Genomic DNA, 71,387 nt, shown 5'->3' with positions numbered 1-71,387 from the left:
CCTAAGAGCTCCTAAGACGCAGAGGTTCTGCTGGGATTCTCATGAGTGTATGAATTGACTGCTGGAACCTGGGCTAGCTCTTAGAACTCCAGCACCACGCCAGGAGTGGGGAACTGCCTTGGTATGGGGATTTACCAGAGTCAGCACCTTTAGAGTCACTTGCTCTAAGGTTCCAGACACAAGCCACAACAGGGACCAGGCAGAGGAGAAAGGAGGAGGCTCTCAGTCTTGAAGGTCCACAAGAAACAGTTTACTCCTGGTGAAGGGAACAGGACAAAAACAGCCATTAGCTCTATTGTACAAGGGGTTTTGTGCAGATACAAGTCAGGGGGTGGATACAAACAGCTAACCAATAAGGAATCCTCAGGGGAGGAATGAGGGGATTACATCAAGTGTCTGGGGCCAGTTGGGATAGGAGAGTGGAGAGGATGGGTCACATGGGCCAATGGGGCTTCCACGATGTCCTGGTTCAGGGCAAGTTTGGGAGAGAAATCCTCAGAGGGCTCCTCTAGGAAAGCAGATTCAGTCGCCCCTCCCCCCAAACTATCCGGAAGAAAATACCTCCTTGGAGAAAAGTGGAAAAAAACTGTTTATTGAACAATAAAACCTAAACAATATTAAACAATAAAACCCCTTGCTGCTCCAAAAGAGATGACAAACCCAGAAAGTCCCCTCCCCAGATTCCAGTTCAGCTCACTCAGTCCCTCATCGGTCTCTCCAACGCTGGAAATGCCACGGCCCAGGGCCGGCCCGGTGGCCTCCAATGCAAGCTGCTGGTGCTCTTATGGTTCAGTCCAGTGCAGGTGTGAACAGGTCCAAAGAAAGGGAAAAAAAAGGAAAAAACCCACAGTCCAGGGAACTTTTTTGCCTCAGCTAGCTAAACTAACTAAAAGCAAAAAAAAGAGAGCCCTGTCCTGCTGTCTGTCCATCCACAGACAGCACAGTCCAGGAGCAGGAATGTGTAGGAGTGAGTGCAGTGTCAGAAAACAAACTGCGCGCTTCTTCTCTCCCCCCTTCAATCTTTGGAACAAGTCTTAACGGTGCAAAACTTATTATTCAGCATAAACGGAACAAGACGATTGGGGATAAAAGCATCATATAGTCAACCTAGGACAGAGGAGTAGGGGAATTCCAAAGGGGTGTTGCAGACAGGGATTGACCCAAGGTTTGAGTGGCAGAGAAGGTCAGGAACAAGGTGCTGGGTAATAGCATGAGGAACAGCTTTGAAGGAGGTTAAAACCAAGGGGTAAACCAGCTCAGGTTAAAACCAAGGGGTAAACCAGCTCAGGGAGAACACAGGGGTACAACAGAATAAACCACTTAAAAGAAATCAATAAAATAAATTTGAACTGCAACAAGTGTAGTGGTTACGTTTATTCCTGGGAAACACAAAGTAAGGCCAGTATAGCAGATAGCTGGGAGCTGATCACTCCCTGCAAAGGGCTCGTGTCTGGTGTGGGAACACCACGTTCCAGGATGTGCGAGAAGGGTAGATGTGCTCAAGGTGCAGCAGGTTTGGGTTCACCCAGATTGCAGTCAGGGGTGGTGAGCACTGGAAGATGCAGCTGCAGTCCCCATCCATGTCCCTTTCCGTGGTGGTTTTAGGGTGTCTGCAGCCCGGATCCAGAGCGCCCTGGGGGCTCCTGTGGCTGCCTTTGCACTCAGGGTGAGGATGCCCTGGAACTGCTGAGGTCAGCAGTGGGAACCAGGGCTGGGGCTTGTGGCCTGGCAGGTGTGGCTCTGGGGGCTGTGACATGCCAGGGCATGGGTCACAGTGGGAGCTGTGAGCAGGGGCACGGCCAGCTTGGCAGCTGAGTGACATGGTTCAGCTGGCTGTGACATCACAGAGGACAGGTCACGCTGGCATCTGTGTCCAGGGGCAGCACTGGGCAGTTGGATTCTGGCAGCCAGTGAGTGCACATGCAGGGGGAGAGCTGGGCTGGATGGGGGCTGGGAAAGGTGCCTTGGGGGTTTAAAGCCAGAGTGAGAGCTGGGACCCTCAGGGCAGGGCACTGTCCCCAGGGCTGGGGGAAGAGGGGCTTGGGGCTCTCAGCGTGGCAGGTGTCCAGAGAGGCTCTGGGGACATTCCAAGTGCCACCAGCCCCCTGCTCCCTCCCAGCCAAACGAGCTGAGCTCCCTTTCTTCCACCAGGCCATGTTTCCAACACTGGCCTTCGTCCTGGCCCTGTAAGCCACCCATGCTGGGTTGAATTTGAATCTACCAATTGAAAAGGATGACATCAAACGGATGCTGGAGCGCGAGGAATATCTGCATCAGGAAATGACTCGGCTCCTTCAGGAGATGGATGACGAGTCCATCATGGAAAGCCTCCTCCTTTCCGCACGGCAGCTGCCGTGGCTGCCTTTGCTCACCGAGGCTGTTCTGCTCTCTCTGGCTTTCTGTCTGGTCCGGAGATGGAAGCATGGCTCTTCCAGACGGAGGAGGCAGGAGGGATCCAGCAGTGAGGAGAAGGTCAGTAAGCATGAGAAGGTCAAGGGTGCAGACTGGGGTGCCAGCATGTTGGCTGTGCCCAGCCCATCACCACTGGGCACATCCAGGATAAGGCTGGAGTGGGCTGTGAGCAACCTGATCTAGGTGAGAATGTCCCTGCTCATTGCTGTGGGTCACACTGGACAGCCTTTAAAGGTCACTCCCAAGCCCAACTGTTCTGTGATTCTGCAGCAGGGTCTGCCCAGCACCAAGGTGCTGCAGGAGCTGGTGGACGAGCTCCTTGGTGTCTGCCGAGTGCTGTCCCGGAGGAGCTTCATGCCGGAGCTGCACCCAGCTGTTGGGACGGACACCAGTCCTGCAGCCTGCTGCGTCCAGGAGAACATCAGCACCTACCGCACGCTGGTCATCCTGCGGCCACCCCCCGGCCACTCCTTCAGCCTGGAGAGCAGGAAGTGGCCGCCAGCCAGGCGCATCCGTGTGGTGCTGGAGTGCCTGTGCTCCGGGGAGCGGCTGCTGGGGCACACGTGCTTTCTGCACGCCCCTGGTGGCCAGCGGCCCACGGATCAGGACTGGTACCTGATGGACACCCTCTGCACAGGCTCCTTCTTGGACATGGAGAAAGTCGCCTGCTGGGTGCAAACACTGGTGCTGTCGGCCTGGCTGCTCCTGCCGCAGTCGCGCCACTACCAGCTCACGGCACTGCCCTGCGGCAAGTCCTGCAGCTTCCGGCTGAGCGGCGCCTCCGGCCTCCACTGCAGCATCGAGATGGCTCTGGCCGTGCAGCATGGCAGCTCAGGTGCCTGCCCCAGGCCTTGAGTAGGCAGCAGCCAGCTCTGCCAGCAGCACCGTGTGGGCCAGAGAGCAGACACCTCTTAGACTCACTGCTGTGATGGCACTGATGCTGAGGTGACAGCATTGCAGCCAAAAAGGAGTTGAGGGAGGTGAAGTCAACCATTCCCCATGGAACATTTTTTGTGTTTTGTTAGGATTCCTTAGTTCCTTTATTATGAACTCCAAAAAATTTAGCCAGATTATAATACTTGCAAAACCTCCCAAGGCAGAGCTGGGAAGGTTAACACTATTTCAAATATGTCAAAGTTTTTTTGAGAAAAGTTACACATCCATAGGAGTTTTCTTACACCACTTTTTTATTGTTAAAAAATAAAATAAAGTTCTTTGACTAATATTTGGTCTCCCAACAAGTCACTTGTGATGAGAATGCAGACAAGTCACAAATGTAAGTAAATTGTCAATACTAGTCATTACAGTGGCAATTAAAAATTTCATTGATTCCCCACAGCTCCATCTCAACTCTAGGAAGGTTGAAGCGGCAAGCAGGGATTAAAGCTGTAGAGAAGGCTTGTCCTTCTCTGATGTCCGGCGAGCATCCAGTGGGGGGACTATCCTAGGTTCCGCTACCCTGGACAGCGCCTTAGGAGACTGCCCTGTGCTATGATAGCAGCAGCTCCTTGTGGCTTGTGTCAACAATCAGCAGAAAGGAGAGCGCGGACTCCAGCTGAGAGTGCAGTCAGGTTTATTAGGTCCTAAGGGAACCCACAGCTGAAGACCAGGATTACAGGGTTACATCAATTTATAAAGGGCAAGGGAAACCGGGGAGGAGTTGACTTCTGGGCGAATGGGAGCCCAGTGGAGAGTGGGATACAGGAGAAAGACAGTCAGGAATAAACCAAAAGGGATACATTGGCCCCTGTGCCAATCACTCGATGTTCTAGCAAGAAGTTTCTAGAGGGAAGGGAAGGAATGCCTAGTGACGGATAGGTCACCAGAGAGGGATCAGAAGTAGGATACACAGGTTGTCATGGGGATTTGGGAGGAGTAGGGATGACAGACAGTGTGGAGGAGGGTGGAGAGAACCAAGGCTAAACCATTATAAACTTAGGGGGAAACAGAACAGTCCAACACAACAGGTTTCTGTTAAAAGAAAAGAGAAAATTTAGCCCTTTACAGACCTATTATTTAAAGGAAGGAAAAGCCTCTTGTATCTATGCCAAAGGTGACAGAGCCTAAGTGAAAAATGATTATCACAACTTGATTTAAAACTGCTGGCAGCTGCCCCGCTCCCAGACTGGTTCTTCTGATCCTCATCAGGGAGGTGGGGGCGTTGCTAGGAAAAGAAAACAATACGAACGTCCTGGGTAAAACCAAGCTGTGTAACTGCATCAACTTGGGATCTTTTGGGCTGGGTTCTAACTGGTATTGCGTGAAATGCTCACTGCACTGCTCTTGTTGCTTCCCCCAGCTTAATAACTACTATGACACTACTTGCAAGCACAACTTAGTAGCAGCAGAGAACCTCCTCTTTGTCTTCCTCCTGGGTTAGAACAAAATAAATGTGAAGAGAAATAATCCTTGAAATTTTTTTCTCTACATCTCCAAGTTGATCCACAACAATTCTAATTAGCAGACTATAAATTTTCCAGAAGCTCTTCCATGATTATGGCTGAGGGAGCTTTTCCTGCAGCTTCTAGCGCCTTTTCACAGATGCCGCCCCCATAGCCCCCTTGCTACCAAAACCAGTTCATGCAAACTCAGTACAGGTATTATTCAAAGAAAGAAAAGAAGAAAAGCTCCTGAAGTGTTGCCCAGCACCCCACTGGAATGCACACATCACTGCCAGAGCTCAGCAATATGCACTAAACCCAACAATTTCTTCAAAGGCTCCAGCAAATTTTGGGATAAGTCTTCAGCAGAGAGACTGAAATCTAAGGAAGTATTTTATTCTGAAATTTTCATCACTGTTCTGGAACTAATTTAAACAGCTTTACATGTGTTTTATTCCTCATAAAGGATCCTGTTATTGATACAGGATAATCCTTCAAATGTAAAATTTTCATATCAGCAGGTTATTTTCTACAGCATATGTGGTAAATATATTTGATGGGAAATGGGTCCATCAAGTTAAAACAGCTTCATTTCCATTCCAAAACTCTAATTCAAAAAGTGCTGCAGTTTTGTAAATGCTTCCGTTAGGATCAAGATATTGGGATTTTAAGTAGCCTTCTTTATGGATTATTTTGACACAATGTTTTTTCCAATTTGAAAATTTGAAAAAATTGCTCCAAAAATTGCCTTTTCCTTTTCTTCAGAAAAAAGCCCGAACCTTACTGCACCATCACTGTAATTTTAAATGACCGTTGCTAAATATTTAGAGGGGTTCACACCAGTGTCATTGCATTATTCTTTGCCTTCAAAGTGCCTGCAAATTTGCACATCACCACATCATGAGAACATTTGTTCTTTTTATTTCTGTTCTTTACATTTGCTGCAAGATACCACCTTTTACAAGAGGTGAGCAGTCTGACTTCTCATATCAGTTTTGTCTTTTCATTTTCAATTCCTCTAATTCTACTGGCTTTAAATGATAAATGAGACTGTTCAGCTCTACGCTGTATGAGGTTGAATCCTTTTTGTACACAAATGCTCAAGAAAGAAACAAGAGAAATTAGGAAGAGTCCTGGGTCTCTGGAAGGGATTTGCTCTGACCATAGGCCAGATTTTCATGTGTGATTTACCTGAATTTACAATAAAATGTGCAGGAGGCTGTGCATAATTAGACCATTTCTGTTTTCATCTGTTGGAGAGCAGGGGAATGAGTTCTGGTGTCAGGTATTCCTGGTGCAATCCTCACTAATGAAATAATAATTCTTTCGGCCTTTGTGCCTAACATTCATTTAAAAAGCAACACCAATTTAAAGTATTCCTCTGGTGGGTGTATACAAAGAGGCAAACACAGTAGCAGGAAAGGTGGTAATTTTCCATTTTTCTACAGCATCTTCTATAATAAAGAAGATATTGGAGAGCAGAAGACTGCAGTGGAGTTCACCCAGCAAAACTTGCTGCTTGCAACAGCAGCCTACAGTAGTGCTCAGAGAAATCCTAGTTGCCCTTGTGAAATCTTGACAGCATTTTCCTAAGGTGTAGTTAAAGACAAGGAATAAAGAACCAGGACATTGTTGAACATTTAAATTGAGGTAATTATGGATCTTAGTAATATACCTTAAAAACCATGTAGAGAAGACTTGCTGTCTAAAGACAGCTGTGAAGGTGTTTTTAGCACATGGATGTGACTTCATGGTCACTTTAACTACACAGAGTAAACTGGAAGTCACCCTGTGAAGAGCTCTTTTATTTCTGAAAGTGGTAGAAAGGATTGATGGGAACTTTATGGGTTTTTGTGGGGTTCAGCGCAAGGAGAACATAAAGTCTTTCACCAATTTAAACTTCTGGTGTTTCAACTGAAAATGCATAAAGCATTATTTGGGTTATTGTTTTATTGCATAAAACAATAAACCAAATAATTTGTAATTCAACCAATATTCATGTCACAATAGAATTTTCATTTAGAATGCATTGAATCTTATTCCAAACAGAGTTAGCAATACCAAACCCCAAAATGTCAGGTGTGGCATGAATTTCCTCAGTTATTGTGTGTTATTTTGTTATTTTCCCTCCAAATTTTCTGGAGGTAAGTATGGGGAGGGGAAAACAATGCGTTTGAGACAACATTTTTTTTTTCAGACTGCCTGTGACTTAAATTAGTTTTGTTAATATTATGTCACATCTTTTCATGGTACCATCTACAATGTAAAATTCTTTTGTTCTCTTGAGGAAAAGCACACTCACTGGTTAGCTGCTTGTTTCTAGAGTGATATCACATACTCACTAAAGGCTAATATTTATCTTCTGCTAATGGGCCAGAAGTCTGCAAAAATCTGAATTTGATGACACTCAGAGCTTTTAAATCTTATGCTTTAGAGCTTAAACATTTGTGTAAGTCTTGCAATTTTTGAGGACAAACACTAATATTAAAAAAAAATACTGCATCAAATCTTCAAAATTGTCTGTAAAACTTATTCACATGAAATTTTCCCCAAGACTATAGGGTGGCTTTATGTGTAAACTGTTAAATTGAATAATATTTTTTAAAAAATGCCTAGAAAAATTTTTAGGGCCAACCACCTGGTTCCATACCGAATATCCGCAAATAAATACCATTTCTACATTTCAAAAGACTCCTAGATGTATTGTTTGGTTTAATTTTGGAGTTTCACAAGAAAGATGCAGGTTGATAGAGGATTAGACAGATAATTCTAGACAAAAAAAAGGGGAGACATTATATTTAACCCCATATTTGAGAAATCCCTATTGCCAAGACCTCTGAGTTTTGAATTCACTGAATACCATATCCATGCATCAAAAAAAAGACAGCAAAATGTCTTGCCCCTGGTAGAAGAAAAATTGTAAAATAATTAGACATTGACAAATATTTTCATACAATCAGTGAGAAAAGTATGTATTTTCAAAAATCCCAAAATAACAGGTAGTTTCTTGGGATTTTTTTCACAAAGTTGTGGCAAATGACAAGGGGCTACAAAAATCCACAGTCTTACATAGGAAGAGAAATGGTAGAACACTGCTCTTCAAAGTTCTGTGATCTGATCCCAACTCAATCAGATTTTTCATGGGATGCATTTTTACAGACAGCCCTGATTTCCATTTTACTGTGAGTCAGCTCTGCAGGGGATCAGAAGTCCAGTGTAGATTCATCTGGATTCATGTGAGAAAAATTTTCCGAGCAATATGACAAATTTTAGTAGAAATTAGGGTTCATCATCCCTCATTTATACACTTGAAATGTTCATTGTCCTCCGTAATGTAATGATGGTTTAGTTTTGTTTGGGTTTGCTCCCTCTTTATCTGTACAGAGGGAAGTATTTTCAGTTGTCCTGTGGTTGAATATGTTACATCACACAAATCACTTTTTGGACCCCTCTGCCACTAATTCCATCAGAATTTGCAAACTTCTTGTTGAAACTTCCTGTACTTTTTGTTTGTCCAGTTTTGTCTGTCAGAGCAAAAGCAAACACTATAAATTTATGAGGACTGCCATTTTCAGCTCAAACCAAGATTTAAATCAATTCTGACCTAGAGCAGAGAACTGGTAACTGTCCAGAATAAAAGCCGTACTGAAAACCATTTTCTTATTAACCACGTATCTGAATTTGTTGATAGCTCAGGCATATGCAAACCCACAAAGAATGAAAATCTGTGCTAGGTGTTTCAGTCTTAAGTCCATACTGAAAGCACATAATGGACTAAACCACCAATACCAGAGTGAAATAGCAACCCAGTCACAGAAAACACTCCATACTCAAATGTCATGCATGTGGTCATGCACAATCTTTTTCTTTCTTTTTGTTTTTTAAATTATTAATGAATTTGGGTTAGTTTAGATACAGTCTGTATGAGATTTTAAATCACAAATTTTATCTGGTTCACCTGATCCATTATTTAGCAAAATACTCTTTCAAAATGTTTGAGAGAGGCACTTCCAAATGGCAGGAGGGACAAACTCCAAGCTAATTGCAGCTAGCTGGATCTTTTTAAATTCCAGTCCTGAACAACTGGAAGGGTAGTACCCATGAGATGTTATGTGTAAGCCATCCTAGCTCAATTTCTGCAGTTCCTAAATCTGGCAATTTCAGATTCCATAGCTATATCAGCTGCTGTCCCAGAGCTCCCTCCAGGTCAGAAGAGCACTTTCAGAAAACAACTCATTTGGCTGGACACTTCCAGCTTCGTAACTCTTGGCTTGAGTATATATTTGTAATGTTAAAAATGCACATTTTGTTCTTTTTCTGCTGATCTCCGTTTTTAAGTGCAAAGTAATTTGTGAGCTTCATTGACGAGTTTGTTGTGTCAGATTAACAGCATTTCCTGGAAAGAGCTTAGCCCCTGATTTCTTCCAAGCCTACATTTCCTTTAGAGATACTCAAACAAATCCTAGAAAAACATCATGTCCCTTTACCCATTGTTCCTCAGAGGAATTAAAATTTTAGGAAAACACTTCTCAGCTTAAACTGGTACTCTGACTCAGACGTACAGGAAAAAAAAAAAAGAGACTGAAAATGGAGTGTACTATGTTTCCTTGCCCACCATGCCTTGCTTGAAAAATATGATTTCACTATTTCTGGGACATTCTAGGAAGTGGTCACACTTCCACAGAGTCCATTCCCATTCATTCATAGAGGCCCTGTGTGGATTTTGCTGTTCATCTCGTGTGTCACTCTTCAAGCTGTGGTTTGTGACTATGAGAGAGCAACTGATTTTCCAGCATCTTTAGACCCAAAATTGTGCAGCCCAGTCTCTTTTCCAGCAGAGGCATTAATAATGGCATTGGAAAAATTAGACTATTAGCTGAGATATCTAGAAATTGCCAAAAATAATTTCCATGTGATAAGTTTTTTTTTTTTTTTTTGTAGGGCTTTGTTGGCTGGAATTTGGCACAGAAACACAGGAACCCATGGGCAGTTTTGGGGATTTTGACCACCGAGCCTCCCAGTTTGCAGACAGGTTTTCAACTAGAGGTCAGCAAGCGGCCATTGGAGTATTTACTTCTGAAAATCTGCCTTTCTAGGTGTGGAAGTGACCTTATTTTTCAGAATGCAGCCCATCTTAATGAAAGGAAAATATAGCACCTGGTGGAAGCTCTTCTGTTTAGATACCTAGAACTAGTAAGTTACTTCTGGTAAGTCAGATAAGAAAATCTTGAATAAAATAAATTATCATAATGTCCAGTCCTTGTGAAAAAAAATCTATTTCTTTATCTTGGGAAGCAAGGGGTTGAAATATTTATTTTGAAATATGCCTATTGAAAAATATTTTTAGTCAGACATTGCAGTCGGGTAATTTTTTTATCAAGGAAATTTTCCCTAGGAGAAGGGAATGAAGAAGGAAATTTTTCAAAGGCTCCTGTGTCAATACAACTTGCTCCAAACATCACGAAAGGATTCATCTCTTCTGGCAGAGAGAGGATTCCTCTTGGGGGCATTTGGAAACCTCCTTTAAAAGATATCAAAAAAAAGTTATTAGTGAAACTGTACCATCCTAAATTTCAGTGTAATACCTGTCTAAGGAGTTTTCATGGTTCTTCTGGCCATGTCTTTTTTTCCATCGTCTTCCATAAAAAGGAAGCATCCCTCAAATTGTGATTGAATTATTTGTGGTTTAGAGGTGAAACAAAAATCATATGTTGCAAAACAGAATGAAAAATCTAAAACTAACCATTGCATCCTAGCTGAGAAATCTCTATCCTGAAGAAAATAGTGAGAAAAAAATGCGGAGAACTCGTTACTTTTGAAGTTGAAAGCTTGGAAAATACTGGATAAACATAGTGAAAGATTCATTTAAATTCTGCCTTTAAAGTAAACTGGCAAGATAAACACATAACAAATTTTAAACTATCCATATCTCCATTTGCTTTTTTTTTTTTTTTTCCTTTATCTGCATCTTGCTTAGTAATACACAGATATGAGGGTTCCAAAGCCTCATAGATAAAAAGCCTCATACACAGATATGAGGGTTCCAAAGCCTCATCTTTAGTTTAGATGTCCTCCTGGACATTTAAACTAAAAGTTTAAATGTCCAGGAGGATTAAAAGCCTGAAATTAGATTAGCTATCAGAAGATGTTCCAACAATAAAACGTGGATTTAAGAAATGAAGTGTTTTTTTTAAAAAAAAGTACTGACCTTGAAATTTCAGGACAATGGAAAAGTCCAATTTTAAACAAATGTCAGAGTGCTTTCCCTCATTCTTAAATAACTCACAGTGAAAAAATCTGCCATCTAAGTGATCTTTTTTTCTTTTTTTCTTAAAGAAGTTGTTCTATTTGTAGGTTTTTCCTCTCAGTAGCCTAGGACATGGTATTGCAACTTATAAATTATTTATGAGTATTATTTTTTTCTTATTCAAAGAATTTTTAATTTATCAAATTCTGCTTGGTGATGACTAATGGAATTTAGCTTCAAAAGCCTGTCACTTCAAATGTTTCAAATTGACCCATTCAATTTGAAATATGTTCAATATTTCTTTTAAAAAATTAAAATCAAAATCCTGCAGGGTTTTGTGAGATTCTGAGATGTGCTTTATTTTGTTCTTTTTTGTTGGTTTTTCTTCTATCTCTGCACATCCAGGAAATAACAGTAGAGCTGAAAAATTATTGGAATTAATATCTGTATGCAAGGAATGAATCCTACTTGTCAACAAATATAAGAGGTACTTTTATGCATTTTTCTTTTTAAAAAAACTACACTGCATATGCGGCTTAAACAAAGTTGTGCGGTAGGTTTTGGGGTAGGTTTTTGTCTATTTATTTATGTTTTTGTTTTATTTTAAAAGCTTGCACTCTCAAGAACTGTCTGACCTGATATTTTATTAACAATGTAAGATTTCTGGTGAAGACCAGAGGCGGCTGTGGAACGTTTAATACAGGAAGAGAGGGTGCTCATATACAATAATGGTAGAAACAATAATAGTAGAAACTGGTATATCACTTAATCTGGTCAGTGTTAGCAGAATAAGGGCCTTCAAATAAGTGCAAAAATGTTGGTTCTCAGTGGTCTCTCTCTGGGAAATCTTTATAAAAGCACAGTCATCATATGTAGTGGGGAGATAATCTGAATTTTGGAAACTGAAACAAGAGTTGAAACTGTAGGAGGGGCATTGGTTAAGTGGATGCATTTCTCATGGGAATGATGCAGAAGTATATGTATTATATACCACATGTAGATGAGAGCAGAGACATTGCCTCCTGTATATTTGAAAAAGTAGATAAAACTGGTGTCCTTCCAGGCACAATTCATATTTAATTGCATTCAGTGTGGAATAGCTCAACTCAATCCTGAAAAGAAAAAAATGTTACAATACATAAAATGATTTACAGTATAAAGCAAACCATTTTCTGCTCAATAAATTTACTTTATTGCACAGATAACTTGTACTATATTCACTTTTAAACGGTGAGCATCTTTTAACTGCCAAATAAAACGCACCTGCCTTTACTTACTATTTGCATTTCTTCATACGTAGCATGGGATCATTAAATGTGCTTGAAGAACAGCCAGCATCTATATCATATGTGGAGAAGGGCCAAGAACAACCTGCTGTGTTGCTGTTTAGTCTGAAAATAACAGCCTGCCAAACAGGCTGGGGGTTTTCTTTTTTTTTTTTTTTTTTTGAGAAGAAAACAGCTTTTTGAGAAGCTGTTTTTCTTTGGAGGCTGAATTACAACTGAATCAGGGCTCAGTCAAACTTTTTGTTTGTTAAACCAGGCAGTGACTGGCATCTCAGCACAGAGTTGCTGAGGAAACCTCTTGGTCCATCACGTGTGAAAGAGCAGAGGTGTAATGGGAACTTTGTAGCACACACAGAAGATCAGCAGCAGACAGGGTCTGATACACCAGAGGCAAGGAAACCTCCCTAGAGGAGGAGATGTGACTGAATCCTGAGATATTTCTGCATTTGAGCCTTTCCATAGCAGTGGGTTCAACTGGGCCAGGCTCCCAAGGATCTGTTCCTTAATTCTGACCTGTATGGTTTTTTGTATTTACAAATATTTTAACAATAGGTTATCCTAATATCCAGTCACAGCTGGTAAAAGTGAGTGAGACTTTGTGACATGCCAGGACCTATTTCAGTACCACTAGTGAAGAGGAATGAGAAAAATCCTCAAAAGAAAACTGATCCTAATAGTTCTGACCACTCACTGGTATTTTCAGTAAGTCTTTTTCCGGAAGGATTTTTTTCCTCATTTATGAGCTCTACATTAAGCAGAAAAGGAAAAAAATCTAGTTTTCTGATGGAAAGAAAAAAAAAGAAGGTGTAAAAAAGTTGTTTCCATTTTCAGAAACATTTTAAAGCCCTTCAGAGCCAAGTACTCTGCAAATCCAATTAAGGGTCTGGGGAGTCAGTGCACATCATGGGGAAATGTTTTTTCTTGTTGCTCCTCCCTCAGCCTTCGTCCAGTCACCAGCCAGAGGCTATGGAGGTGACAACATCTCTACTGACAGGCACAGGTGATGCTACTTCCTCTCCACCTCATCCTTCCTGGGTGTTTGGGAGTTCCTGCTTCCATGTAGGGGTGTAGGTACGAGCAGCATAATGCAACCAATTCAGGAGATACTGGATGTCATCTGCCAGAGAATGAAGCTTCAAGGTCAAATTACACGAAAAACAGCACAACTGCAGAGATGAACTGAAACTGTGTGTCAGAGGAAGGAGTGTGCTGTGAGAGATTGTTTGCTCAATTGATATTTCTTCAAATTTGAGGGGAAAAAAACGGCGAGAGAGAAGTCACTTAGGACAAAGACAATATATAAGAATTGCAGAAGTAATGACTAGTAGCTCATAAAAAGCTGTTTCTATCTGCCACATGCTCAGTGTGGCCTGGGTTTAACCAAGATGAACCTACTGCCACGCTGCTGCTTCAAGGACCCTCGACTCCCCACACGGTGGGGAGGGGGAAACGCCGGATAGCAGGAGAGCACTGGCAGCGGCTAGCAGCGGGGGGCACTACCCAGGCGAGCCAGGGGCATCCAGGCAGCGCCTACGGCAGGCTGAGGAGCGTTTGAGGAGAGCGGCGAAGGATGAAGGAAGCTGGAAGAAAAGAGGTCCTCTACCCCGTGGATGCAGTCCAGAGAGAGTTTATTCACCTCCAGGGGAAATTCCAGGGGGCAAAGGCAAGGGGGGACAGTGACAGCAACTTATAAAGGGGGTGGAACATAGGTAGAGATACATTAAATGAACCAATGAGGGAAAACTGAGGAGGGGTATTGAACATAAGTGACACCGAAGGCAACAAATAATATACAGACTAAGGAGGGGCCCAGAGCACCTGCCCAATCACTCCCTGGGGAAGGGAGAAGTCTCTGGAAGAATGGGCAGGGCCCCGGGAGACGGACAGGGCCTGGGAGGGGAGGACAATGTATCAAATGAGGTAGTTACTAGGGGAACGGGGGTGGAGACAAGGGGTTGGCAGCTTGCCCAGACAGGGAGGGTACTATCCAGGGAAAGGGGGAACCAGGACTGAACCATCGAACTAAATATGGGGTTGAAACTGGGGAGAACATTACAAAATGGGGAGAACAGTACAAAATAGGAGAGAAACTGGCCGCACACCGCAACATCTCCCCCTTTTGGTTTAAAAAATAAAATGGGAACTCAGTTTCTAAAAGTCTGTTTCTGAGTCCAGTGAAGCTTGTTGGTCAGCACCGCTGATGGTTTCTGAGACAGGAAACCACTGGGGAGAGGGAGGAATGGGGAGCGGTTGCATCTCTTCATAGTGTGATGTCACAGCATCTGAGTTCGGAGCAGCAGGGATGGAGACGTCGTTCACTTGCGGTGCGGCGGCAGACAGAAGGCGGAGGAGTAACTTATAAACAATTGAAAATCCCAGAATACCACATATGAGAATAAAAATAATAAGGACAGTTTTTAGAATGGAGGTCACCCACCCGGAGATCCCCCAACTTGAAAAGAGTCTTTCAAGCCAACCCTCAGTTTGTTGTCTTATGTTTGTCACATCCTGGGTCATTCTTCGTATGGCGGTCCTGGCATCTTCGGCTTTAGATGAGAGGTTCATGCAGCAGAGACTCTCGAACTCTTCGCAGTGGTGGTGGTGGAGCAGCAACAGAAAGTCGATTGCTGCTCTGTTCTGCAGAGCTGCTTGCCTTGTTGTTTCCTCATCTGCGAGGAGGTCTGCAAGAGCAGTCAAGGTTAAATTTGCTTACTTAGCCACCCAGCACTCAAGATTTTCTAATTCTCCGAGTGCTTTTGCTGCGGCCACCCACAGTAAAAATACCGAAACCGCAATATTTTTTGGTTTAGACCAATGTACAATTTCTGAGTCGCAGTCTGAGCCAATTTGGTGGGTGTGTCTTTTGGAGCGAGTGAAATTTTGTGTGACTCTCTTCTCTTTCCAGTTTAGAATTTGGGTATTGTTGGGGGAAAGCGGCGTCAACTGTCCAAAAGTGCAGGGCCCTCCGGACAGGTGAGAGGGAATGCCAGTCCAGGCTCGGTCTCCGCAAATAAAAAACACCCCTTTGGGTAACTTCCTGGGGTTGCCGGCGAAAGTTGACAGGGATCTTAAGGTGATGACATGCCGGCACCAGTTGAGGGCGACAAATTGTTCATTCGCTTGCCGCACTTCAACAGAGGGGTTGAACCCAGGGTAGGGGGAGAACTGAAAGCACAATAAGGATCGGGCGGAGCTGAGCAACTCGAATTCTTGAGGTTCCTCGGTGGTTTGGATGAGAGATGCCAGCAGGTCTCTCAAAACCACTCGAGGTTCAGGGCGGTTGAAGAAAGCAAATTCGGGGAGCAGGGGTTCCAGGATAGGGAAGAGGGGGGGGGAAAATTTTCAGCTGTGAAAGGGATTCCCACAAGGCAAGTGGACAGAGGGTCTGCTGCAGAGGCAGTGGACAAGCAGATGTGATCTTGCCCCATCACTTGGGCCAGGGTCCGCCACACGTTGGCTTTGGGTTGGGGGATGATCCAGGCGTCAGCCAGGGGGGTGAGACAGAATAATAAACTCAGGATTGCGAATCGGGTGGTAACTGAAATAGACAAAGAAAATAGGTTAAAACAGAGGGTTCTGGGGTGGATGGTTCAGCCTGGGGGACACCGGACATGACGTTGACTTTGCGCTTCCGCCTCAGGGCGAATTGAGTGACCTGAGGGGTGGCGTTCGGTTTGTGTGCCTTCCCTGGGAGGAAGGGCTTTACCCACTTTGAGGGGACCCATTTGAGCCCGGTGGGGGTGGACACGCAAGCGCACCCACGACCCCATGTCACCAGGTCAAATGGCCCTTCCACCTTCCATGTCTCTGGGTCTTTAATAAGGACAGGTGGTCGGTCCTTAAATTGGGTTGCGGCCTGGGTATTAAAATGCCTCGCGATGGGCGGGTTGAGGCACTCGAAGCTGCAGTTTAAAAAATTGATGGTAAACAATGCCCTGGCCAGTCGGATCTGAGGGGACTCCACCTTCACTGCCCCATTATGATGTTCAAGAGTTCGTTTGAGGCTCTGGTGGGCCCGCTCAACCACGGCTTGCCCTGTCGGGGAGTAAGGGATGCCGGTTTTATGACTTACTCCCCACTCCTGCAGGAAGCTTCAGAACTCCCTGGAGGTGTACCCTGGCCCGTTGTCTGTTTTGATCTCTTTAAGGATTCCCAACACAGAGAAGGCATGCAACAGATTGTTTTTTGACATCTGCTGTCTTCTCTCCTGTGTGGGCAGAAGCATACACGGCCCCAGAAAAGGTATCCACAGAGACATGCACAAACTTGAACTTGCCAAAGGAAGGGATGTGGGTAACATCCATCTGCCAGATCTCACAGCTTTGGAGTCCTCGTGGGTTGGCGCCAGCATTGATGGCCGGAAGCTGGAATGACTGGCACTGTGGGCATGTGGCCACAATCGCTTTTGCCTGGTCCCTGGTCAGCTGGAATTGACGGACCAGGCCGGGCGCATTCTGATGGAACCGCTGGTGGCTAAGTTTTGCCTGCTGGAAAGCATCGGGAAGCGGGGCCATTTCAACAGGAGCAGCTAGGGCATCGGCACGCCGATTCCCCTCTGCAATGAACCCCGGAAGGTCGGTGTGAGACCTCACATGCAACACGTAAAATGGATGCTCTCGCTGGGAGACCAATTCTACGAGAGGCGAGAGCAATTTGAACAGGGTCATGTTGGAGACCTCCTGGAGAACTGCGTGTTCTGCTCTGGACACCACACCGGCTACGTAAGCCGAATCGGTAACCAAATTGAAAGGCTCGGAAAAACGCTCAAAAACCCGGACAACTGCGGCCAACTCAGCAATTTGAGGTGAACCCTCAACGGTGGTAACATCGGTCTCCCACTGCTGAGTTTGGGGATCTTTCCAAGTCACTACGGACTTGTGAGATGCCCCGGACGCATCGGTAAAGACAGTCAAGGCTTTTAAGGGCTTCCAGCTCTGAATTCTTTTTAGAGATAATTTGAACTAGTTGTCCTGATTGAATAATTTGTGGTTTTGTTTATGGACTGAAATTTGTCCGGTGTAAGAATCCAGAGCGAATTGGAGAGCCTCATTTTCCATGAGGAGGTGTTCCAGCATGGCCTTGGTCAGCTGGCCAGATTTTAGTTGGATTGGCATGTGTATACAGGTGAAGTCAACACCGGCCAGTTCCCTGATCCGGAAGCGAGCCTTCCGGATCAACTCAGCCATCAGCTCTTGTGGCCGTGTCATTCTTTTGGACCGATGGTGGCTGAGGAACACCCACTCTATGATTAAGAGGGGGTCCCTCGAACCAGGGTCCTCAGATGTTTCAGCAGATTTGTCCCACTGGAAAATCAACCCGTGGAGGTGTGGCAGACTTCCCAAGATGATAAATTGGAATGGCAAGTCCGGGTGGTAACGATGTGCCTGCCTCTGCGAGATGGTTTTCTGCACCTTTTCTAAGGCTGCTGCAGCCTCTGGGGTAAGGGTCCTAAGAGAACTGAGCTCTTCTCCCCCTTTCAAAAGATTGAAAAGGGGGGCTAGGTCTTCCGTGGGAATCCCCAGCCAAGGTCTTACCCAATTCAAAGTCCCACACAGTTGTTGAGCTTCCACTAAAGAGGACACCTTGGTGTTAATTGCCAATTTTTGCGGAACAATGGTCCGCTTGGTGATTTCAAGGCCAGGGCGGCATCTTTTGGATCTTATCTTCCTGAAGCTCGAACCCTGCAGAAGTCAACACATCGGTTGTCAGGGCAAGAGCATGGGTAAGTGCATCATCGTTAGGAGCACAAATTAAAATATCATCCATATAATGCAGTATGATTGAGTTTTTTGCTGCCTCACAGACAGGGGACAGCAGGGAAGAGACGTACCGCTGGCAAATCACTGGTGAATTTTTCATGCCCTGAGGCAAGACTCGCCAGTGGTACCTCTTTGCTGGGGCTTCACGGTTGATGGTAGGAACCGTGAAGGCAAAGCGCGGGGCATCATCTGGGTGCAGGGGAATTTGAAAGAAACAATCTTTAATGTCTAGGACAGCCAAATTCCAATTTTGGGGGAGCATGGTTGGGGACGGCATCCCTGGTTGGAGAGCGCCCATATCTTCAATGATGTTATTAATTTGGCGGAGGTCGTGGAGGAGCCGCCATTTGTCTTTGTTAGGTTTCTTGATGACAAAGACGGGGGAGTTCCATGGAGACATGGACTCCACGATGTTGCCCTTTTTTAGCTGCTCCTCTACGAGTTCCGAGAGCGCCTTTAATTTTTGTTTGTTGAGCGGCCACTGCTCTACCCAAATAGGTTTGTTTGATTTCCAGGTCCATTTGTGGGTAGGGCGCTCTTCAGTGGCCGCTACTGAAAAACCTGGGGAGCGCTAGGTAAGTCAATTTTGGCTCCCCACTGGGCTAAAACATCTCTCCCCCACAGGGGTTCCATATAATCTAAAACAAATGGGCTAACTGAAGCCATATGCCCATTTGGCCCCATAATTTGCACCACGCTCTTTGATTGTTTTGCCAATTGGAAACCCCCTACGCCCTGGATTCGTCCAGCAGCGCTTTGCAATTCCCATTGTGATGGCCACTCCCTTGCAGGAATGATCGTCACATCTGCCCCCGTGTCAAGCATCCCGTTGATCTTGGTGGATTGGCCGTTCCTTGAGATTTGGCATGTGAGCCGAGGCTTGTCTTGGCCCAAAGTTTGGGACCAGAACACTTCGAATAAAGGTGGTAAAATGTCAAGGTCGGGCTCACCATGCTTCATCTCAGATGGAGAAGCAGGAATGGCCTGGGCGATGGCTTGGCCCTTTGGTAGAGTGATTGGGGGATGCGCACAGATGACAGAGATGGCAAATGTGTCTGTGAGTGCAGGCAGCACCCCCGGAATGATGGTAATTTCCGAATTTCCGGGGGAGTGAATTTTGTGTCTCCTACAACGACACACTTACATCCGCGCTGGTACCAGGTGTTCGGTGCCTCGAACCCGACCATGGCAGATGTAGGCCGTGAATCAAAGGTGTTCAGGGTGTTCACGAGGCACAACCTAAAAGGGAAGGCACACAAAGAATCGGTCAGAGTTGGCAAAGTCACAGCAGGTAGAAATGTCGTGTCCGGTAGGGAAATTTTGTTTGGCGGGTTGGTAGGGGTAAGGGTGTGGGAATGTGGTCCCCTGCCTGGGTTTTTGGGCCTTGTGTTAAGGCTTCCCGCCTCATTTGTATCTTCGCGCAGGGGGGGACTGCGCTTAGACACTAGTTTTTTGGCTGGCTTTCTTTGGATGCTGCCTGCTCCTTGCGGAACTGGAGGAATTGTTTCGGCAAGGGGCAGTCAGGCATCCAGTGCTCTGGGTCGCCACACAAGTGGCATTGTCCCTGGCTTGGTCTCCTGGTCTTAGGAGAGGTTGGCGGTTGTTGGGCGGCCATCACGTCGCCGTCGTAGGTGGTGGCTTCGGCGAACGAGACGCAGCGGGTTGGAGGTGGCGTCTTCGGGTCATCCCTGGCCAGAGATGGTGTCTTCTTCTGGCATGCCTCTATCATTGACTGGATAGTTGGAGGAGGATCCACGGGGAGGCTCAGGGTGACTGCCTTGCAAATTGCATTCGCGTTGGCGCTAGCCAGCTCGGTTAGCATTCCCAGTCGAGCGCTCTCTGCCTGGACTTGGTCGATAGCCCTGCGGAGACACTCGACAAAGATGATAAATGGCTCCCCCCAGCCCCTGATAAATCTTTGTAAACGTTGGCTCCTGAACGGTAGGGCGGAGTGCTAAGAATGCCCGTTCGGCCATTCTAGCACTCTCCCGAAGCGCTTGACGGGGGATGTCTTGAGCCTGAAAGGCCCCGTCGGCCCAATTCCCAGCACCGATCAGTAGGTCGGTACAAACTGTTACACCACTGAGAGTTGTGGCTGTGTTGGGATTCTCCCACTACTGTGGGAGAATGTCCCTGATCCCCTTTTTCCACGCCTCCTCCCACACTAAAAATTCGGTGGGGTTGAGGAGACATGAAAAAAGCGTCCACAAGTCAGCGGGTACAACATTTGTTTCTAATAAAGAGGCCCGAAGGAGTCCCCAGAAGTATTCACTCTCCCGAGAAAACTCCCTTTGGGCCTTGCACAACTCCTTAATGGTGGAATGGGGGAATGGGGTCCACTGCGCTCGGGGGGGCCCTACGCTGTCATGATGGTAAGTGACAGGAGCAGCTGTAATAACTGGAGGCAGGCCATCACTTCCGGCATTGGAGGTGTGGGAACCGGAAGGCGGGGCGTGGGAAACCGGAAGCCGGGGGGAGGAGCTAACCGTGGGAACCAAGGCGGAGCTGGGGGGTGGAGCCGATGGAATTGGCTCCGCCTTGGGGGTGAGCCCAGAGGGCGGGTTTTGAAGAGAGGGAGGGGAAAGGGGCTTGTAAGAGGGTGGGGGATTAGGAGGGGCTTCGGGATAAGTTGGGGTGGGATTAGGGAAATAGGGAAGGGTGGAGAAAGGGTTGGCGGGAGAGAAGAAGGGATTATGGGGAGAAGGACGGTTGGTGGCGGGAAAAGCCATGTGGCTGCCGCCATCTTGGGCTCCACGGGAGCCATTTTGAGGAACGGTCTGGGGGCTGCCACCCTCAGAGACTGCAAACCTAACTTTGGGGCGAACAACTGGGGACTTGGGGGAGAAGGAATCGGGGGATTGGAAAGAGCCCTCCGAAGTCTGGCCAGGACTTCGGAGGCGGGGGGTCAGGGAGCCCTGAGGAGAGCCCGGCGGGTGGTAAGAAGCTGGTGCGGTGCTCTCGCGGGCTGCTCTCTTCAGGATCCCTTTATTTCTGGGGAGAGAAGGGGTGGAACGAGGGTCTGGAACACGGGGACTGGGAGAACAAGAACTGGGGGGTGGTTGTTCCCTCAATTTCTTACTTTCATCCAATTTTTGTTTTTCTTTTAATGCAGTCATAATTTGAAAACTCCAATATACTAGTCTTTTGTTCCGCCATCCCTCATTTGGTCCTAATTGAGATAATTTGTCACCGACCGAATTCCAAAAGTTAACATCAGTAACCGAATCTGGGGACAGCTCAGGAAATTGAGTGAACAACCACAGAACTAACTGCTTTAACTCTTTCTTAATAACTTTAACATCCCTCCCCTCAAGGGTACCCACAACTTGGTAAAACACTCTTTTCTGGGGAACGGAGAGCTTAGCACCCATCTCCGCCCCCAAAAAGCGAAAACCACGAAGCAAACTAAAGAAAAACGCTAACTAAAAATCCCCAACCACCAGCCCCAACCTCACCGGGCCCAGGGCAGAACCTAAGACCCGACCAGGCTGAACTGGAAGATTGGGCAGGGGTAGCTCACGAAGATAGTGAGCTGGAGCTACTCACCCAAACCGGTGGGACGCGGGGAAAAGCTCCGTGGGCCGCAGCTTCCTCCAGGAACAGTTCCCGGTTGTTGTTCCTATCCCTGCCCGGAGCGCTACCCCTAGAACGGGGTCTGCTCGACGGGACAGGGTAGCTTGACAGCCACGGAGCAAACGGCAGTCGTCAAGGCGAAGACCTCCTCAGCGCTGCTAACTCCTGCCATGGGGCAAGGGGGTCTTCTCTCGCCCCACATTGGGCACCAAGCTGCCGTGCTGCTGCTTCAAGGACCCTCGACTCCCCACACGGTGGGGAGGGGGAAGCGCCGGCTAGCAGGAGAGCACTGGCAGCGGCTAGCAGCGGGGGGCACTACCCAGGCGAGCCAGGGGCGTCCAGGCAGCGCCTACGGCAGGCTGAGGAGCATTTGAGGAGAGCGGCGAAGGATGAAGGAAGCTGGAAGAAGAGGTCCTCTACCCCGTGGATGCAGTCCAGAGGGAGTTTATTCACCTCCAGGGGAAATTCCAGGGGGCAAAGGCAAGGGGGGACAGTGACAGCAACTTATAAAGGGGGTGGAACATAGGTAGAGATACATTAAATGAACCAATGAGGGAAAACTGAGGAGGGGTATTGAACATAAGTGACACTGAGGCAACAATAATATACAGACTAAGGAGGGGCCCAGAGCACCTGCCCAATCACTCCCTGGGGAAGGGAGAAGTCTCTGGAAGAATGGGCAGGGCCCCGGGAGACGGACAGGGCCTGGGAGGGGAGGAAAATATATCAAATGAGGTAGTTACTAGGGGAACGGGGGTGGAGACAAGGGGTTGGCAGCTTGCCCAGACAGGGAGGGTACTATCCAGGGAAAGGGGGAACCAGGACTGAACCATCGAACTAAATATGGGGTTGAAACTGGGGAGAACATTACAAAATGGGGAGAACAGTACAAAATAGGAGAGAAACTGGCCGCGCACCGCAACACCTACCACCTCCTCTGAAAGGCCTGAGTTTGTGTCAGCAATTCTCTGAGTTATAAAAGAGGATTTGCTTTGGTTGGCATGGGAGTTATGTTTTTCTCTATTTTTATCTCGTTGATGCTACCTATGTATTACTGTTAAGCCACACTCAAGAGTAAATCAGGCTGCTGAGATGAGCACAATTTTGTTTCTCAATGTGTTTGAACAGTAGGATTAAGCAACAGGGCATGAAGGGAGTTTGATAACCTTGACATTTTTTGCTGTTTTTTGTTCTATATAATTTTGCTCAGTCTAGACAAGTCTGGTGTTATGAGACTGACCATCTGTCTTATTTTTGCCTGCAGTGAGGAGCTGTCTGGTGGTTGTTCTCTCCTGAGCACAACAGGCTCAATTACAGGTTGAATGGGTATTTATGGTGTATTTTGCAAAAAAGGTGGCATGGTTTTGCAGTAAAGGAACATCTAAGAAAGTCTCTGTGAGGCTGTCAGACACTTAATTGCTCTTTGAGTCGAGGCACTAGTTGGTGAATTAGTGAATTTCTACAAAATGAGTATGGGTCCTCTGCTAAGAGATTTATGTAACTGTATTACGTAAATCCTTGGTCAGACCCATTAGCTAATGTAAACCCACAGAGTTCAATTTCCATATATCTGCTGTGATTTATATTAGCTCAGAGCCCAGTCTTATATTTTCTCATCCTGACTGTGTTATTATTTATTAAGAGTGAATTTGTTGTTTACAATGCCCTAGAGATGCAAACCAGCTATGTTTCTGGCTTGATTTCCCTGAACGTGAACTAAAAGAATAGGAAGCAATAAATTTGGAATATTTTTTTCTGGCAGTATTATGACAGAGACAATTTTGTGTTAGCTGGTCTGTTCAGGAAGTGTAAACCACATTGCAACTAACATTTTACACAGGAAGCATGTGAGAAAACATATGGAATGATTTGTCTTTACTTAAACATTCAGGCAGATTGTGACTCTGAATTGCTGCACCCATGCCGCACATTCTTACAAAGAGACACCAGCAAGAAGAGATGCTTGGGTAGAACTGTCCCCTCAGAGGTACTTGGCCGTGATTATTATGGACCCGTGTGATGCACAAATCACTTTCTCTGAGGGTCTAAGAGGTAGCCCTAGGAGGAATGGAAGTGCTACTACTGCGTTTCAGCCAGGCTGAACTGGCATGGGTAGTAGGAAAACCAGAAGAAATGTGATCCCCAGCCCATCTTGCCATGCCCACCGTGGAAGGGATTTCCTTGAAAACAAAGCCCAGAAGGAGCTGGACTGTTTACCTGCACAACAGGGCAGCAGAGCAAAGAACATGGGACATCTTCCTTGGGTGGTGGTCAGCCTCAAACAGAATCAGCTCTGTGGGTTATGGGGTACAAACAGGATTTATTTCTGTGGTGGGATGTTGAAACAGGTCAGACCATGAGAATGTCACCTGTCAGTCTTCAGTCTCTTAGCTGCAGACAAGTACACAGATGTATCAGGCAAAATCAGGCAATTGGTTTCAGTATGTCTGCCAAATATGTGAAACTCATACTCCCGTCAAAGCAACAGGCAGTTAAAAACAGGAGTTAGAAGTAGGTTCTAGACCTGGGCAAATACTTCACCTACACCAGACTTCATCTGTGTGTTTGCCTTGATCTATTTTCGCATTTGAGCTCTTCCCTAATCCTTATTTTTTCTGTTGGCCTAATTTTTCCCCCCTCTTTTCTTCACAGTAGTGTTCAAAACTAATACAAGTATATCCCTAAATCCAGATTTTTCCCTTGATACACCAAGGACTTCCAAAAGGGTTGTAAAATACACTGCTGTGATACGAGGTCTTGCTGCACCAATGAATCCCAAAGAGAATGGCAGCAGGAAAAGCTGGCTGGTGTTGATATACAAGTCTCTGACAGATTTCTTTCCCAGCACTGAGTATGACAAACCCACTCCAGACATGAGAAGTGACTGCTGGGCTCCCAGCAGAACTCTTTGATTTCCCGGCCAAGACCTCGGGAGCTCTGTGTTTCCATCTTTATTTGGCCCGAACGGCAGGGGTGTCTCGGATGAGCCCACGGAGCGTCAGCCAAGGTGGCAGCTGTCACGGAGAAACACGCGCCGACACATCTCGTCTCAGATGATCCTCTTAGCAGCAGGTTCTGTCTTCGTGAGGCTCCCCTGACACTGCCACTTGTACATCCACCAGCAGGGAAGGGAAATTGCATCTCAGAGCAAGCTGTGTCCCTCTCAGGGCATTCACTCACCAGTCCCTTTGGAGGGAGGTGTGTTTCCTTTTTGCTGGTACCCACAGTGCTTGCAGAGCTCTTGTTACCAATGAAATTCCCTGACTGAGCTCATGCTTGATGAATTTTCTGCCTCCCAATAGTCATGTGGGACCTGGTTCTTATTTTTCTTCAGCATTTCTTCCCTTCCATCTTCACAGAGAGAAGGGATTAGAAGTGACAGCTATCACTCTGTGGCTGTTGGTACTAATGGATTTATAGGCTCTGACAGTACAGGGCCCATGATGTGAAAACCTCGTTATTGCTAGAGAAGATTTCCTGTCTTTCACTATTTCTCAAGAATTAATATTCTTTTACAGAATGTTTTCAGCCTCTTTCTAAATTATTGTTCTTTTTTTGCCAGGGAATGGCAGCCAGCGTTCCTTCAGCAGATCACAGGGAAACAGACAGGGGACTTCTTTTGGTTGGTTTGTGAAAGTCCCAACAGATTTATATTGCAGAATATAAAAAAGAGGTGTGAAGTTATACCTGCTATCCCTTCTACCATCTGATTAATAACTAAAAGTACAGTATTTTTTTCCCCCATTTTGGATGAGCAAGGTGAAGCACACTTGGCTCTTGATGTGACATGAGTATGAGGAGAGGCTTTTGCTGGCTTTTGAATCTTTGAGGATTTTGACACCAGGGTTTGGTGCCCCACCAGCTGCAATAGACCTGTGAGATACCAAGAGGTGACTTGCCCTTTGTGACAATGAACAAGGACAGTGAAGACAACATGGGAAGTCAGAGAGACTCCCTCCCTCCCTCCCCTTCTCCCTTCTCCCTTCCTCTTCCTCTTCCTCTGCCTCTTCCCCTTCCCCTTCCCCTTCCTCGTCTTCTTCAAGAAAGTTTGGCTGTTTCATCAAAATGATTAAGAAAAACAACCTTGTATTCTTTTCTCAACAGTGACAACATTCTCCTGTTACTGCACTCCTGGCACAAAGCCCATTTTTAAAATTAGGGTCCTGATCCTTTGGCTGTGTCTCTGTGTTGCCACATCCAAAGCAGATAAAAAGGTCGGTATCAGCAGGAACATCTGATCACCAGACTTTGTGGCTAAAATGTCATCAGTTAGGATGTGTTCTGTTCAAAAGGCAGAGTGGCAGAGAGCAAGATGATCTGGGACATAGAAGGTACTGAAGCATCCATCTCTTCCTGCAATGCTGGCCTGCAGACAGGTTAGGTGCTGATGAAGAATAAACCCTAATTGGAGATGACAAGATGATTTGGGGCAACATGGAACTTAACTAAAGACTTCCGTCATGCTGGAAGGAAAGAAAGATGATATTCCTTGTCTGCTCTCTGGAAAAGCAGAGAGGAAACTGGATTCTAATTTTTGTTACTCAATGGTGAACACAGAATAGATAAAAGCAAACCCATGAACCTTTAATTTCCTAATCTTGCACTTTGTCAGATTTCACTCTTTTGAACTCTTTTTATGTATTAAAGTGGTTTGTGTCCCTCTGTATTTCAATTCTATCTCCTTAATTTATTTAATTTATTTTATCTTGTCTAAAAGGAATCTTATGGGCCTTGATTTTAGTCTTGTTTGGAAAGGAAAAGTAAAAAAAAAAAAAGAAAAAACCCACCAAACCCCATTTTTTAAATAGTGCCATGACCAGGAATAACCCTGACTCTTTCTCTGTTAACTTTTCTGAAAAATTTTGCTCAGGTTCTTCACCCTAAAGTTCTAACATTATGATGTCCCAACTTTCCCTTTAATGAAATTGCACAAACTGGGCAAGGTTGATAGAAACCACAGGAGATCATCTAATCCAACCTCCCTGCAGAAGTGGAATCTTTCCCCCCTTTAAAAAGAAAATTCTTGGCATTCACAGAGTCTGATTTTGTACAGAGAAGCCACTGAGCATTCATCACAGCAACAGAAAAATATTTCTTGGGTGATTTTTAATTTTATTTTTTATTTTATTGATGAGTAGTGGTAAAAAGCACTGAACTGACTTGCAGCTTCACACAAATCTCACAGACTGCATATATCCAAGAGGGATGCTTTTGTCAGAGGGGGTTAAGAGGCAAAATCCAAGTGATTAAAATCCAAAATGATGCTTAGAATGGGACAGAGAAAAGAAATAATTTATTTCAAGAATACTCCAGGCCCATCAATATCATTATTTTTGTCTTAAATTACAAAGGAATAATGAAGAAAAGCAGGTGGGGATGGGGGTAGGAAGAAGAAACAAAACAGGGTGAAAAAAGCTATGTCTGCTTGGTAGGATTTTGAAAGACTAGAGGAAGAATTCTGTTCAAACTGTCCAAAGAGGGAGATTTATAAAATTAAGAATTCCTCAAGGAAAACAGACTGAAAAAGGCATATACGTGAGGATTTGTGGTTCTGGCTGGTGTGACCTGGTTGAGTGGCTTTGCACCAAAGGGGGCCATGGGCTTCTCAGTCTGTGGGGCTGCAGCATCCAGGAGCTCAGGCACGTTCTGTCCTCTTTTACTGGTACCTCCCCCAGCTGGAGAGCAGCAGTGTCAGACCCGGTGCCAGGGGTGGCTCTGGAAAGGGCAGGGACGCTGGGGATGGACAGACACCCCTCAGCTGCCTGCAGCTTCAGCTGCTGCGGAGCCATCCCTGGGACATCTCGGCCTAATGCTGGAGAAGCTGTGACACCACGGCAGGGCCGGACTCTGTGGGGACATTTTCTGCAGGACAGGGATGTTTTGGGGGGATACCAGTCTGTGGGACCCCAGTTTGGCTGCAGCCCCTGCAACCCAGTAAGTGTTGGGTGCTTGGGCGTGGCAAAACTTTGTTGTTGGTTTTGGGGGTTTTTTTTGATGTTATAGTTACAATACCCCAAATTCTTCCTGTCTGACAGCCCATTTTGTCTATTTCCTGAATATCTCTGGTGCAGATTGAGCTGTAACAAGAAACCATTACCCAATTAGCACAGTGCTTGTACATTGCAGAAGAAGGCCAATAGATTAATTTAAAAAGAAGTCCAATAGATTCATTTCACACAGCTGCAATCTAAATTTCCATTAGTAACAGTTTAAAAAGACTGAGCCCGAATCCATTCAAAGTAACCAATACTTGGACAACCTGTAATCCTCCCCGTCTTGTGCTACAGGTAATAAATTTTTCCTCTGCAGTCAATGTAGCCAATTGTCTCTCAAGTGCCTTTTAAATACATTAACAAGCAATAAGCTGCTGTCAACACATTACAGAAATTTATTCCCTTCATAAAACACATAAGTACCTCTCAGGAATAATTTGGTAATTTCTTTGTATATGTTCAAACTTCACATATTTAGCTGAGCAGAAGGTATTTCCTTCTGCATCCCCTAGGAAAAAATTATTCACAGAAACAGCTAAGTGCTGATTTTTTTAAATTTTCCACCAATATTTAATATTGCAGAGCAGGAACAAGAAGAGAGATATTTTTTCCAAACAGATTCAGAAACATATATTTACTTTAAATCTATATTTCGCATTAGAAAATACCTACAATACCATCAAATTTTTCAACTGAAAAACCAGTCTTTTAAAATTCTTCGATTGTGCAGCAAGAGTTTGTCAGAAATATTTCTGAATTCCTGTCTGTCCATTAGCTTTACTCAAAAGATGTTGACTGGTTGAAAGAGAGTCCTCGCAGCAACATGCTGGGAGAAGGAAAAGCTCTTGCCTGAGACAGTGACATGTTCTGAATCTAAACTCAGTAATACTTGCTGAAAATACAACTCAGGAAACACTGGCAACACTTGATCATTATGTGAGTTGAAAAACTCCACTCTGCTTTGTCAAAAAAACCTTCTTTGATTCACCTGGCAACTTTCCACTTTGGACTCACCTTTTTGTCATCAAAACATACACTTCTCATTTGCAGGAGGCAGAATTTCCTTGCTCACTAAAGGATCTTCCAGGAGCAGCTCCTTACTCGCTTACTTTGCTGTTCAGTCTCTCTTACTGAGGATCTTGTTGCTCTTCCCTAAATGGCACCTGGACCTCTCAGGAAATTCAGTTTTTATCATCCTTCCTGCTTCTCAGTTTTCCTGGACTGCTGATTTTCCATGCAGCCGGTTATCCAAGCATCTGCTGTGGAACATCAGAGGTCAATGCTGTGGAAGCCTGCTGCAAGAATCACATATTCAAAGTCACTGGCTCACATTGGGTATTGGTTCATGAGGGCCAGTGGCAGCTGGGCAGAGAGGCTTTCTCTACTTCCCATCCAAAATAATTTCCAGGGGTTGGCCCATCCAGGCCAGTGCTGCTGCTCGGACTCTGTGGGACACCTTGTTTCATCAGTCCTGATGGGTGTTCACCACCCTGCTCTATTGTCTTATCAAGGGCCTGCAAAATGTGTTTTACACCACAAGCTGTTACTTCACTAAAATAACGAAGAAAAAAATAAACCCGCGAATTGAGGAGCAGGAGCACACTATTTTCTACCCAGCTGCAGTGGTTTATTGTTTAGAATATGAGATCAGTCAATTTCCTCTTTCCCCGTCTAAATCAGTGCAGAATATTTATGCAATATATTAAATTAATTTTATTGGCTCAGCATTTGAATCCTGTGGAACCAACACTTTAGAGAATATTCTCAGTAAAGTCATGAAAAGCAGCAGTTATAACTCCATTCATCCCACAGCTTCTGACCTAGTTCTGCCATATTGGAAAAAATGCCCAGCCAGAGGGCAGGTTTCCTCAGTCTTTTGTTTGCCTTTTCAGACATTCTACAACTGTATTCTGAATCAGCTGAGAAGCTTAAAAATCACAATTTCCTCCCAGTAAAAACACCTCAATCTCTTGGCAACTCAACCAACTTGCTGTTTCTGACTGGGTAAGTAATTATTATTTTTGCTATTTCCCTCTGTTCAGAGTTCCACACTGCTTAAGCCATGGCCATAAAAGGAGGCAGTTATTTACTGATATTGCAGTTATTTACTGTGAATATTGTGGTGAGAGTTCCCTTTGCAGCAATGTGAAAACACTGCTGATTGCTGGAGCCTTATGCCCATGTTTCCTCCCTCCCCTGGTCTCCTTCTGACATTCACAGACAAAATCTGCAGAAAACTTCAAGAGGAGGGCTGCACATCAAACACAGGGTGTGTGAGGTGTTTGTTTCTATTGAGCCTTTTCCCTAAAGGATTGATGCTCTGCAGCTGGACTCATTCACCATGGAAGCCAAGGCTGGGACAGGCTAGGGAGGCAGCTAGAGCAGAGACCCAGGATTTACCAGTTTAGAGTTCTTCCAGCAGAATAAACACTCTGAGTTCATAGATACCTCCACACAATCAGAACATACTTGGAAATCCCTTTGAAACTAGTGCTGTTGCCATCTCCATCCTCCTGTGCACCCTTCTGCATATAAACTGTCCTTTCCACTGGACAATGAAGCCCAACATACATTTTCAGCAGGATAAGCTAGCAGAGAGCTGGAAGCAAGAGTGAGACAGGAAGGTTTGCTATAAAAAGGCTGAACCTGCTCTCAGAATTTTGTCCAAACTTTCTAAGTCTGGAGGCTGCCCTGCACTGAATGAGCAAAGGGAAAAAAGACTTTGTCACAACAGTGGTTTCAAACAGCTGTGCCTGATAAACAAAAAAACCACCAGCCTTTGTATGAAAGAAGACAGGCAGACCAACAAGCTGTCATGGATGTCACTATCTAAATAACGAGAAAAACAAAAAAATTACTGAGTTGGCAATTTTTTTTTTTTTTTGCCATTGTATTGGACAACTTATGTCTCTGAACTTTCTCTTGATTGTATCTGACTTTCTGTTCCCTGCTGGAGCAGTCCGTGATGTCCCTGACACAATTTCTCTTTAGGCCAGAGCTGTGTGGCTTTGGGAAGCCCAGGGAACGTGGTAAAGTAGGACTGACCATGCCAGCTTAGGTCCCAGGATCAATAAGCCTAGTAACATATCCTGTAAGGTTTTTTAAGAAATATTAATTATTCAAGCCTAAAAGTCATTTTTGTACTGATGGTTAACACTTTCTTTGCAAGCAGTTAAGCTTTATGAAGCATCAGACAAGATGTGTCACCTGTCACACCCATCTTGGAGCACTGATACAAATTCCAAAGTATTTATTTTTGCTTATTTATTTTTGCTGAGACCTTTGCCAGTGCAGCTAGATTTCACCAGCTTGGTTGAGAACAAAGTCATAAAATGAGATGGAGAGGCTTACCAAGTAAATTAATTACATAAATTATTTACAAGTTAAATTAATGCCAGACAGCATAGATGTTGTATTGTAAGTCTGGCATAAAACTGAGAAGGCCAAACGCTAACTACAGAATTTAATGTAAATAACCCTCTTTGATGTCCTCTAATTAAGCATACAGCAGAATGATTTTGGCATCAAAAGCATGTGAAGCTATCAAGTCTAAGAAGAAATCCCAATATTTATAGTGTGTCTGTCATCAAAATATGTACGGAAAGTAAATTACTCTTCTTCTGATGAGATTGAGCAGAAAAATGTCTTTCCATGAGGCAAAAGCTATGAGCAATGACACAGTTTTAATTAAGGAATGAAAGTAAATTTGGGTAATTACACAGCGCACTAGAGGTCATTCCTTCTGCTCTCTGAAACCAGACTAAGCTGCATTTGCAAATGGGCCCCTGTGTTGTCCAGGAGTTGTGTCTTCCCTAGTGCTGGTCAATAAAGAAAAACAATTGAATATGCCTTTTTTTCTACAATTTTCTTTAGCAGAAACCTCTTCATTGTCACCAAATGAAAGTGAAGATCAACAATGTGCCTGAAGCTGGGTAACACAACCAGTCCCTGAACAGAAAATGGAAATAGTCCTGTTTCAACTAAAAGGGATGGAAATGGGAGATTTGGCTCCTCTTTGATACTAGATGACACAGAATAAACAGTGAACATTGAATTATAAATGCCTTTAAAATATTTTTGCAACTAAGCAAGGACATCTAATTAGTTTTCAAAAGTATCTCATTACTGAGTGTAAATAACACAGTGAAAGTAATTAACTTGTGCAATGCAAATTGCCAGTTGCCAAATATTTACAGTTACAGCTTTACCAATAAACTTCAGACACAGCTATACACCAAAAGAAAAATGAAGGTTAAAATATCTTTGAAAGCTCACATATTTTTATGAGCATAAAATGAAACCAGTCATGACTCACCAAAAAGTTATTAATTGCAAATTGCAGACCCATGTCCTCAAGTAGCTGAATTCCTAATTTCACAGCCCAAGAGAAAAACTCCTTCTTCTTTAGAGAGAAGTAGCAGATTTTCCTCTAATGGGTCTGAAACACTTAGCTATTCATTAAAAAAATGGAGTTGTAAGAAATTTTTGTCAGAAATTGCAGGGTTACTTCCCTCTTGCAAAATAAATCCTGCTCATAGTTTTGAAAAAACTACAAAATCTTGGGGAAGAAACACCACTGTAATATTTCTAGAAAAGCTTAGGGGTTTTTGCTTTCTGATCAAGGCATGTAGTAGTTCAAGTTTTGTTGTCAAATCAGCTACATTGTTCATCAGGAAAGTACTCAAAAATCCTGAGCACTCTTAATTTGTGGAAAAAAAACATATTCTGGGGGCTTTCATTCCATTATAAGATTGATTCAGCATTGTGCCTACAAAAGCAGAAGAGGAGAAAAACACAGTTGAAACTACCTTAGAGGACTAGCTAGAAATAGAGAAGCTGTGGAAAGAAAGGAGAATAAAAGCTGACAAAACCCCCAGCTTTTGGCCTCATTCCTGCACTATAAGATGCAGCTGAAAAATGTGTAGATAATAAAAACATAAGAATTAGGAAGAATACCAGCACACCACACTACTCATTCTCACAGTTTTGGCTAACTGCTTGAAGTGTAAAATTTCACAAGCACAGGGCACATCCCATTCAAGGAATTTTCAGTTCATTATGAAAGGCGAAGATTTCTGACTGTGTCAATTAATTTCTTTACAGAAAGCCCCACTTTTGCCTATTACACTGCTCAGGGAACTACCCAAGGCAGGGATGTTTCAGTGAAGTGAAATTCAAGTGGCAAGATTACTTCACTGTTGTGCACATAAAGAAGATGTGATTTACCACTGTGTTTTTGCAGATTTAGATGCAGCATAAATACCAATACCAATGCAGTGGCACACGCTTGCTATGATTGATTACTAAGGGAAAATGGAAAAGAATATTTCATAATTCTACAAGAGTCCTAAGGCATGTGAAACAGGAGCTGGAGTACATTTCTGACCCCCAAGATAGGCTTTTCACAAAAGAAAAAGATGACATTTCAGAGCAGATCATTCTATTTTTCTCCTTAATGGCATTTCCTAAACAGTTTATATAAAAACAGAACAAGCACCCAAAACTTAACCAACCCTAAACATCATCAAATGTGTCAAAGGATTATTGAAGTATTATTCAGTGCATTTATCTGGTCTCATTGTGCCACCATTATGCCCTTGCCACATAACTTCCAGATTGATATAGTTAAAAGTAAACATTAACAATACAATAAACCCCACAATGGAAACCTCTCCTTTTTTTTTGTTGTTTTTTTGGTTTTTTTTGGTTTTTTTTTGTTTTGTTTTTTGGGTTTTTTTTGTTTGTTTGTTTTTGGGGTTTTTTTTTGTTTTTGTTTTTGTTTTTGTTTTTGTTTTTTGTTTTGTTTTGTTTTGTTTTGGCTTTGGTTTTGGTTTTGGTTCATACCAGCAGAGATTTGGAACCAAACATTTGAGTGCACAGAGATTTGGCCATGGAACTCTTTGCAAAAACTAATGGGTAAAGGTGATGAAGAGTGTTACAGGAATTATCTCCAAGCTTCTTCTTTTTTTTTTCCAAATTAGCATAAAACCACAAAGTGTGTAATTGTTTGGGAAAGGAAACACAATGGGAAAAGCAAATAAGTTACCAAAAGCAAATAAGTTACCAAAGTTTTCCTGACAATTTTGAGGTTTTGTCTTAAAATTAATGTTTTCCTAAGAAAACCAGCAGCTAGCCTGTGATACAGCATTAAAAAAGTCAAGATATGAAATAAAAATTTTTACATGAAAACATAAATCAGTAACATTTCTAAAAAAAAAAAAAAAACTCTTCAAAATAATTTTCTTTATTTGTGCCTTTTTTATTTTCCTAATGATATCTACAACTATTCTAATAGGAATATCAAGAAGCCATTTAAAATATATTTGTGTATTGGGAGTGGTATTGTTAGCAGGAATCTTTCAATGGTATCATTCAGTGTTTCCTTCCTGTTGCTTATGAATGCATTCTCTTCTTTAGTTTTTCTTTCATAACTTCTCTCTTCTGAAAACTCTTTTTTTCTTTGTTCTCCTTCATATAAGAGAACTTTGAGGTTTTATCCCAAAATTTTCCAAAAATTCTGATTAATTTTGTGTAGTTTTAAAAAGGATTATTTAATTGAGTGAAAATGTGAAGCAAGCCCACTGATCAAAATGTGTGCTTAAAATAAATAATTGAATATTTATTTAAATAATTGTATAAACAACAGCTATAGCAAATAAGGCACTTTATTTAGTATAATCTCTTAATATAGAATAGTAAATTTATTCACTATTGTTAAAAAATAGTTCAGTTTTTAATCTACAACCATGTGGTTTATGTTTGTCAACCACAGAAACTGAAAGCTACTGAGGAAGCAGAATTTTTACTAAAAACTTAATTAAAAAGAAATAAAGCACAGAAAGTTAAAAATAAATTAACAAGTCTGGTTTCTTTAAATATCAATCACAATTTTTTCCCACTTAAATATCCTAACACATGTCGGCAAACAAGATGTATTTTCAAGATTTTCCTCTTTAGGCTTCTGAAATTTAAAACTGAAAAGAAATTTTTCAATGAAGATTTATGTTATTTACGTTTTGCTTTTTTAAAATCGATATTTCAAAACTAAAAATTGTGCCAAGCCCGAAACCTTTAGCAGGCTGACAGAAGTGTGAAAGCCACCCTGCTGATTCTTCAGCAGCTTTCCATTTCTGTGGCTGAGGAAGCAATCTGAACTGCCACTGGACATAAAACTAAAGGAAAACTCCCCTATGCATTTAGTAGCGTTAATATGAAGCTGAAATGAGGGATTTATCCAGGTGCCCACACCGCAGCGTTTTGCACTACCAGAAACACTCGAAGTGGTCACTAACTTGTGGCCTCTCTGGCTCTGCAAGGATTTTTGGTACAAGGGGCAGCAAACCAGGGGCTGATTTGTGCTGAAATTCATTCAGCTGCAGTGATTGAGGAAGGTACATGGCAGAAGAAATAAAGACACAAAAGGCTGAAGCGGCACAGCCACAGGTGTAAGACCAACCACTGACCAGGGAGAATGGAGCCAACACGTCCTCACTAGCCAGCCAGGCCACTCTGTAGACATCACAATAATTCTCCCTACAAACGTAGCTAATTTCAGAGGCGAGAGATTAGATGAAACACACCACTGATCTGCCAGCCTCGTTTCTACATGGAGTTTAACATCCTTGGCCTCTCCTGAGTTCAGCGAATATGAAAATGTACAAGGCAGCTTGGAGCGCAAGGGAGCAGCGAGACGAGCTATTGCCTCTCCCATATTTCAAACATACCATTAGAGGTTTAAGGACTGACATAATTATGATACAGTGCTTGTGAGATTCCAGGTCATTAACCTCCTCTGCCATGTGTAAAATGGAATAACTCTGTGGTAACTACTGAAAGAACTACACGCAGAAATAATTAACACGTATTAGCGGAGTCACACTGAAAATTCGCAGACATCAGCAGGTGCTGGGGCTGGCTCTGACTGTGCCAGACCCAGCTGCCTTCACAGGAGGGTGGGATATCCCGCCCTGCAGAAGTTGCATGTTTTAGGACTGGGATCTCTGTAGGATCCCTAGGGGTATCTGCAAGGTAGGTATCTACATTTAGTCTGGTGCCACTTCCAGGGACTCTGAGGTTTCTCTACCTCTGGTTGCTTTGTCATGGTATAAGCTGATAGTCAAAACCTGATATAAGCTGATAGTAAAAAAAAAAAAGATCCTTTCTCTGGCCCAAACTATCAAAAATGTTATTTTACTGACCAAAAATCTGTTTTCATCATGGTATTGATGGCATTGTAAGAGGAACTTGATGACTGAATTCCCATACTTGTGACAACCAGAGAGCTCTGGTACAAGGCCCTGCTCTCTGGCACTGCCTCACATTCCCCAGCAGATGGAAATTGATAGATTTAACAGGGAAAAAGCCAAGGAGACATTAGCACATGTTCTTTATATTCCTGTGCACTTCCTGTTTTTTCAGGATACTAATCTCAGTACACTACGTGTTTTGCCAGCAGTTCCCAGTGACCACAGACATTTCATCTGGCTGAAGTATGGCTCAGAGGCTTTAGGCTGGATGTTCCCAGCTGAATCCTTCTGTTTGCTCAGGAGAACCCTGTCCAGCTGGATCAGCAGGAGGTGGCTCCCAGCAGTCACCCTGGAAACCCAGGGTGCTCAGACCCGCTGCGCTCTGCCCTGCAGCACCCTCGCCTGGATGCAGGGTCAGCTCATTGCTTTCCAACAGCCCTTCCCCTCAACAGGAGCACCACAAAAACAGAACAGCAGAGAAACACTAATTAGTTTGGCAAACCTGCCAGCCTTTTTAGACCTCTGGAAAGTAATGTCTCTCAAATGTCAGGTGGCAGGAAGGCAGGAGCTGTGCAGAGACCACAGGTCTCTGCACAGCTCACAAAATGTAAGCTGTAATGTATTGCAACTGATTTTAGGAATTCATGAGGATCTACAGTAATGGGTAGCAGCTTTTTTGTCTGGCTGACAAAAAAGCTGCTACCCATTACTGTAGATCCTCATGAATTCCTAAAATCAGTTGCAATACATTACAGCTTACATTTTGTGAGCCTTAATTAAAATTTTAGTGAAAGGAATCAGTATTTTCTGTGGTTTCGGGAGAAAGTAATGTAATTTCTGGAACTGCATATCTCCTTATGGATAATACAGGTGTATTACCACTTCAGCTGGGCTCAAGAGGCAATTTCCCAGTCATATTCTTGTATGACACACTCCTTCATTTCATGGAGCCCTTTCAGACCATGATGAGGGGCTTTTTTTCTGGAAAAGGCTTAACCAAACCCTGACATCCAGAGGGTCTCCTAAAATGCTTCACCTCTTGCAGCCGTTCAGTCCACAGCACCAGCCTAAGCTTAATCTAAATAGAACACCCTGAGTCTGTGTGATGTAAACGTCAGCCCTGAATGTTTTGTTGTGCAGATCTGCTCCTTTTGCTCTACAGTATGTGCTAATGTGCATACACCCTTTTGTCACCTCTGTCAACATAATTTTGGCTTGCCTAAGCCATATCCATAATTTCCCAAAATACAGATAATTGGAGAGTACTACACTGCCTATAGAAAGTCAGCAGTTACAAATAAATTCCAAATACAAATAAATTCCTGGTTATATTCCTTGTCAAGACTGGAACAGTGGTGTTACAATCAGGCCAAAATTCTATTGCCCAAAACTACAGAAGGGCAATTCCAAAAGTTTTTGAGGCAGCTACCAACATCAAGCACAGCAGAGAAATGTTTCTGTACTCACTCCAGTGTTTCTCTGTTGGCCTTTTATTTCCCTTAGCCTTTATAAAGAAAGAGGCTCTTTGTTCTGTTTCATTTGGGTAAGTTCCTCATAGGATAAACAGTCATTAGCTTGCTCTGCCTTTGCCAGAGGGGTGGGGAAGAGAATCAGAAGGGTAAAAGCATGAGAATTTCATGGGTTCAGATAAAAACCACCTAATAAATGAGGAGGGAATAAAAAAGAAAACAGAAAAGTGATGCAAAGTCAGTCACCCACCCACCTCCCACCAGCAAACTGGGGTCCAGACAGTCTCCAAGAAGTGGTTGCATTGGGAAGAGGTCCTCTCCGCCTCCTGCAGAGGAGGACCGTACCTCTGAGTACGGTCCGGGATGATACAGATACTGCTTTGAGTTCCAGCTGTGCCAAATCCCATCCCTTTTCCTAACCCCACCTGCTCCCTGAGAGAGCACAGAGTACCAAAGGAGATGCAGGTGCTGTGCAAACACTGTTCAGCAGTAACAAATCACCTGTGTGTTGTCCAATCTCTTTGCCCCAGATCTGAAACAGCCCCATATGTGTGGTCAGAAGGGAAATCTCCACCTCAGCTCAGTGCAGGAACATTATATTTTTTCTTTTATTTAACAGTCATGGATGACACAGATGTTCTGAATGGTGTTTTTGAAATTTTTCTCAGAACTGTAATGCCTCAGAGAGATCTCCCTCTGCACCTTTGACTCACCTTTACTCCCTTTGGCTCAGCCATACACAGACAGACTGCTTCTGTCAGTATGAGAAGTCACCCTGAGAGTTAGCTGACCCCAGGAGTTTCTGGCACTTGAACTTTCAAGGAAATTCAAAATAAGGTGACAGTAATCACCTGGAGAAGGCAGAGGCTATTTTGAGGGTAGAAGACAGCAGTACACTTCTGGAAGCATTTTACCATGTCATGAGTCAAAGCTGAACACTGTGTTGAACATGGGAATCTGTCAGTAAGGGTAAAGGAAGACACCAGATGTAAAAGGACTTATTATAAAAGATACATGAGATTATCTGTCGTGTTGATGTTAAATTTAGAGCTGGTCTTTAACATTTCATAGAGGACAAAGACATGCATGCTTTTGTAACCAAATTCCTGCCATTGCAGGATAGGGAGAGTCTGGTTCTGACAGGGGAACATCCCTTTAAGGTTGCACTTAATCATTGTCATAGGTGTTCCTGTCATTCAGAATAGCACAAAGTTTTAACTCATTTTTTCCCTTCTCTCTCTTCTCTTCTCTTCTCTTCTCTTCTCTTCTCTTCTTCTTCTCTCTCTTCTCTTCTCTTCTCTTCTCTTCTCTTCTCTTCTCTTCTCTTCTCGTTCTCTTCTCTTCTCTTTCTCTTCTCTTCTCTTCTCTTCTCTTCTCTTCTCTTCTCTTCTCTTCTCTTCTCTCTCTCTTCTCTTCTCTTCTCTTCTCTTCTCTTCTTTCTCATTTTCATGACCTGCATACAGAGAATAGAGGTATTTCTCCACAAGAGAATTAGACCATTTTTGTTAGGGCTAGACAGTCAGAAAAGAAGTTCAAGGCCAAAACCACACACTCACACAAGATCTACTCTTCTAAATCCTATAAAACATCTGCACAAAACTTGTGAAATCTGCCTTTCTAAATCCTAAGTTACTGAATATCATGTTTTATTTAATTGGAGATCTTAGTAGCCAGATGCTGTGGCAGCTAGGTAGAGTCCCTCTCTCATAAAACAAAGGGTGAATCTGCTTGTGCCTCTTAATTGCACATAGGTCAAATTAAACCTTAGTTTAACTCAAAGCCTGCTGGCAGGCTGTGAGAAGTAAGCCAGTAACACAAATAATGCATAAAGCAGCAACAAGAGGGTTGTGTGAGTCAAGATTAGGGAGATCTGATTGCCTGGCAGGAAGATTAAAAAAAAAAGAGGAGGGAAGATGTACAACATCCATTATCTTCCCCATCTGTTTTGTGGAAAACACTGAAGTTCTCTCCCACAAAATTTTCCAAGGCAAAGCTTTTTTTCAACCAGATCTCACCAATACTTAGAGTAAAAAAAAAAAAAAAAAAAAAAAAAAAAACTTCTGAAAATGTTATTTCTAACACACTGTGCATCTTAAATGGTCAATGGTCAACATGATTTTTTTGATAAAATCTTCTTTACCTGGCTGCTTTTATGCTTTCCTGGGTTGTAGGAAGCCTGAGTGCATTGTGTTCAATGTCATCACAAAAGGAAGCTACAGTCTGATCAAAATAAATAGATTCTCAGAACAAGTTAGTTGTGTAATTTGAGCTTCTTAGTCTACACCATAGCTGGAAACTGCTGGCAACAAATAAAATTCCTTTCTAATGGAAAATGCTGGTCCACTTTGCAGAGCATGATACAGCTGTCATCTTGGCAGACTGTTAATTCACACCACGATGCACAGATGTACCCCAATATAAATATAATTCAGTCACAGATAAGTGCCTGGTGAAAATTTGAAATTTTATCCTAAAATGTTACGTTCTGCTGACAGCCCAGCCTTGTTTCATGATTGGTTTGTATGTGTGACTCAGATCCAGGACTGAAGTGGTTGCATGTAAAGCCACACACACACACATGGAAAGTGGAGCTACTGGCAATTCCAGGATGTGATCAAAGCCTTCCATCTGTTCCAGGGGATGTAGAACTGAGTTCTGACTAAGATGTTTTTGCACCTTTTAAAACCCTTTGCTAATTCACAGTTGGGTTTGTTTTTTTGTTGGGTTTCTTTTTGCCAAGAAAACTGTAGTTTAAAACCTTAAAGCTTTGAAATCAAATAAATATTAAAGTAAACTGAATTATTCTAAATTACATCAATTTCAGTTTTAAAAAGAAAGTAAAATTTCTAAAGTATGACGAGCCAGTTGAATTAAGATTTAATAATGTGTGCTCAGATTTTTATTGCAAAGCTGTAAATGGGCTTCTTTGTGTGTCTCCTTGCATTTCCTTCTCTTTCCAAAGGTTCATTGCAAAAAGATTTAATGCAACTAATGATAAATACAACCCAAGCGTCAGCCAGGGAGGTGTTATAGAGAGAAAGAGAGTGTCTCTTTCTCTCTATACTAATTAGGGAGCACAAGAAATATAAGCAGAGGGATTTAAAAGCAAACAGAGACTCCGGTAGAGAGCAGATACAGGAACTTTCACTACAAACCTGCCCTGATGGATATTAATGCAATAAACTCAATAAATCCCTGACCTCCTATTGCTGCAGAGCAGCGAGTGGGAGCTGTGCTGCATCGCTGGGGCTTGCAGAGTCTTTTTAGAAAGGCTGCTGGCATGGCCAGCAGGTTTCCTGCCGGATTTGAGCAGGGAGAGGCGCCCGCGGTGCCCAGCCCGGCTGGGGCAGCAGTGACCGCTGGCACTGAACGGGCCGGGGCTGTCCTTGCCACACTCCGGGGACCCTGAATAAAACCTGCTTTCCTCCGCCGACCTAGGCTGCCCTTGGGCGGGACAGACGATCGATCCTTCAGGCTGCACTTTCCCAGCTGCGTGGAGGGATCATTAGCACGGCAGGAAAGGGAGCGCCGGGGCTGCCTGGTCGCATCAGGTCGGATCAGATCAGCGTCTCATCCCGTCCTGCATCGCAGCCCGGTGCACAGCCCTTTCCAGAGGCTTTAGGGGAAGGTGACAGAGGCCACCCTGTTGGAATGCTGTGGAGTGAAGGTTCCAGAAGGAAAATGTGGCTGGCGTGTCAGCTTCCTCCCTCCAACCAGAAAAATAAAGAATTTATTGTGTTTAGGGTCACAGCTGCTGAGGCAGAAGGGAGTGAAGCTCAAATCCAGTGTTCTGTGATCAGTACCAGACGGAAGAGGCAGGGAAGGGCATTCTCTTTCTCTGCTGTAACTCTTGCTGGTTCCAGTTGTATGAAATTACAGCAACAACATCCTCATGAGGGCAAACACAGCAACAAATATTCACAGCACCATGTTCTAAAGCCAAGGTTTAAAACTAATGTGAATCCAAACTCCTGCTCTCCGGTGTTTTAACCTACAGTTTTCCAAGCAGACAGTATTTGTGCCATTTGACTCAGTCTTCTTCGGGAGCTGAAAGCTGAATACCCAGCAAGGGATCCATCCAGAATTTTGGGTGGCATTGAAAGACATGACTCTCCAGATTGTGCCTCTCACAGGCACCTGTGGCTAGGAGGCCAGCAAGGTGGTTTCTTACAGTGGACAGAAAGAAGCAACTGAACTTCAGAAGGAAACAGGTTTTTTAATTAAAACTACCTATGTAAATCTCTTACCTGAACTGAAAGTTTGGTCCAATCTGGAGAAAAGGAAAATTAGTATTTAACACTAATCAGAATGGGTATGATCTATGATTCATGTCCCCAGAGAGATGATACTAATGCAAATAAGCTTTAAAACCAGCAAGCACAGTTTTGCAGCTCCTCCCAGCATTAGCAGTGCACATAAAAGCCATGTGTTGTGATAAAGTCTTGAATCGGGGAGGAAAACAGAACCAACCAGCCCCAAACCAAACAAACCTCTCCATGATGCTCTAAGACACAAAGAGCAAGACGTTCCACACCATCTGGTTTGCACCTCACATGTCACCAGACACTGAAAGCAGTGGCACCAAGTGACCGCCAGCATTAACCTTTCCTTGGAATTCTGCTCCCTCTCCCTGCAAGGCCCTGACAGAGTTTTACTGATGTTGTTGGCTCTCTCCAGCAAAACCACACAGGATTTTATTCCTTGAAAAAATGTCCTGGGGACATTTGCAGGGCAAGGAGGGGTGAGGCTGGGGGGTTGGGGCAAGCATTAAGCTCTGACCAGTTCATCACAAGCTCTTCATCACACCCAGCCGAAGGAGAGAAACTGACCCCAGAATTCTGGAGAATTTGGAAGTAGGTGGGTGGATCTTGCCACTGATGGGGTCCCACATGAAATTGGGTGAGGGGAATGCACAGGGACAGCCCAGCTGAATGTCTTCATGGGATCCCCTCCAAAAATCCAGTGAATTTCTCATAATTCTTGCCCAGACTCTTCAACCTCTGTCCACTGTCTCCAGGGAAACAAACCCAAATCTGTCTGGTTTGTTTGTTTGTTTGCAGAATTAATGAGAAAAGTCCCAGCTGAGGATTCTGAGGATTCTGGAGAGGTCCAAGCTCCTGGACCAAAAAAAAAAAAAAAAAAAAACCCCAAAAAAAAACCACCAAACAAAAAAAACCCCAAAAAAACCCCAAAACCAAACAACTTTAAAGAGTTTGAAAAAACCCATCTGGAACTGGGAAAATTAGGTTTCTTAAAATACAAGCAAATTAAGGGATTTTCCTTTGGAAAAATAAGAAGAGAAAATGAGAGCAATAATAAAGAATTTTCCTAAAAAAATACTTTTAAATTGCCAGGTGAATAAGAAACAGAGTTTTTTTTTTCCTTAAAATAGAATAAGAGCTTTTTTTTTCCCTTAAAAAAATCCATAAAACCAAAGATATTATCTTTTTTTTAGAAGAAAAGAAACCACACTAAAAACTTTGGTGATTTAAAGGGTTTTATTTCCTCCAAAAAGAAGAATTCCTACATATAAGGACTTCTTTCTTCCAGGAAAGAAAGGCCAAAGTACATGATAAAGATTTTTCTTAGTCTCACAACAACAAAAATGAGTCCTCAAAATCCCAAATAAACAGGGATAATCTATTTTCTTCCTGATTAAAAAAAAAAAAGGAGATACGGATCTATAATTAAAAATAATTTTTAAAAGACTTTTTTGTTTAAAAAGAAATTTCAATCTGGGGATGAAATTTGAAAGGCACAAAAACTTGACATAGGGTGAGGAGGGATCCAGAGATGTCTCCAGAACCCCAAATTAATAAAAAAAAAGTCGTAACTGTGCTTAAAAAGATACATCTGGAGGAGCCCAAAATCCCCAACACATGACAAAATCCTCACCACATGATTAAATTTCCTTTTCTAAAGAATCCTGGGAGAGCTCAGAGAGATTGGAGGGGTGGAAAGTTGTCAAATTACATGTTCAGTTTTGTTTTGATAAAAGAAGGAGCAGGACTAGGTGAAAGCCAGCATTTGAGGGTGTTTGAGCTCATTTTCAGGCTGCAGTTTTTCACTTCATTGAAATCCAGGTGAGGGAATTTTTATTCTGGTGGGATTTTGGTCATTCCTTGGAATATTGTCACTTTAAAGTCCTGGTTTTTCATGCATATAAGGAGGATTTGTGCCTTTAAATCACTTAAAATGCATTAAAAATGTAAATAATTCTCATTTTATTCAGAAAAAAGGGAAAAAATACTGAATTTTGGCACAGAAGGGGAAAAATTTCTTCATTCACACAAATAGCAAAAACTGAAGATTCAATTAAATGAAAATCAAATAAATAGAACATAAATAAAAATAGCATTCATCTAAGAACTTCATTAAATAAAAAGACAATGCATTTAGAATTAAAAATTGAAATTAAATTAAATAATGTTCACTTATATAAAATCTTTTATTAAAATTGAATCATAGTAAATTAAATTTTAAAATTAAATCAAATTTTAAAATGTCCTTAATTAAATTAATTACTACTTTAAAATGTACTATAATTAAATCAAAAAGACAGTTTTTAAAATACTTAAATTATTTTTAAAAATTGTTAGTATACCACACATACACAAAGCCCTCCACACAAAATTCCTGGACAAAGTGTGTGCTTGGTGGTTTATTATGATTTTTTTTTTTTTTTTTTTACCTCTGGAACTTCATTGCCTCTGGAACTGCATCATCTCTTTTGGGGAGGGTTGTTGGTTTACTTGTTTGGATGTATTTATAGTTTCTTTTTAAGTTTTCCAGGTTTATTTACAGTTATTTTAGGGTCAAGGATGTCACCCTCTAGTATTTTCTCCCTCCTGATTTTAGGTAAATATTTGTTTCTGAAGAGTGTTGTCATTTTCATCCCTGCTGGAAAAATGATTAATCAACTCATTTTCCCTCCTATTTCTTCTCCAGGTTCCATGGTGGACACCAAAACCTCATCTGAAAAAGGTGAATTTTGGGGGCTTTGCCCTAAAAAAACATTATTTCCACCTAAATCAGACTTTGTCCCACCCACATCATACAATTTTCCTGCTGTTTTTTGTTCTCCCAAAATTCATGTGTTCCCCATGTAATTCCACTGGGTTCATTCCCTTTCACCCCAGTTTCACTATGAAAACCCAGGAGAAGAGACATCCATTTTTAAGTAACCACTGGAGCCATGGGAACCCCAAATTTGGTGGGTTACACCCCAAAATCCATGTAATTGGGTGGGAATTTGGGGCAGATCCGAAATCCTGATTTTCAAACAGGATCCCTGCTCTATCCCTATGGACTGGACCAGGGGGATAAAACCAACCCCAAACTCGATGATGGGACATTCGAGGCCATCACCCTCTCCATTCCCTTCACCTTCTATGGCAAAACCTACCAAACTGTGTTTGTAGGTCGCCCCAAATTCCATATTTTGGGGGATTTCCTCCATTTTTCCAAATTTCCACTCCATTTCTACTTAATTTTTCAGCGGTGTGTGTGTGTGTGTGTGGGTGCGTGGGTGAGTGTGTTTGTGTGCGTGTGTCCCCAAAATCAACCCTTCTTGAATTCGTGGTGGGTTTTATCCTTGGACACTGAAACATCTTCAGATGGGTGGGGGATCTTGAGTAGGCTGGTGGTATTGGGGGGGGGGGTGGAGGGTCTTGGGAGGTTCTGAGGATGGTGGGAGATAGTGTGGTCCGTCATGGTGATATGGCTGGGGGGGCTTGGGGCAGTTGGTTGGTTTTGGGTGGTCCCCCACAGGGTGGATCTTGGGGTGTGTAGGTGGGCATTGTGGGATCACATGGGTGGCGGATTTCATGAAGGTCCCTTATGGGTGGGCCTCGGGGGGAATGGTGGGTGTTGTGGGGTCCTGTGGGTGCTGGGCCTTGAGAGGGTCCTGGGGGTGGATGCTGCTAGGGGGTTCTATGGATCTGATATTTGGAGAGGTCCTGTGGGTGGTTTGTCTTGGGAGGTTGATGGATCTTGAGGGCTTCTTTGGGTGCTGGAGGATCCTGTGGATGAGGGTTCCTATGGTTGGTGAGTCTTGGAGGAGTCCTGTGGGCGGTGGATCTTGGGGTGTTGATGGGTGTTGGGGGTCCCAGTGGGTGGTGGTTCTAGGCATGCTTGTAGGGTCCGTCCTGAAGACCCCACAACTCCGGTCAAGGTGTTGCACCCACCCGCTCTTGGCGTCACCTCCAGGTGAACAAAAACGGGGTGATCTCCTTTGACGAGCCCGTCAGACAATACACCCCCGACCCCTTCCCTCTGGCGGACGGGCGCCCTTTTGTGACTCCCTTCTGAGCAGATGCGGACAACGTGCTGGGTGGGGCCGTCTTCTACTGCCAGAGCACCGACCCGGCGCTGCCGGAGGACATCAGCCAGCACATGACCCAGTACTTCCCCGACAGCCCCTTCACCACCACCTGGGCCTTAGTGGCCACCTGGGACCGTGTGGCCTACTATGGCTCCACCTCTGAGAAGGTGAGGCCCATGGGGCATGGAGGTGACTCATTGGCTCTTGTTGACCCACTTGGTGGCCTTGCTGACCAACCTATCTTTGACCTCCAGAACTCATCCCTGACCTTCATGACCCATCCTTGACCTCTGTGACCTTTCTGCATAGGGGAACACCTTCCAGGCTGTGCTGACCACTGACTCCAAGATGTTCTACACCATCCTCAACCACTGGGACATCCAGTGGACCACAGGGGCAGCGAGTGACGGGGACGCTGAAACAGGACTTGAGGGGACCCCAGCACATGTAGTTGGGAAGGGTGGAAGAGGAGGGGGAGGTTGTCCCACTCCATGTTCTGAGGATTATGAAAATGAAGGTCAGGGATTGGCCCATCCCATTTCCTAGGGTTGATCATGATCATGATCATGATGAAGGCCCAGGACTGGCCCACACCATTTTTGGGAAGGTCAAGTTGCCCTTTTCCACCTTCTGGAGAGGATGATGACGAAGGTCAGAGGCTGGCCCATCCCAAACATTGGATATGGTAATGATGATGGCGATGGTGATGATGATGATGATGATGGTAAAGACAGGAAGTTGTTCACTCTTCTTCTGGAGATGAACATGATACTGATGGTCATGGATTGGTACATATAATATCTGGGTGACACCAAGTATGTTCGCATCCTGAAATAATTTTTGGGGCCCGCTGCCCCTTTGGGTGGGGTCTGCCCTTCTAGATCCCCACCCCCAATTTTCCAGGTGGGATTCAACAGTGGTGATGACACCAACTTCTACAACATTCCTGGATCCCAAACTGATGCCATCATCAACATCACCACCACCTCCAACGTCAAGGTCCCAGGACGCTGGGTCTTTAGGGTGGATGACTTCCAGGCCCCAAATGTGGATCCTCCCCAGCTGGACAACAACTTCTGGCTGTAAGTTGGAGGAGAAAATTTGGAACTTTGAGGAAAAGTGGGAATTTGGGGGTAAATTCAGGAATGAGGGAGGAAAAGTGGGGATTTGGGGCAATAATTTGTGATTGGATTTAGAGGGAGACTGGATTTGTTGGGGAAAATTAGGAATCTAATTTTCTAAAATTCTAAAATTAGGAGTCTAATTTGGAGGAACGGTGGGAATCTTGCTTGGAATATTGAGATTTTAGCAGCATTAGGAACCAGAGAAAATTGGGCATTTGGGGAACAATTGGAAGTTTGTCAGGGAAAGGTGAGAATTTTATGGGATAATTTGTGAGGAAAATTTGGATTTCTGAGGGGAATATTTTTGAGGGGTATGGGGGATTTGGTTGGAAAGTGGCTCTTTCTCTTGGGCTGTTGATATCTCCCCTAGGTGAAGTGAGGGGAATGTGGCAGAGGGACCTCACCACTGCCACTGTGATCACTGATGAAGTCACTGTGCAAGTCAAGATCATGCCAGCTTCTAGCAGAGCAATAAAATTTCAGCTAAGACATTGCAGTGTCTATGTCCTTATTGTCATGGCACCCACAGTGATGTCATCACACTTATGTCACCATCACCCTCACTGTTCCCACAGTGGCAGGGGATCTGAGGTGTTTTGGGGTGAAATGTGACGGAATTAATCCAATTTTGCCTTATTGGGTGGTAATTTCTGGGGTCTTGTGCAATATGAAGTCACGTGGCAGCCATGTGCAGAGGAGACACAACCCACAAGAAACAACTTGGCACACACCCCCAAAATGCTGCACCTACAATACACTTGGACATCACAAGACACAAAAAAGATGCAAGACACAACTTCACCCCTCCCCACCCTTGACTCCTATTCACAGAACCACGGGAACATTAAGGCTGGAAAAGAACTCCAAGAACCTCAAATCCAACCTTTGACTGAACACTCCATGTCAAGCAGACCATGGCTCTGAGTGCCATGTCCAGTCGTTTCTTGAACACTCCAGGGATGGTGGCTACAGCACCTCCCTGAGCAGACCATTCCAATGCCCAATCACCCTTTCTGTGAAGAAATTCCTCCTGATGTCCAGCCTGAACCTCCCCTGGCATGGCTTGAGACCATTTCTTTTTGTCCTGCTGCTGGTTGCCTGGGAGAAAAGATTCACTCCCACCCGGCAATGACCTCTCTTACAGGTAATTGTAGAAAGTGATAAAAGTCACCCCTCATCATCTTTTCCCCCAGGCTAAACCCCACTAAGCTCCCTCAGCTGCTCCTGGTTCTCCAGACCCTTCCCCAGCTCTGTTTGATTCTCTGGACATCCTCTAGCCCCTCTCTCTCTTTCCCATGAGGGGCCCAAAACTGTCCCCAGCATTTGAGGTGTGGCCTCAGCAGAGCCCAGCACAGGGGACAGTCACTGCCCTGGTCCTGCTGCCCCACCATGGCTGGCACAGCCCAGGTGCCAGTCACGTTCTTGGTCACTTGGAGCACCTGGCTCAGGCTTTGCTGTGGTCATGAGCACCCCAGGGCCTTTTAAAATGAGCAGCTTCCCAACCACTGTGCCCCAGCCTGGAACTGCAGAGGTTCTTGTGACCCAAGGGCAGGACCTGGCACTTCCCCTTGTAGCAGCTCATGCCATGGGCCTGGGCATAGTGATCCCATCAATTCCTCAACCCACAAAACACTGGGGGTTTTTCATTCCATCACTCCGTCCTTCATTCCTTCGACCGGAAGGAAGTACGGAAGGCGGCCTGGGGAACCGTAATGGTACGAGGCCGTGCAGCGGAAGGCCGGAACGGCCGGCAAGGGTAAGGACGGAAGGCAGAAGGAACGGAAGGACTGCAGGCCGGCGGGAAGGCCTGGAAGGAAGGCCGGGAAAGTACGGAAGGAAGGACAGGAAGGCGGAAGGTAAGGGAAAGGAGGCTGCGAGGAACGGACGGAAGGCCGGAAGGAAGGACCATGCCGTGCCTGTGCTCCGTCGGTTCCGTCCTTCCTTGATTCTTTCCTTCCTTCCGCCTCCTTCAATTCCTGCCGTCCTTCCTTCCTTCCGCCGTCCGTCCGTCCTTCCTTCCGTCCTTCCCCTCTTTTTTCTCTTTTCCCTCTTTTTTAATCCAAATTACACCCTCTATTTCTCAAAAAATTACACTATATTTGCTCCATCACCTCCCTGTCATTGTGGAGTAATTTAAACCACATTGGGGAAAAAAAACCTTGATATCTGGTAATGCCAATTTTTGACATCAGTTTTAACAAAAAACCCCTGTTTTTCTCTCTGTTTTCACCTTTTCTGGCCAAAAATTATCTCACGTCATTGGGTGGGGTGGTCCCCTGGGGGTGCCTGGATTAGTCATTTTCATTCCCCTTTTTCTGCCAAAATTAAAAAATAATTGAGGGAGGAGCCAGATCTGCTGTCCTGGGATTGTGTTTTCTTCACAGATTTGGGGATAAAACGGAGCTCTTTGGGGATACAGAGCTAAGCTGGAGATCAAACAGGGCCCAAGGCAGGTAAGAGCAAATGTAGATCTAATAACTATGATTATTTTTTTGGCAGGAAAGACATTCCCCAAAGTGGGAAAATCCATCTGAAGACTCCTCAAGTTCCCCCCTTTCCCCAACTCCACCCCCCCCCTTCCCCTGCCACTCCAGCCCTGGGTCTCGTCCTGGGAGCAGTAGGATTGGAAGATTTATGAAGGGATTTGGGGGAGCAAAGGGCAGAATAGGGGTTTGGAAGGGAACAAAAGAGGGGGAAAAGGAGGAAAGTAAGAAGAGAGAAGAAAAGGGAAAATAAGGAGGAAAGGAAAAAGAAGGAGGAAAGGGAAATTGGGGAAAGAAGAGAGGAAAAGAAAAAAAAAAGGTGCAATAGTGGGATAAGGAAAAAAAGGGGAAAAAAGGGAGCAAAAGAAAAAAAAGGGGAGGAAAGGAAAACCAGGGAAAGAAATCAGGGAAGTAGGGAAAAATATGGGAAAGGGGGAATAAGCAGAAAAAAAGGGAAAAGAGTGAGGCAGGAGAAAAAGAGATAGGAAAAGGAAATGAGGGAGGGAGAAGAAAAGAAAAAGAAGTGAAGGTGAAAAAGGGAAAAGGGGGAGGAAAGGAAAAAATGGTAAGGAAATTTAAAAAGTGGAGGAAAGCAGTAAAAAAGGGCAAAAGGCATAGAAAAAGGAAAAAAAAAGATGAAGAAATGGAAAAGCCAAAAGGGGATTTGGATGGAAAAATGGGATCTGGGGAAAAGAGGAGAAAATGGAAAAATGAAACAAAAGAAAGAATCAGGGAAATAAGGGGAAAATAAAATTACAAAAAAAAAAAAAAAAAAAAAAAGTAGGAATAGGGAAAAGGAAAAGGGAAGTAAAGGGGAAAGAAAAAAAGAGGAAAAGGGAAAAGAGATTCAAAAGTACCTGGGATGGTGAGGAAAGACATGTGGAAATGTCCCCCCAAAAGCCAATTTTTGCACCAGGTGGAACAAAATTCACATTTTTGAGTAAATGCAATTTAAGTAGTGAATTTGACGATGGCTTGAATGAGAAGAACAGATTTTGGGGACAAAGTACAACACTGTTTTTGGGATGAGTACAAGGCTGAAACACACAGATTTTGGGGATTTGTGTGAGTTTTATATCAAGAAATGGTGAATTTTGGGAAAATTCTAGTGAAATTTCAAAAATATGAGAATTTGACTGTTTTTTCACCTTTTTTCACCCAGACCATCATGGATTGCAGCTTGGGAAAAGCAGATGCACTGAGATGGTTCTGGAATGTTATGTTCTGGGGTAAGTTGAAACGGGTTGGGGAGATGCCCCAAAAGCTATAAAATTCCCCTGAAATAATGAATTTCCTCAAAATAAGGGTTATCCAGCACAGAAAAAGGATTACCCAGCCCAAAAATTCCATCTTTTTCCCAGGGAATTAATTGGGATTTTATCTCAATTCATAACTGGTCAAATGGTTTGTTCCTGTGAATGATTATCCAACAGATTAACATAATTCATTAAATATTTTTTCAGAGTTCACTCTCCCAACAGGAGTTTACTTTCCTAACTGAAGAATGAATGTATGAAAAATTAATCAAATAATCAAATTTGATTAATCAAATCATCAAATTTGATCATCAAATGATCAAATTACCTCTCCCTCAAATCAGCGATTTAACAAATTAATAGTTCATAATATTATTCAAGTCCATCAAATCTGTAGTCCATTACAGCTATAATCTGTCAAGTCAAGGTTTAAATTTTTTCTCCAAAATACTATCCCATCAAATCAAATCCATAGTCCATAAACTCAATAAACTGTCAAATCAAAACAAATGACCCATGAAATTAGCATTTCATCAAATCAACAATCTGCCAATAAAAAGTCCATCAATTTATTAATCCATTGACTCAAAAGTCAATTAGCTCCATAATCTATTGACTCAATAATCCATTAAATCAGTGTTTCATCAAATCAGTGGTCCAGCAAATGAAATCAAAGGTCTAGCAGATTGAAAGTCCATCAAGCCAATAATTTATCTAATCATTAACCTATTAAATTAATATTCTATTAATCAAATAATAATCCATTAATCATGTAACCAAATTGATCAAGTTATCAAATCTGTAGGCACCAAATCAACAGTCCAGCAATCAGTGATCCAGGAAATCAACTGTCCATCAAACCAGTTATCTATCTAACCAATCAAATCTCCATCAAATCAGTAATCCACCAATTTAATAATCCATCAAATCAATGATGGATTGATTACCAACCAATCTGTCAGATTACCCACCCCTCTTCTTCGTCCCCCCAGCTCTCCTCCATGCCCCCAGCATCACCTCTGAGATGTCACCACCTCACCTGGGTGATGAGTTCCTGGTGGCCTTCCTGCAGAATGGTGACCAGCGCACCCTTCGCAGCGACTTTCGCCTCCTCCTCCTCACTGGCCCCTCCCCATCCACCACTGCCACCATCTCCATGAAGAGACCCGGATTACGGATGACGGTGCAGGCAGCTGCCAACCAACCAGTCCTGGTGAAGATACCACCTCAAGCTGAGATGGTGGGAAGCCAAATTTTTGAAAACGCTGTGGTGGTGAAGACCACTGCTGCTGTCACCGCAGTGATGGTCAATGACAAACCCACAGCAGCTGACTCCGCCGTCGTTATTCCGGTCCACAGGTGGGGGACGGAATACCACGTGGTCACCCCCAACCCCGGCCCTACCCGCAATGCTCAGTTTGTGGTGGCTGCTTGGGATCAACCCACCACAGTCAACATCCACCTCAACGCTGACATCACCTTCCGTGGACGGCTGCATCGACGCGGCTCCAGCCTTACCATCCCGCTGGAGCCATTCCAAGCAGCACAGATACAGAGCGCAGCCGATCTTTCCGGAACACGGGTGGTGGCACAGAGACCGGTGGCCGTCTTCAGTGGTCACACTTGTGTGGGCAGGTTGAGCCGGTGCGATCACGTGGTGGAACAGCTCCACCCAATCACCCAGTGGGGAAAATCCTTCCTTGTGCCACCAGTGCCCTTCCAGGGACAATCCAACCTCATCTACATCACCGCTGACCAACCAACGCGTGTCACAGGTCATAGTGAAATCACCAAGACCACGCGAGAGATACAACCCAACCACTCGCTGCTCTATGGAACCCAATCACCACAGGGCTTGTTCCTCACTTCCGAAGCTGGTGTCCAGGTTTTTCTGTTGGGCAGTGGCGAGAACAGCGGTGCAATAACCTTTGAGCCCTTTTTTGTCAGCATCCCAGACATAACTGGTTACTGCAACTCTTACAGCGTTGTTGCGCTGGAGGGATATGACAACCGCATCCTCCTAGTGGTCAAGACAGCAGAAACTTCTGGAATACTGCTGAACAAGAGGCCATTAGGCAGTGTGGCATGGCAGCAGATCCCCGGGACAGATTATTCATGGGTTGGGATAAATTTGGGAAGCGGATTTGGAATCCATCGTGTGGAGCATGAGACAGCCGCATTTGGGGTGTGGAACGTTGGGATGGGACAAGGGAAGCGCTACGGAGCAGAGGGAGCTTGTGACAGTGGTGAGTGGAGGTGGAATTTGATATCAATAAATGATGTAGAATTATGTAGGTATCAATAACAGATAATTATTAGAATTAAATTTAATTTATATTAATTATTGGTAGAATTAAATTCATATTTAATTATAATAAATTATATGTAACAATGGAAATGAAAAACACCTATTAAATAAAAATATTAGCATTACACAATTATATTATTGTATTATATTAATATATAATATTACATTATGATAAATAATATTATTATAGAAATATTAAAAAATATTAATACAAAATAAATAGGAATTGTAGTAAAAAACCTAAATGTAATATACTAAATAAATGAATAAGAATCAATGGAGGGATACGTAAATAATACATAAAAATCCCTATCTATAAATATGAACATATTATAAATAATAAATATTGAACTCTAGAGACATACTATATATATATGAGATAACATGTCTGTGATAAATTTGTATTTATACATTATTTAGAATCAGATATATCAATTATCTATTTAGTAATTCTGTATTATGAAAATACATAAGCATTATGTGGAGAAATAATTCATATCTAAACAAATATAGAGATAATATATAGATATTTATAAATAATATAGGAAAACATACATGTAATTACAAATTAGATACAAAACCATGCAAAATATAAAACAAATATATGCTTAGACATATCAATAATATAATCAATTAATAGAATTTAATCCTCTGTCACTAATAAACCCACAGACCCCTGCCGTCAGGTGCAGTGCCGCCCTAAGGAGAGCTGTCACCTGGACAAAGGCACACCCTCCTGCCGCCACGACTACCTGGGCACCTGCACAGGCTCCCCATCTCTGCAGTACCACACCTTTGATGGGGCCTCCGTGTCCCCCCGTGGTGGCTGCAGGTACACCCTGGCCAGGTACTGCGGGGCTGACCCCACCCTGGAGCCCTTCACTGTGGAGGAGCAGCGGAGCCGGGATCACCCCAAGAAGCCATTGGCCAACGTCAACATCTACACCTACAATGTCTCCATTCATGCTGGTGAGGACAAGCCCGTCCAGGTGAGTTTCAGATCCATCATTCCAATAAAACCATTTGTTCCAAGTGGATTAAAGTTTCTGGGTAAGTTTGACCTTCAAAAATCAAGCAAAACCATCCAAAAAAGTGTGAGAGGATAAATCATTGAAATATTGATGTTCACTTTAAAAAATAAGCAGAACCGCCACAGGTGTGGAATTTGGGGAATTTTTCCCATTACAAATCCATTTTCCAGGTGGAATGTGTTTTTTTCCAATCCTGGTCTCCATACAAACAAGATTAGCTCAGAGGATGTAGAAAACAGTTCAGATTTGGGGCTTGAGCTTTTCTTAGTGTGAAGTAGGGCAAAAATTCTGATTTATAATGCAAATTGATTATTCATAAAATAATTTCTCTCTTTATTTGTACATATATGCTTTTTGTGCGATTGGGATCCACCTGCTGAGGTTTAACCCTCCTCCTCATTTTCCCACCCCACAAGGTTAACAACAAACCCACCACTCTTCCAGCCATCCTGGAAGAGGGAAAAGTCCAGATTTTCCAAAATGAAGGTCGTACCATCCTCCAGACAGATTTTGGGCTGCAGGTGACCTATGATGAGGACCAGGTTATCATGGTGGCAGTGCCCAGCAGCTACTTTGGGGCCAGCTGTGGCCTCTGTGGCAACTTCAATGAGGATACGGATGATGAAGCCATGGTTCCCAATGGTATTCCTGGTGAAGGTGGTGAGGACTGGGCAGAAAGCTGGAGAGATCCATCATGCCAGGAAGATTGTGGAGACCAGGAGACTGCACAGGGCATAGAGGGCTGTGGTGAGTTCATGTGGGGGTCTGTGAGGATCTTGGGAAAGGGAGAAGAGGATCCATGTGAGAACTTAGCAGTGGATATTAGCCTAGAGCAATGGTGGTAGACATCAACAATGTGTCTTTTCACCCCAAAACATCCCAAAATCCACCTACCCCCCTAATCTGACCCCTGGTGTCCATAACACATAGAATTATACCAGCTTTCTCCTGAAAGCCCATCCCTGCTTGGTGTGTCATTGACTCCACAACCTTTACAGGCATGAAGAAACCAGTGGGGAAGGAATGACCCCAAAACCTACCTGATCTCACTCCAGCTGCCCAAAAAACAGGGAATTGTGCTATGACTTTTCCTGAGGGCTGTCTCTGTGGGGTGTATCTTGAACTCCAGTTTGATTTAGGTGTCAATGTACCCAACAGCTCCATTACAGGGAAGGCTTGCATTGGTTGGTTCTCCCTAAAATACTTCTAAGCCCTCCTGATTTGACTTTAGGCATTCACAACACATGGAATTCCATGGGGGCTTTCTTGAGGGCCATTCCTATATGATATTTCACAGACTCTTAAATCCCTTGTAGGCATCAAGGCAACCAACAACCCCAGCACCACCATCTCTGCTTGTTTCCACAACAATCGCTCCTACAAGCTCCACGAGGAATTTTGGGAAGATGGGAGCTGCCAGAAGCGGTGCCGGTGTGAGGGTTCAGGGACAGTGACTTGTAAGCCAGGGGGATGCAGATCCCACGAGAAGTGTGTCATGGTTAATGGTATCGCCAGGTGTACACCCAACAAGCACTACACCTGCATTGGGACTGGTGACCCGCACTACACCACCTTTGATGGGGTGAGGTTTGACTTCCAAGGCTCCTGCATCTACCAGTTTGCTGCACTCTGTACCCCCAAGCCCACCCTGGTCCCCTTCAATGTCACTGTGGAAAACAACCACCGTGGCAGCCGTGCCGTGTCCTTCACCAAGACCGTCAACCTGGAGGTCTACGGGAGCGTCATCAGCATGAGCCAGGAGCACCCACGCAAGGTCAAGGTGGGCAATCCCTCAAGGAATCCCTTTCATCCCCAGACTACCTCATATTCCCCTTTTTTTCCATTCTAATTACCCTTTCCCCCCCAAAATCTTCCTTTTCCTCCCCAAACTACTGGTTTTTAATGACAAATTCTCAATTCTCCGTTTTCTCCCAGATGCCACATTTTTTTCACCCAAATCCCCCTCTAATTCTTCAAATCCCCTTTATCTCCCCAAATATGCTTTTTTTCACCAAATATCCTTTTCACCATTGGACTTCCCCCTTTTCCCCCACATTGCTCTTCATTTCCCCCCAATTTCCCCTTTCTCCAAAAACTTCCCCATTTTACCCTCAAAATTGTTCCTTTTTCCTGCAAAATCCTCTTTTCACCAAAATGTTTCATTTTCTTCCCTAAAATGCCTCTTTGTCTGCAAATTCTCTTCTTTTTCCGATGAGGTACCTTTCTTTTCACTCAAATCCCCCTTCTATCTTTCAAATACTACTTTTTCCCCCCAAAACACCTTTTTCCTCTAAAAATCCTATTTTCTCAATCTTCCTAGTTCTCCCAAATCACCTGTTTTCCCTGAAATTTCGTTTTGTCTCCCATGCTTTCCTCTTCATTCCCAACAACTCCTCCTTTCCCCTCTAAATACAACTTTTTGTTGCAAATTCCCTCTTTTTCTACCAATTTCCTATTTCCCCCAATTTTTACCTCAAACTAAATTAAATTTATAATACACTGAAACCAAATTAAAATATAGAAATAATTCAAATAAAAATACCCCAAAAAGGTAAATAAGAAAAAAACCCAAAAAGATAAAAAATGAAAGCCTGTAAAAAGTCAACAAGAAGAAATAAATGTAAAAAGAGAAAATAGAATTAAAAACATAATATAAATAAAAATAAAATTATAATATAAATAAAAATACAAAGCCAAAATAAAATAAAACTATCAAACTATGATTTCAAATCTCTTTTATCCTGTCTCTACTCTTTGTCTCACTCCTCTTCCTGCAGGTGGACGGTGCCTTTGTGTCCCTTCCCTTCACCCACCCCCACTTTTCTGTTTTTTACCGTGGCGTCCATGGCTTTGTCACCACCGACTTCGGTGTCACTGTCACCTTTGACTGGTACAGCTACGCCCGTGTCATTCTCCCCACCACCTACTCTGGTGCCGTCTGTGGCCTCTGCGGCAATGCCAATGGTGACCCCGATGACGACTTTGTCACCCCTGCTGGCCACCGCGCCTCCCATGAGACCCAGCTGGGTGACAGCTGGAAAGTGGGGGATGTCCCCGGGTGCTCAGCTGGTTGTGGTGCAGAGTGCCCGGTGTGTGACGCGGTGAAGGTGCAGCCATACCGTGGGGACAGGTACTGTGGGGTGATCACCCGAGCAGGGGGACCCTTCCGGGAGTGTCACCATGTCATCAACCCGGAGCCGTTCCTGCAGGACTGTGCTTTTGATGCCTGTCACTACAAGGGACACCGTGACACTGTGTGTCAGGGTGTCTCTGCCTATGTCACCGCATGCCAGAGTCACGGGGTGGTTGTGGAGACATGGAGGACAGCAGAGTTCTGCGGTGAGTATGGGTGGGATGGGGGAAAATGGGAGCCTCCCTTCCCCCCTCCCCTCCCTCCCCATCCTTCCTTCCTTCCTTGAGGGACTCCCCTTTCCTTCAGATATTCCCCTCATTCCCTATTTCCTTTTTTTTTTTTCCCCAGCTCTTTCCTGCCCCCCTCACTCCCACTATGAGCTCTGTGGGAGCCCCTGCCAGCCCACCTGCCAAACCCCCTCCATCCCCTCCTCCTGTCCCGCATCTCCTTGTTCCGAGGGCTGTTTCTGCGACACCGGTTATGTCCTCAGCGGCTCCGACTGTGTCCCCCGTTCTGAGTGTGGCTGTGAGTACCTTGGTCACTACTACCAAAAGGATACAGAGTTCTACGCCTCATGCCGGGAACGCTGCCGCTGTGGCGCCGACGGCACAGTGACCTGCCAGGAGGCTTTCTGTGGTGCCCATGAGGAGTGCCGGCTGGAAGATGGTGTTTTGGGATGTCACCCCACTGGTTACGGGCGGTTGGTTGTGTCAGGAGATCCCCACTATGTCACCTTTGATGGACGCACCTTCAATATCCCGGGATCCTGCACCTACATCCTGGCACGGGTGTGCGAGCCAGCACGACGGCTGGTCAACTTCACAGTGTTGGTGGAGCACGAGGCAGGCAGTCACGGTGACCCAGTGCTGATGAAGAGGGTGGTGGTATCCATCCATGGGTACACCATCACCATGGAGCGGGGACGGAGGTGGGAGGTGACGGTAAGTCTGGTAACCCCCACAGGGATGTGGAGATGATGAAGAGGGTGGTGGTGTCCATCCATGGGTACAGTGTCAATTGTAAGGAGGGTCCAGTGATTCCCATAGTGACACCATGATTATAAAGAGGATGGGTGTTTCCCTCCACAGCTACACTGTCTCTGTGGAGTGACTATTCTAAAGTTTCACACATGTCACCCTATCCCCATTCCAGGTGGACTTGGAGCGCTACACCCTCCCACTGGTGACAGAGGACAAGAACCTCCGCATTGGCCAAGAGGGGAATAACATCATCCTTCACACTGCCGCAGGAATCCGCATCCTCTACAACACAGCCACCTTCCTCCTCATCACTGTCCCGGACGTCTACCGTGGCCGGCTGTGCGGCTTGGGCGGCGACTATGACGGGGACCCCAGTGATGACTTCCGGCTGCCCAATGGGGTACTGGCAGAAAACACCCAGGAATTCGTCACCTCCTGGAAGGTTCCAGAGAAGGACAGAGCGTGCAGCGACGGCTGCGATGATGGAGTGTGCAGCAGGTGTGATGTCGCCAAAGAGGCGACGTACGGCAGGAATGGATCCTGCGGGATCATCCGTGATGCAGCAGGGCACTTCCGGGGGTGTCACCCACGCGTTAGCCCTGTGGAGTATTTCACCCACTGTGTCCATGACGTCTGTGCCGCCAGCGGGGACCGCGCCGCCTTGTGCCACGCGCTGCAGGCGTATGCTGCCGCTTGCCAAGCTGCGGGCGCGACAGTCGGAGCATGGAGGACAAAGGAGTTCTGTCGTAAGTCAGGAAGAATTTTGTCACTTCAGGTCCTTTTTTTTCCTCAAAAGCTACATTTCCTCCAGGGGGGAAAAAAAAAATCCAAAAAACCCTACATAAAAATATGGGAAAAAAAATCCCTGAAGTTTTGGAAAGAATTTCTTTCAGCTGGGGAAAATTTTCCTCATTTTGGAAAATGTTGCCTCAGATTTTGAAAAAGTTCACCTGCTTTTCAAAGAGATCTTCACATTATGCAAAAATTGCTTGAAGTTTTAGAACATATTCTCCAATATGAAAATAAAAACTTAAAAAGCGAAAAAATAAAATTTCAAAAATGCTTTCTATTTTTGAAAGAATTCGCTGAGATTCTAGAAATTTTCCCTTCTGTTTTGAAAAAAAACAAACTCCTCCCTTTATGCAAAAATTCCTTTAAAATTTGGAAGTTTTCTGTCAAATTTGATTAAAACCTTTCAATTGTGAGAAAGGCCTCAAAATCTGAAAAAATTGCTCACCATTTTTAAAAGTTAACTAATTTTGAAAAATTCCCTCCATTTCGGAATGTCTTTCCTCTAATTTTGCAAAAAAACCCCTTCAGTTTAGAAAAAATATTTTGCAGAAAACCTTCCAATTTTGCTAAAACCCTTCCAATTCAGGAAAAAATCCCAAATTTCCTGTAGTAAAAACCCAACATTTTTGAGAAAACTTGCCATTTCAGTAAAATTAATAACTTTTTCCTGAAAACATTCTAATATGGGCAAATAACACGATTTTGGAATGATGTCCTTAAATTAAAAAAAAAAAACCAGCCCAATTTTGATAAGAAAAAAAAGTCAGTTTTGATGGAATTGCTAAAACCAGAAAAAATACTCCCATTTTGAAAAAGACTCCATCAAATTAAGAAAAAAAACCAATTACTTTTTATCTGAAAACCTTCAATTTTGACCAAAACCCTGCACAATTTGGCATTGTCCCAGCAATGGTGTTTTTTCCCTTTTTCCCCAGCCCTGTCGTGCCCCCCGAACAGCCACTATGAGCTCTGCACCCGCACCTGTGATCTCACCTGTGCTGCCCTGGTGGGCCCCGCCCGCTGCAGCTGGGGGTGCTTTGAGGGGTGTCAGTGCGATGAGGGGTTCGTCTTCGATGGGGACACCTGCGTGTCACCTGAGCGCTGTGGCTGCCTCCACAGGGGACGCTACCTCAAGGTCAGGTGACAAGCGCAGGTGAACACCTGAGGCTGAGGGCTGGTTGGGGTTGGTTTTCTGGGAATCAGGTTGGGGGTTGAGCTGCCCCATCTAGAAAGTTCCAGAAGGTTTGGGATGAAAAAAGGACAAATAACAGGAAAAAGTACTATTTTCCTATTGGGGGAAAAATCTAACAATTGGCAAGGGAATAGCCAGAAAAAAATGAATTAATATTTAATGAGGAAAAAGGACAAATAACACAAAGAATTTGTGATTAGCACGGAAAAAGTTACTATTAACTGGTTGAGCTGCCCAAAGGTCCTCAATCCACCTGAATTTCTCACTCCCTAGGATTTCCCCCTTTGGAATTCAGGAAATTCCCCAAAATTAGGGAGATCGTGCTTAATCTGTGAGATTTCCTGTTCCAGGCAGGTGAGACTGTCACCTTCAACAACTGCTCCAAGGAATGCCATTGTCACCCATCGCGGGGACTGGTGTGCCGAGACACACAATGTCCCCAGGACCAGGTGTGCGTCACCCGTGACGGGGCACAGGTGTGTGCCAGGAGGGAAGGCCACTGCCGGGTCACACCTGGAGCCACCATGACCACCTTCGATGGTGTCACCGGGCCCCTGTTGGCCAGTGGCACCTACAAGGTGTCAGCCCTCTGCGATGAGGAGGCACCGGATTGGTTCAAGGTGGTGATGGAGGTCAGCGACTGTCGTGACATGAACGTCCCCGCAGCCACGGCTGCCATCGTCTTTGTCCGCGAGGGCGTCGTCAGCGTCAATGGCAACATGGAGGTGTGGGTGAGTGGAGCAGGTGAGGGAGTTTTGGGTGGTTTGGGTCAATCTAGAGAGATTTGGGCAAAAATCTCTCCAGATTTTGCCTGGTAGTGAGCCACTTTTACTGATGTAGAGCGATTTTGCCCAATAATTAGCCATTTTTGCAAAAAGGAGAAGAGCGATTTTGGCTCTAGCTTTGCTAGAGCCTTTTGCCCAGGAACAAACTGGTTCCCTATCATGTTTTTCATAATTTTCTGTAATTTTCCCAGGTCAATGGCCTCTTCACCAGGCTCCCTACCACTGTCTCTGACTCTGTCTTTGTGGCATCATCCCCTGAGAATGTCACCATCACCCACCGCTCTGGGATGTCCGTCGCCATCACCCGAGATGGGGAGGCGACCATCACCGTGACCTCAGGCCTGGCCTCCCGTCTCTGTGCCCCCTGTGGGAATTTCAATGGAAACCCCAGAGATGACCTGAAGCTTCCAGACGGACGTGATGCCCAGAGTGTTGGAGAAGTGGTGGACATGTGGAAATCCCGGGATTTCGCTGGATGGTGAGTAATTTCTCAGTAATTTATTTACCCCAAACTCCAAGAACATTATGTTTTCCCACTCAGAAATTTGGCAATAATGTCAGTGGGGGAGGGGCTGGGCAGATCCTGGAAGGAATTTTCCAGTTTCTTTGGTTTCATCCGCAGCGACTGAGGCAGGATCCTGTGGGAACGATCCGGGTAAGCAACTGCTTTGCCAAAAAATGAGCCATCTTGCATTTTAAGGGGCCCTTATTTGCCCAATAATGAGGTATTTTTCCCAACAAGCCATTTTGCATAATAAGTACCATTTTCCCCCCAAAATTAGCCACTTTCCCCCAAACCAGGCCATTACGCATAATGCTGACCCACTTTTGCATAAAAAGACCCGTTATTTGCACGTTAATAATCCATTTTGCATAATGCTTCCCCATTTTTGCCAAAACGGACCCATTTCTGCCCAAAATGATGTATTTCTTTCTCTTCCAGCCACATCTCCCGCCAGACCCGTCAGGAAGTTGATGCTCCTATCTATCCCATCCCATAGATGGATCCACCTCAAATTCTCCCAAATTTGGGAAAATTCTGGATTTTGCCTCAAATCCTTAATGTTTTCCTGGATTTTTCTCAAATGGATTAAATCTGTGTGGATTATAATGCCCTGATGTCCCATCCATGCCCTGGAACCTAAAAATATATCAAATTCAGGTCAAAAAGATCCAAATCGCAGTGTTTTTCCCTATATAAAAATGATGTTGCCAAGGGCTGTTTTTGATACAACAGTCAATAAACGCTTCTAAAGGCTTTTTTTTGGGTGTGAATTTGAGGTTCATTTTCTAAGTTGGAAAACTGGGGGTGGAGGGGGGGATCATTATCCCAATGGGTAGTGATATCTTACCTTCTAAATGTGGGTCAACATGACCCCCAGGTGGGGCATTGGGACCCTTATGTGGAGCATTGCAGCCCCAAAGCATGGGGCATTCTGACCCCAAAGTCCAGGTGTCCTAGGGTGACTGTTATCCCCATTCGTGTGTGTGTAATTTATGCTGGATATTATGTTCTGTGCCTTTAAGACTGGCAGAGTGAAGGTTTTGTTTTGGGTCTCTTATCAGCCACTCGGCGGGACATACAGATAGCACCAGTGCATGTTGCGGCTTTTCTGCTTTTTGCCCTGGTTTAGGGCAAATTTGGGAGACAATCCCCAACAAGGGCTTCTCCAAAAGCAAACCCACACGGCCCCTTCCCCAATTGGTTCGGGAAGAATTCCTCTGAGAGAGGTGGAAAGAACGTGTTTATTTGACAATCACAGCACCCCCCAGCACACACAATGAACGATACTGGATGACACCACTCTTCCACTGCTCTGAAAAAGATGACAAATTCAGAAAAGTCTCTTCTGGGGGTTCGCTCTGTTATCAGTCCCTCCGGCGCTGAGGCAGCTGCTGCAGCCACAAGGTGTAACCTCTCTCTCCATGTTCTGAATCCCAGTCCGGAGCAGTCAGCAGGTCCAACGGGGTGGGGGGAACAGTCCAGAAAGGAATTTGGACTGTTTAGCTAAGTAACTAATGAGAAGGGGGAAAAACACAAGAGCAAGCAAAGCAGAAGCGAAGCAGAAGCAAGAGTAAAAGCAAAAAGCAGGGCAAAAAGCAGAACAGCAGCAACATGCACTGATGCTATCTGGATGTCCTGCCGAGTGGCTGATAAGAGACCCAAAACAAAACCTTCACTCCACCAGTCTTAAAGGCACAGAACATAATATCCAGCATAAATTACACACACACGAATGGGGATAACAGTCACCCGAGGACACCAGGGCACTGTGACCTCTAAATTTGTAGCACCGCGGCCTCCAGGTAGCACATCACAACCCCAAGCGTGAGGTGTTTGACTGCAAATAGTGGGGCAATTTGACCCAAAAGTGTGGTGCAATGTGATTTCAAAGAGTGAGGCAATATGACCCCAAATTCTGGGGGCCACTTGACCCTAAATCATGTGGTATGTCCAAAATGTGGGGTGCCATGACCCACAAATCTGTGGCAAAGTGATGCCTCAACATGGGTCACTGAGACTCCAAAGAGCAAAACACTGTGACACCCAAGTGTGGGGCAATGTGATCCCCAGGTGTGAAGTGTTTTTACCCAAAATGCAGAGAATTGTGACCCCAAAATATGGCACAATGTGACCCACCAAGTGTGAGGTGTCTTGACAGCAGAGTGTGGAACAATGTGACACAGGAGTGTGTGGCACTGCAGCCCCTAAGGGTGGGCACATTAACCCCAGCACAAGGTGCTGTTACCTCAAACTGTGGGGCATTCTGACCCCAAAATGTGAGGTATTTTTCCCCAAAAGAGTGAGACACTGTAGCCTTTAAGAATGTGGTATTGTGACCTCCAAGTGTGGGGCAATGTGACCCCAAAATGTGGGGTGGTGTGACAACATATGTGGGATGCTGCTACCCATAAATATGGGGATCCATGTGAGGGGCACCGTAACCCCAAAGTGTAGGATATTATGACCCTAAGTGTGGTGCAATTTTGGCCCCCAATTTGGGGATGTTTTGACCTCAAAATGGGGGGCAGTGTGACCCCAGAGTTTGGGACAATGATACCAAAAAGCATGGGACAATATGACCCCTAAATCTGAGATGTTGTAAACCCAAATTTCAGGGCAATGTGACCCCAGTGTTTGGGGCACTTTGCTCCACACTGAGCCCCTCCCTCTCCAGTCTACCCCTCCATGCTGAATTGCCCCTCTCTCCCTCCCCACCTTTTTTTCCTTTTTCAGCCCCATTCCCACTTAGGTTCTTGACCACCCAGGCTGTGGGGTGGAGACTCCCAATCCATGGGAGAAGGATATCCCGTGTCTCTCACCCTGCCTTGGGAAGTCCCCAGAACTCTGAATTCTTGCCTCAAAAATAACAACAAAACCTTGGCAGTGGGATACAAAATTCCCAGAAATACGGGAGGACCTGGCAGAATTCCCAGGTATTTTCGCAACAACTTAGAGACAGCAAAAAGCCTTTGGAATTCTTCTGAAATAAAAGCTCCAAAAATAAGCACAAAGGTTTTTAACCCTTTTTTTTTTTTTTTTCCTCAGATAGTGGCTTTTTTTGGAGTAGTGGATGCATTTTTGTGGGAAAAGCTGGTATACAGGTAATTTTCAAGGAGAGTGTCATAGGACTGCAGTTCTGAGTCAGGAATGAACATAGTTGCATTTTTCAATGAGAGTTCTTGTCACCTTCACCGTGATCCCCACATGTGAAAGTAATTTTTATTTTGGAAACATGTCAGTGGTCTGATTTTTGGTTTGGTTTTTTTTTTTTTTGTTTGGTTTTTTTTTTTTTTTTTTTTGGTCTTAATTTTCTTAAACTATTCAAGGATTGTCAGTCACCTATTTATGGTCTGTTTTGAGCCCTGGAACACCTAGAGTGTGGAGGATGGCTTGGAAGCCTTTTTAGGTTGTTGTGTTGTAAAAGCTCAATTGTAATAAATCAAAGGTTGATCAATATTTTGTCTTTTCCTCAGAAAAAAATGCATTTAACTTTTCTTTTAATGGACAAAAACTTCACTGACACACAGGGGTTGACGATAACTCTTAAATCATCCTTATTTGATAATTTATTCTGTTTCAAGTATTTTTATAGCACAGTCACAAAAGATGCCCAAGTCTCATGGAGAATAAAAGCCATTGCTTTAAAAGCATTAGGGAATAAACTAAATCCTAATTTTTAAAAAGGAGAAGATTCCTTTAAAATAAGACCAGGCAAGGCATGCACATTCCATGTGGTGGAATTTTTTTCATTCCATTTTTTTTCTAGGAAAAAAAGCTCTCTAACTCAAAAGTACAGCCAATTCTTTCTACAGCAAAGACAATATACAGTTAGTTTCTGCCCCAGTCTGAGAAAATGGCTCCAATTAAAACAAACAAATAAATCTCTCTTTGTTTTGTTGTTTTTATTTACTTTTCTTTTAGCTGCAAGCACCGAGATTTTAATTATTTTTTTTTTAAGATCATGCACTAGTTTTGGCTGCATGGCCATGATTCAATTTACTCCTTAGCTGCAGCCCAATCATCCAAACTTTCAGTAAATTAAAAATACCATCTTAAGCTTCCACCAAAACCTTTGTGGGAAAGAGGAAGTACAACTTTGATAACAAAGCACAGAAATACAAAGCAAAAGATATGAATCTCACTTTTTTCTTCACATACCACCTAAAATGTTATCAGCCTTTTTATCTACCTACTTGTCAGGCAAACTTTATTTAGAGAAAAAAAAAAATAGGTGGTTGCAAATCAGTATTACGTTCTCTGCCTGTATTTGTCAGCAGATCTATCCACAGATCTGTCAGCCAGGGACTGGTGGTGGCAGCGGTGGGAGCATGCTGGAGATGGCACACAGAATCACAGCCCCATCCAGCCTGGCCTTGGACACTTTGGACACTTCGGACACTTCCAATAATGGGGCAGATGACACATTCTACCCTGATCTTTGGACTCCCACTGAGTCACAGGCCTGTTTTGCTCTAGGATCCACGATTCTTGGCTAGGGTCTCAATTTTTCAACAACCTTCTTTTATTTGATGGCTCCACACGCCCTCCCTGTGCCAGGGGAGGGCAGAGCCCCACCAGAAGCAGGGTACCTCCAGCGTGTACCCCTGTGCCATGGCACAAGATATGTGCTCTACTTCAGAGTATTTCCACAAGCAAAACCCTCTATGAAGGTCACTTCTGAACCACAGAGAATTTCTTTCCCCTTCAGTGGAGAACTTTTTACTTAAACTAAGCAGACAACTTCCCTTTTGGAATTGGAAGGGCCCAGGAGTAAACCTAGCTCCTGTCTCAGAGACCGGGTCACCTTTACAGTCATTTTCTGCCTACAAATTCTACAATAAAAACATCAAAGATATTTTCTTTCTGCAAAGTAAACCTACATGTTTAGATATGTCTTTGTAAAATTCCTGCCTATGAAAGTGGATGCAGTTTAGAAGGTTACATGATATTGTTCAGGACATTGATCCAGTTATGGGAAAGAGAAGGAGGTATGAAAACGTGGATGATCTGGATGGAAAAAAACAAGACCAGACCATGGAAAAAGGAGGAAATTATGGTACTGCCCCATATATCACTGTGGTTTGGCACTGCTAAGTCTCAACCCCATCAGAGGTGAGATGATATTCTGGCAGTGGTGCCTTACCCAGGCCTAATATTGCAAATAATGACAAGAATTGAGAGCAGACTTTTATGCCAGAAACAGGAGAAGATTTTACTCCAGTGAAACTGTGATGGAAGTGTGTTCTGTGTGACTAAACTGTGATCACTTGCCAAAAACACCTGCTTTCCACAACTGCATCCTCCCAGCAGTCTGCCAGCAAACCTTCTCCTGCCTCTGCCTCTAGCCCTGGCATGACAAGGCAGAGAGAGCTGGTGAGGCAGTGAGTAAGGCTGAAGTTATAATCCTGTTTTGTTTTACAAAGTCTCACCCAGTTTTGGGCAGTGTTTTCAAGCTCTTTGTTAAAGTTGTTCAATAATGTCCTCAGACACAGAGCTAGGAATTATAAATTCAGCCCCAATTGCAGGCAATGCAGTCAGTGCAGGAAAAGTTCAATGATTGCTTTGCTGGTAAAGCAGGAGAGAAGCTGCACGTGTGCTGTGCAAGGAGGGAGCTCTGCCTCTTAATTAAAAAAAACCCATCAAAACAAACCCAAAAGTTTCCTTTTCCACTGATGAATGGTGTGGAGGAGGATGCTGGAACAAAAGTGCAAAGCACCAGGAGAGCTCATCACAGGCCCCAAAGATGAGATTCAGCTTCTCCAGCCCTAAATGCAGTGAAGAAAGGAGGGGCAGGAGAAGAGGGAGTATCTCTCAAGACAAGAATAAGCATCATGTTCAGCTTGCCTTTCACTGCAGGGAAGATGTGCCCTGCAGCTTCTAAATCAGTGTTCTGATGTTGTGTCACGGAAAGCCCTCTTGGTGTGCTTTGTGCACAGCAGCACCTTGCACCTCTGCTGTCACCAAGGTCACAGGGAACCCTGCTCAGTTAAATGCCCAGTTTCTAAAGGTGCTCTGTTGTGTTTTGGATGCAGCAAGCAGGTGTTTAGAGATATCACAGGCTGTATCCCTTCGTAAGGGCCTGGGGAAAATGATAATAATCCCTGATAATTTGTAAATGTGTTCCTTTACCAGGCACAGTAGTGTCTCTTCTTCACTCCCCGTTTTTCCACAGAGGGCAGGAGTTAGGAACCACTAGGGGAAGAAAGCAATATAAACTTATTTTGCTGCCAATAGATTCTGAACCACCCTTGGAGTAATTTTGGCAGTCCTGGATCCATAGCAACTCATACAGGACTTGGTTCAGTCACAAATCCGAAACCTGTGGAGAAAAACCTTCAATTTGGGAGTGCTGGGATAGGATCTTGCAGCAATAACCTCACCTGTCTCTCTCTCCTCCCACAGTATAGCTGGATAAATGTGTACAGATACTTCTTATTTCCTTGTTTACAATTTCTGAAAGCAATGAGCTATGCTTCATCCATTTCTTGGGAATCAAAGGGAAGTGGGAGGAGGAATTGTGTTTCTGTGCCAGTCTACACGTTTTACTGCTTCTTCAAGATAAAGGAAACAAGGATCTGTCTGTCTGCTTGATGCAGAGTGTGATTCACACACCTATTACAACAGAAACACAAAAGCCATGTAGTTGTAAAGCCAATATAATTAAAACTGAGTATAATTAAAACAATTGGCTGATGACAGACATTACAGCCCTGCACAGCTATTCTAAAAGGACAATATACACAGTTAAAAGGTACCTTTTTTGGCAAAGCAACATTGCTCAGTAGATTTAATTAAAACCCACAGAGATTATTATGTCATATGAACCAGAAACTTTTGCAGAAGCTTTCAAGTAACAAACTTTCTGTTATGGTCTCTCAGCTGCTTTTCTCTGCCCAAGCAGCACTATGACTGCTGTATAGATAAATGGCTGTATAGATAAATAAATGAGCTGATGGACATATAAGACTTTCTTCATATCTGAAAATGATTAAGAAAAGTCTTTGTATGACTGAGAGGGATATTTACAAAAAAAAAAAAAAAAAAAGGGCTTCATTCTCCCAGAAAGGGCACAGTTAATGAAAACAGAAAGGTAAAATTTTCAGAAAAGGGTCAATAAAATGCTTGCCTTTTTTTTTTTTTTTTTAATCCAGAAAGAGTGATATTCTTGGTAAATCCACATGGCAAATTACATTCATATTTTATCTGACCTGTTTAGATTAGAAGGGTCCATGAAAGGACAAGTCAATGCAAAACCACAGGTGACCCTTCTGCTGACAGCCTCAGCAGATGCAGAAAATGAATCGCTGTCCTGCAGAAATGCTTCAGGGCCCTGCTTAGTGCCTAATGCCTTTCTGGCCTGCTAAAAATACATCAGCGTTAATTCTGTTGAGGAAAAACTGCCTTTCTTTTGAGGAGTCCCGCTTCCGGCAGTGGGGAAAAGAAGCCATCTAAAGAAAAGCCACTGAATTCCTCAGTGAAGCCATGTGGTCCAACAAATCAGAGCAGCAAACACGGACTGATAGAGGAAAATGTATGCAGCATCAGTGATCAACAGTTATAGGTTTCATTCTTTACACAATAAGATTTAAGCAGCAAACAAAATCACATCAATAGGGCAGTTCAAGCAAGAGACCATAACACCTCAGTAGAATACTCAAGGGTTTCTCCCACTGAAGAATCATTCCAGCATGATTATAAAACCTAAAGCCCTTCTGAAGGCTAAATCAGGTCTTTCAGGGGCAAACCCAGGCATAAGACAGGTAGGGATGAAAGTGCTGCTCTGGTGTCTCTCTTTCCACCACATGCCCAGGAGCACCTGCCTCAGTGCTAGCAGAAGAGCAGTGTCCCTGGTGCAGGACAAAAGCAATTTTTCTCACACGTTCATGGGCTCTGAAATACCACGTGTGCTCCAATGGCTCTGATTTTTATGGCACACACCTGCTGGAATGATACCAAACCCCAACCCAGACACTGTGACTCAGAACAGATGCCAAAGGCATCTGTTCTGAGTCACAGTGTCTGGGCTGGGGTTTGGTATCATTGCTTGGTACACCTTGCTCCTGGTGCAGGTGGTGTAGCCTTGTTGAGCGTGGAAATGGAATGAGGAAGGGGCCAGGAATTGCTGTGGTGTGGTGAGAAAGTGGGCTGGATCAGCCTCTGGGATTTTGCAGGGAATGGCACAAGTCATAGAGACGTAATCAGAAGAGGACCAACCTAAGCCAAACCACCTCATATTTGCTCCAAGCCAGAGACAAAGCACAGCTCCCATGGCTCAGAATGACTGGGTTTGAGCCCTGGCCGTGTCAGGACAGGTTGATGAATACCTCATCTCTTCAGAGAAGCAAAACACATATTTCTTTAAACTGCTCTTTTGACCCTGCAGAGGGAAATGACCGTTTCTTTTTAACACATGCATAATGAAAGTCAAACCATTGTTCTTGTTCTGTGTCTACCATTTTTCTCTCTTTGAAATATCTGCAATTTTCATCTGACTTGGAACGAGAACCTTGGAGTACCACTGGACCATCACCCTCAAAAAAAAAAAAACAACCCAGAGCCAGAGAAAATCCAGCATCAAACATATTTCAAAGTCACCTAACAGCACTGATTTAACTAAAACATGTGTACAGAATCTGCTAATCTTTCACTTGGAGCTGGCATATGCTGAAAAGAGGAGCTGTGATCCTGGGTAGTCTTTCTGATACAGGTTATATGCCAGTGATGTTGTATTAAGCACAAAGAAGAAGGAGGGAAAGGAAGATAAAAGAACTTTATGCATAAGATTAAGCAACTGGGATTGCTAAAATTCCCTTTTTAGAGCAGGGCTAATGGGGTTATTTTTGTGAAAGCAGGAGGCAGTGCAGGCTGAACTCTCTGGCCCAGCAAGCACCTGGGGCAGCTTGTGCACCAGGGCTCAAGTCATGCAGCCTGTTCATTCACAGACCAGTTCTCCTGGATATCTACTTGTTACAGACCAGACTTTGATTGCATCCACAAGCTCAGTGTTTTCCTGACAGTCCGTGGGAATGACTCATATCACAACCTGAGTGCAAGAGGTGCAAATCTCACAGACTGGCCATGAGGCAAAAACACCTGTGGAGGGCAAATTTTATCCCAAGCCCTGGTGGTCAAGAGGCTGAGAAGAACATGAGCACTATGGATGTAATTGAAGCCTTCTTTTCATGCAGGACATAAATAATTTAAGCATATCAATCAGAGTGATGGATGGTTGTAAAATACCTGGAAAAAGGGGTCTTAGTGCTGCAGTGGAAAAGTCCCTAAAACAATTTTTATAAGGAACCTCATGGATATAGTTGGCTAAGACATTTTTCATATTTTGCTGTGCAATTTTCATGAACTTGGTATGAATATTTTTATTGCTCTCACCCCTCATCATTCAAGACCAATATTGAAAATTTTACCTACATTGAATCCTTCTCCCTGCTAAAACAGTTTGCTATGTAAATATTGCCTTCAGCTGCAAAAAACAAAACCTGTCTTCAGCAGGACTGAGCTGTCCCCACCTTGTGCATGTATTACTGTACCTGCCACCAGCCAAGGTCCCCAGGTGACACATCTGTTGGAAGACTGCAAAAAAACCACTATGTTTTCTTTATACCTGGGATATCTGAAGCATCCATTGACAGGAGAAATAAAAAAGTTTGCAAAACTCAGTGTGGCCTACACATTTGTTACAGATTGAATTGCTGAAACTCTTGGAGAAATTGAATAAAAATTTCATTTTTAAGACTTGTCATTCATTATTATATTTTGCAAGCCTGAGGTCCTTGATTCTCAAGCCTGATGTACCCCCTTGTATGTGTAGTGAGTGTACAAGGAAAGCAGATACTTTGTGCAGAATTAAAGAGAACCAATAATTACATAATTTATTGAAAGCCATCTAATAAATATACTGCTCTGATATTTTCTCATCATGTCTGTAATTATAAATAAATAGCAGATTTCATATGCCCTTCTTAGAATAGCAAAAATGGCTAAATACTGAACAAGCAATGTTTTCCATTAGAATCCTAGAGCTTTTACAGTTTTGCCATGTGTGGTGGATTTTACTCATAAAGGAAATACTAAGTTTTGAAGTGTTGTTTATT

The 71,387-nt window shown here is 44.0% G+C and overlaps 2 protein-coding genes across 4 annotated transcripts; both read left to right on the top strand.

Moving 5' to 3' along the window:
* Nucleotides 1-21,828: 21,828 nt before the first annotated feature.
* Nucleotides 21,829-46,775, top strand: LOC127061093 (sushi, nidogen and EGF-like domain-containing protein 1). Its single transcript, XM_050987352.1, is given in 6 exon segments — nucleotides 21,829-22,012; nucleotides 44,315-44,350; nucleotides 44,653-44,783; nucleotides 45,575-45,856; nucleotides 45,999-46,136; nucleotides 46,593-46,775. Coding segments are annotated over 6 exon segments (954 nt in total).
* Nucleotides 46,776-49,139: 2,364 nt separating this feature from the next.
* LOC108962867 (IgGFc-binding protein-like) lies at nucleotides 49,140-62,033 on the top strand. Of its 3 annotated transcripts, XM_050987066.1 has the most exons (14): nucleotides 49,454-49,861; nucleotides 50,459-50,525; nucleotides 51,545-52,798; nucleotides 53,533-53,849; nucleotides 54,308-54,638; nucleotides 55,208-55,671; nucleotides 56,669-57,230; nucleotides 57,373-57,965; nucleotides 58,177-58,750; nucleotides 59,732-59,931; nucleotides 60,339-60,719; nucleotides 60,965-61,251; nucleotides 61,396-61,428; nucleotides 61,717-62,033. In XM_050987066.1, the coding sequence occupies exons 1-13, from the start codon at nucleotides 49,859-49,861 to the stop codon at nucleotides 61,400-61,402; spliced, it is 5,040 nt and encodes a 1,679-aa protein (XP_050843023.1). In that variant the 5' UTR covers nucleotides 49,454-49,858; the 3' UTR covers nucleotides 61,403-61,428; nucleotides 61,717-62,033. The 3 variants fall into 3 exon arrangements, with proteins under 3 accessions (XP_050843022.1, XP_050843023.1, XP_050843021.1); XM_050987065.1 differs by lacking the exons at nucleotides 49,454-49,861; nucleotides 61,396-61,428 and adding an exon at nucleotides 49,140-49,266; XM_050987064.1 differs by lacking the exon at nucleotides 61,396-61,428 and having other exon boundaries at nucleotides 49,455-49,861.
* Nucleotides 62,034-71,387: the final 9,354 nt, after the last annotated feature.

This window comes from Serinus canaria, chromosome Z (assembly GCF_022539315.1).
Source record: "Serinus canaria isolate serCan28SL12 chromosome Z, serCan2020, whole genome shotgun sequence".
NCBI lineage: Eukaryota > Metazoa > Chordata > Aves > Passeriformes > Fringillidae > Serinus > Serinus canaria.
The sequence above is the reverse complement of the archived record's forward strand: the minus strand, read 5'-3'. Positions and strand labels throughout refer to the sequence as shown.

Coding starts and splice junctions, on each gene's coding strand:
- LOC108962867 (XM_050987064.1), top strand. Junction 57,966..58,176: donor GACGGAGGTGGGAGGTGACG/GTAAGTCTGGTA, acceptor TCCCCATTCCAG/GTGGACTTGGAGCGCTACAC. Junction 59,932..60,338: donor ACAGGGGACGCTACCTCAAG/GTCAGGTGACAA, acceptor TTCCTGTTCCAG/GCAGGTGAGACTGTCACCTT.